This window comes from Cryptomeria japonica, chromosome 6, assembly GCF_030272615.1.
Source record: "Cryptomeria japonica chromosome 6, Sugi_1.0, whole genome shotgun sequence".
NCBI lineage: Eukaryota > Viridiplantae > Streptophyta > Pinopsida > Cupressales > Cupressaceae > Cryptomeria > Cryptomeria japonica.
In genome coordinates, this window is record NC_081410.1 from 151,404,663 (window position 1) to 151,476,751 (window position 72,089).

Here is a 72,089-nt window from a genome sequence, read left to right on the forward strand (position 1 = left end):
TTAGGACACAATGAGACATAAATCATGAAGGTAAAATAATGTTTTATTTTAATATGTATTTCATGTAGTTTTATTGGTTGAATTTGGATTTCATGTATGCATTTCCATTTGTATTTTGTGAAACTAACTTATTACAGGTAACATTCTGAGGATGAAATTCAAGCTCGCACATTTTGACACCCATCGTGGGGCTCATAAACCTTGCATATAGTTTTAAAAATCTTGCAAATAGTTAAATTAATGCATTTGTAATGCAAATTCACACGTGTGAATTCTGACAGTGTTTTTGTTCAGCATGTTAGGGCATTTGCCTTCTAGGTTAGCGCATGAGCATTCTAGGTTAGCACTTTTGTCTTAAAATCTGTGCATTTGCATTACAGGTTCACGCATTTGTGCCCTAGGTTAGCGTATATGTCAAAGAAATTTCGCTTTTGTATCCACAAAGAAACACTTTTGTAGTCTAGGTTAGCGCTTTTGATCTACAAGTTAGTTCTTTTGAGTAAAAAGATAGCGCATATGTTAGGTTGGCGCTTTTGTTTATAAAACTGACAAAATTTTCTTGTAGGTCCGAATGTCCAAGAAATTAGATTTTTTAGATTACTAACATGCATGTGCAGGATGACATTTAAGACAAATTTTATTCATTTCATCATCTAGTTAATTAAAAGTCTTCATTTGGGAAGTAATATATCATATCGTGTTCATCTAGTTTAACTAAGAGGATGAATTGACAGCATACAACTTGCATTTTAGTATTTTCTCCAAAATAGTCGCACATAGACTTTTACAAAGGCTAAAATGAACACCATGCTTGTTGGAGCAACTTCTCCAAATAGGACTTAGCCAAACAAATTGCTTTAAAAAGGTTAAAAAAAAAAAAAAAAATGCTTGTATTTCATATCTCGAAAGTGGTAGGTATATGCTCTCCCCTTAATTGGGTGATCAAAAAGCCAAACCCACTCTTTTACACTTTCTTTACTTTCAAGCAATTAAATCCTTTAGAGGGCCTGCCTTCCTGAGCTGCCTTAAGGGGGGCAGTGAGAGGGGAACAACCTAAAGTGGAAACGGGCTAATAGCGAGTCCTTCCAATCCACTATAAATAAATCATGTTTGTGACAAAAGTCCCAAACAACATGTGCTGATAAGTTCATACTGACACTATGTTTCCCCATAAACCCTATGGAGTGTAACCTCTATAGGCTAGGAACCTTCTATATTTACAGAGCTGAAAGTGTTGCATGTATGACCACATGACCGTAAGCCTTTACTAAAAACCACTTGTACTAGTTGTCAAAATCCTTCTAGTTGTTGGCACAAGAGGTCAGACCTTTGAAGCAGCTCACATACATACAGTTTTTAGTAGAGATATAAAGTTTGCCATGGGGATTTTTCATGGAAACTGGTGTTTGGCTGCCCCAAAGAAGTGAGTGTCAAGGGTGGAGCCAGTGGGGTCAAGCATCTAAATATCCACTTTGAATAGCGTAGCCTTGGGGGAAACCCCACGTGAGATTCACCAACTATTGTCTTAGTCTGCCATAGGGATTTGTACTTGCTTGTGCATTTTGTTTATTAAACATTGTGTCTTCTATGTCTATAACATGTTCCAAATGGTCAAAAATTGAAGAAAATTATCATCTACAAGTGAGCAAAAGTCCAACAAATTGCTGAAAAAGTTTAATCAAAAAGAGTAATACAAAAAACTTTTCAGCACTTGAAACACCAAATCAAAATCGAAGTGTCAAAACATCAATATCAGAATAATTCTTGAAGTAAGATTGTCTCTATACCATCACATATTGTCAAAAACTAGCTCAAACAACTAGGTCACTAATCCTATAGGTTATTCTCAAAAGGTTCTATAAACATCAACATTTAACAAGCTATCGATTCAACCATCTTAAGTGCAAAAAAATCAACATATTTGTCAAGTTTCTCATCAGGATAATCAAATCCTCTATCATGAAGCTTGATCAAATCTATACTAGGTTCCTAATCTTGGATATATCTTTCCTATTTTGAACCTAGGTTATATCAAAACCAAAATTGCACCAACATTGGAATTAGAGAAACTTGTGAATTGTCAAATGCTTATATGAATTTTAAGTATCACCCTAAGAAAAGAAAACCTAGCTATAAAGCTACTCAGAAAAGGGTAAGATTCTTATATATCAATCATGAGATCTTATTGAAACATAGGACATTCCTACACCATTTTCATCACTACTACATGGCTATGGTACAGAATTTGATGGTGAAACTCTACAAAGACATGCCTTTCAACAAAGAGATGCTTTATCCCAATGAACAAACAATAGTGGTAAGATCAACAAAGCATATCTTCCTAAACCAATAATTAGCTTATTGACTTTGTCCTTTGGAACTTTCAACAACTTTCAAATAATCAAATGCCAGTTTGGAATAGAGCACAACACGAACAACTTAGAAAACAACAACAAATGGAGGAAGAAGATATTCCCATATTCCACACTCTTGGATATACCACTGTTGATGAAGAAGCAATCAATAGCACCATTAGAGACCTTGAGAAAGATTTCAAATTTGATAGACTAATGAAAAAATTGTTAGCAAAACAAAAAGAAAAATATCTCTTGATGTTGGCAAAATCTGGAGCTAAACTACCTTTAACATAGAAAGCTTGAAACAAGATGTGGAGGCAAGTAACACCCAAAACACAAATGAGCCAAATAACAAGATGTGAAAAAAGAAAGCAATGAAGAAACAAGGAAAGAGAGGGATGACAAAAGAAAAGAGTGTAGTGATAAGAGAGCTCACGAAGAAACAAGGAGAAACTATGTGGATAATCCATTATCAAGCCTTACTCAACAAATACAAACTCTACAACAACAGATAGAAGACATGCAAAATGGGACAAGCTCCAAGAAATATTCATTAGAAGATATATGCCCATATCCTTTTGATAAAAATCTGAATATGATACCATTTCCGCAACATTGCGAGATTCCTAAATATGACAAATACGATGGAAAATCTGATCCTCAAGATCACATTAGGGAGTTTTGTACTATGATCATGGAATTTCCTCATGATGAAACTTACCTTATGCATCTTTTTCCTAGGAGTTTAAATGGACAATCAATGGAGTGGTTTTCAATATTACCGTCCAGAATCAAATCCTTTGAAGAACTTGTGAATAGGTTTGTTTCACAATACTCCTACAATATAAGGAATGAAATAACAATGTTAGATCTTTGCAATGTTAAACAAAAGAATGGTGAATCCTTTATGATTTTCTTACAATGATGGAAATGCATGTTTAACAGGTATCCCCGAGATATACCTGATCAAGAAAAAATGGACGTATTCATTGATAATCTTATCAGTGAAATGAGTTATCGACTAAGGATGCAATGTCCTCCCTGTTTTGACAAAATGATCGAGAATGGTCTGACAATAGAGAATGCAATGGTAAAGAAAGGAGAACTAAAACTTTACAATAATTCATACAACAACAACAACAACAAGAATGACAAACCCAAGTTCTGGTCAAAGAATAGGAATGTCAGCAATGAAGGGAATGATGATAATAGTACTATAAAATAACAACAACCAATTTTCAATCTATCAAGTCAAATCCCAAGCAATAAAAATCCAAAAACTAATAAAGCCAAGTCCTTTTTCTCCAATCCATGGAGGAAATTCGCAAACATTGGAGAATCTTTGGAATCAGCTCTAAAAACTTTGCTTGCTAACAAATTGATTGTTTTGCCAAAAGCAAGAAGTTATGAACCACCAGTCAAGCCCAATTGGTGGAATGACAATCATTTTTGCAATTACCATCGAAATAAAGTACACCTAACAAATGATTGTTAGAGATTGAAACACCTTATCCAAGATCTAACCAGTAATGGAACCATTAGAGTGGATAGCCATAAGACAAATGAATCACACTTGGCTTTCAAAACTCCACTTCCAAATTATCACAAAGGTGAATCGTCCAAATTAAAAGATGACAAAGGAAAAACCAAGGTGAATTACACTTATACATATGATGATGTGGTAAATGTGATCATTGTTAACAAAAATTCATCTTCAGATCCAATAAATGTTATCACAAGAAGCAAAGAAGAGGTTACCTTTCCAGGTATAGCAAAAGACCCAACACCTAATCCACAACAATATAATTTAGTGGAGCAATTACAACGAATACCCGCTCAAATTTCAATTTAGGAACTTCTCAAGGTTTCACCTATGCATAAAGAAATTTTGGAGAAAGCTTTAGTGGAAACAATAGTTTCAAAATATTTGGATGTAGATCAGTTCCAAAACATGGTAGGACACCTTATAGATCCTCATTGCTTATCATTTTCTGAAAATGATGACACATACTTACAACATCCTCACAATGCTCCTTTACATGTTGAATTCTCCAGAAATAAAACTCGTGTCAAATGTGTGCTCATAGATGGAGAAGTTGGCTTAAACATTTGTGCATTAAGTTTGATATAAGCTTTGGGATACTCAGAGAATGTAGTAGACTCGAAAAGGAAAATAACCATCAAGGCTTATGATGAAGTAGAACGTTCTTCTAAAGGAACTGTTGTGCTACCAATAAGGATAGGACCTGTGGAAAAGGATACATTGTATCAGGTTTTAGATTTGAACCTCTCTTACAACATTCTTCTAGGAAGGCCATGGATCAACAAGATGCAAGCAGTTCCTTCTACATATCATCAACGTGTGAAATTTCCTTAGGAAGGAAAATAAATCATTATAATTGCAGATTCTAGTCAATATTGCAATAATTTGAAGCCAACACAAGATACAAGAGTTCCACATAACAAAGAATCAATATATCCTACCAAAGAAATTCAAGCAAAGTTTTGGGAAACTTTTGAAGAAAAGCTCAAGTTAAATGATGAAGGAATGGGAAAGTATTCTTTGCAAAATTTTCCACTTTCCCCTAAGTCATATGGAAAGCCTACAAATATTCAATCAAAGCCATTAGAAAGATCAAAACATATGTTTAAAGGAACATTTGTTAGTGCTGGAACTGTTGAAGAAGAAAATGAAGACAAAGACATTCTTGGTTGGTTGTACAAGGATGAAGATAAAACTATAGCAACAGCAACAGAAGTTAATATTCCCATAAAACAATATGGCAAAGGATATGAAATCATGCAAAAGATGGGATATGAAGGAAAAGGACCAATTGTTAAGCAACATCAAGGTATTTCAGAACCTATTTGTCTATACTCACAATCCACAGAAGATAAATCTGGGCTTGGATAACTGAAGTCAAATCAAAAGCAACATAATCATCAACAACAAAAATGGAGAAAGAAATCAGTTTCTAAAGAAGAAAATTGGCAAGAAAAGCTACATCAAGTGACCGAAATAGTAACGAATAAACAAAAGAAGAAAGAAGAACATGAAAAGAAAGAGGAGGACATCATCATCCAAGGTGAAGAAAAATCTTGTCAACAAGTTCTAAAAATACAAACAAAGACAAAATTTGAACAAGATATTCCAGAAGTAGTAAAAATAGAGATGACAGAAATCAGAGGACTTTTTGCACCATACGACATTCTAGTATGGTATAGTGGAGTAATCTTAGATCAAGATTCAGAGACAGATTCCAATGAATATGAATGGAGTCCAAATGCCTTATCCACTACATCAAGTAAAGAACACAATGAAGATCAAGCAGCTATCACAAAAGAAGACTTGTCTATTGCAGAACAAAATATGAAGTTAGAAAGAAAACAAGAGAAACTCTGAACTCAGAGAAAAGAGGCATATGCAAAAAGAAAAGGGAATTAAAAAGACAAAGAAGCAATGCCACAAGAAGTGCAAACACGGATCAGATATGGAAGAACCACAGAAGAACTAAGAGATAGTCAAGTTGGACTAACTATTAGTCCAGAAGAAGTTGAGTTTGAAAAGAGACAAAATCTATTAAAAGAATCCACTTTACCATATGGACAAATATGTCAACCTCTAAATGCAAATGAGGTCAATCAAGAAGGGATTTGCAGTATCAAAGATGTGCGTGCGGATATAATCCATTCGTTTAAGGGACAAACGTCAATTGAAGAACCACTTGAGTGTGAACTACAAAATGTTAATACAAATTTTGTTAAGACTAATTCAGAAATGCTTGAGAAAGACAATTCTCAAATATATTTAATCTATGATAGTACCTATTCTACGCTAAGTTATGATCATTATGTCATGAACATTGAAACACCTAATGATGACAGTGATTATGATTTACCCCTTCTGCATCCTAAACTAATTGATTGGGATAATTTAGACAACCCTGAACTGAATGTCTTTTCCAATGATCATGACTTAGTTGTGTACCTTAACATCATTGAACCCATCCATCCTAAGATATCTTCCATTGCAGAAACAAGTGATGTTTCTCATAGTCAGGAAAATGTCACAGATTACCGGAACTATTAGAAATTTAAACTTTAATACTCAAACCCAAAACATTAATACCGAAATAGTTGTTAAACCAATTAAGCATAAACAATAATTACAAAATAAATACCATCCACATGATACCAAGATTTATACGTGAAAAACCCGATAAAGGGAAAAACCATGGTGAGAAGCCTACCCACAGTCAGATTGTTAGGACTCGGAGGCAACTAAGAGGGGGGGGGGGGGGCTGTGAATCAGTTGTCTATTAATTTCAACCTAAATATAACTTAATCAAACTTGATGCATAATATTAGTGAACCAAACTTAATGCTGGTTGATAGTTTAACAGTTAATAACAATACCGATGAAGCTTAATGCATGAAACAGAAAGGGAAATAAATCCACAACACATAACACATATATTTGTACGTGGAAACCCTATAAGGGGAAAAACCATAGTGAGAAACCTTACCCACAATCAGATGATACTACTATAGATAGTATGTGTATACAAATGGGGTCTGCACATGCAGAAAGGCCAACTACCTAGAGCTCACTGTTCATAACACAAAATGAGAGTCACACTAACTACAATTGGATGATTAAATCCAATGATAATGTACTACTCAAAATAGCATCTTCATATGCTAGATTCAGTACTGGTTAAGCTCTGATTGTCTCCTTCAAACCTTCCTTGAATCTTCAAATGATGTCTGCGTAAGTAGCTCTGCTTGTATTCACATATACCAAATATCACAACCTTAATGTACCTTATGTCATTCCTCTACCACATAATCTCAGAAATGAGATCTTACATATATACCAAAACCTAAGACCAAATGTGTAGGTCGGCTCACTAAGAATATTACAATAGAATCAATTACAAATGAATCAATATGTGATGCATCATGTCAGCTCAATGCATTTACAATAATAACCAATCAATAAATCATCTCCATAACGTGTCATACTGATTTGGAATAGATAACGCATGCCAGTCCATAACCTAGGCCAATTTGCTGGTAACAACAAATATGCCAACTCGACTAGACCAATAACCAAATCACCAAAACCAAGTGTCCAAACCATTTCTTTGACATAACCAAGTAATCTCCAGATGATAATAGATCATCCTCAGTGTTGATGAACAATATAACCTATCAGTGACCCAAAGATCGGTGACTATGCATAAGTCATTGAACATGCCAATGAACATAACCAAATATCTTTAGAAAGATAAGTGCTGATAAGTGTTGAAAAGTGTTGACATCAATGAAAAAACCAATGTAACACATCCATAATACCAACAATCTCCCCCTTTGGCATTGATGGCAACACAAGATGGAAAAACCATCTAAGTGCCAAAGTCAGAATGCCAAAAACCCAAAACCAACAATCTCCCAAAGAGATCAATTACCAGAAATCAAAATACAAGTGCAGAGAGTAACAATCTCTCCCCCAATGAATAACCTCTCCCCAAAAAATAATGATTCCTAAATACAAAGTTTTTCCATAGATATCTCTCCCCCTTTGACATCAAATGCCAAAGCAATACAAAAACTAGATACAACCAGTTCATAGAACTAATTACAAATACCAACTACTCCCCTTGAGAAGTAGCTCTCCTTCATCAAAGCTGAAAAAAGGTTTCTCTATAAATTCTATTGGTCTAATGCCAAGCATCAATTGTCTAAGTATCTACCTGTGAGGGTGTAACCCCAAGCTACTCTCTGAGATATTCAAAAGTTTCCTTAAGAAAAAGCTTAGTAAAAATGTCTGCAATCTGCTCTTTAGTATTCACATAAACCAATTTCACTTCTTTTTCTTCAACATTCTCTTTCAGAAAATTGAATTTGATAGAAACATGTTTAGTTTTAGAGTGAAATACAAGATTATTAGATATATCAATTGCTTCCATATTATCATAGTATTTAAATAAGTATAGGCTCTTTTCATTTTACCTTTATGTCCTTCAACATTTTCTTAATCCATAATACCTAAGTAAAATTAGTTGCTGCTATAACATATTCTAATTCTGTTGTTGATAATGATGTACAACTCTGTTTCTTGCTTAACCATGAAATCAATCTGCTATCAAGAAAGAATGCTCTGCTAGTGGTTCTCTTTTTGTCATGTACATCTCCTTCCCAATTAGCATCGATGTATGCACATAAATCAAAATTTTCATCTTTAGGATACCATAAACCAAGATTTTTTGTGCCTTGTAAATACTGGAAAATCCTTTTAACTGCGGATTCATGATTTTCCTTAGGATTACTCTGAAATGTTGAAACAATACATATTGCATTCATAATATCAAGTCTTTTTTGTGTCAAATATAGTAAACCTCCAATCATAGATTTAGATCTTGTCAAATTAACAGGAGCTGAATCATCCTTCAATTATAGTTTATCAGTTTTTGTCATAGGAATACTTACCAGTTTAGAGTTTTCCATACCAAATTTCTTTAGTAGTTCCTTCCATTACTTTGATTAACATATGAATATACCTTTATCAGTCTGTGAAATCTGCAATCCTAAAAATAATTTTATCTCCCCAATCATAGACATTTCAAATTCTTCCTGCATCTTATTAGAAAATTCTTTACACAATCCATCTTCTCCTCCAAAATGATATCATCAACAAAAACTTCAATAACCAAGATTTCATCATTAGTCACTTTGAAATATAAGTTGTTTTCTGCATTACCTTTAGTGTAACCAAGCTTCAAAAGATATTTATCCAATCTAGCATACCAAGCTCTAGGAACTTGCTTCAATCCATATAAAGCTTTCCTTAAACTGCAAACCATATCTTTGTCATTTGGAAAAAAAAATCCATCAGGTTGTTCAATGTAAACTTCCTCTTCAAGATCACCATTCAGAAATGCACATTTAACATCCATTTGATATACTTTATAGTTCTTGTGTGCTGCAAATGCTAGAAATAGTCTAACTACCTCAATTCTAGCTACCAGTGCAAAGGTTTCATTGTAATCAATTCCCTCTCTCTGTAAATATCCCTTACACACTAATCTTGCTTTGTTTTTTATTACCTTACCATCTTCATTAAGTTTATTTCTGAATACCCATTTATTTCCAATTACATTTTTGTTTTTAGGTCGGGGAACCAATGTCCATGTGTTATTCTTTTCAATTTGTTCCATTTCATCTTCCATAGCTTCAATCCAATGTTTATCTTCACATGCCTCATTAACTTATGCTGGTTCAATTTGAGAAATTAAACATACCTCTTCATTTTCTAGTTTTCCTCTTGTTATAACTCCTTGATACTTATTCCCAATTATCTGACTTTCAAAGTGATTCAGTCTTACATACCTGGGTGCATTCACTTGCTGTTGTTCTTCAGTCACTGTGGAATTCTTTGATGATGTCGGTGTGACTAGATCAACATTCTGTACTGGTGCACTCAGAGTAGGTTCATTTATGATCATCTCAACTCCCAGTTTAGAGTCCATAAACCTTGAATCTCTTCTAAACTGTTCATCAATCTTCACATTTGCACTCTCAATTATTTTCTACAATCTTTTATTAAAACATCTATATGCCTTACTCTTAGATGAATAACCAAGAAATATTCCTTCATCACTTCTAGGATCAAATTTACCAATATACTCATCTCTCCTAATATAACATTTGCTTCCAAATATTTTAAAATATTTAAGAGTAGGAGTATTACCAAACCATAGTTAATGAGGGGTCTTACCAGTTTCACTGCTTCTCTCGAATACACATGAGGTAGATATGCTTCTGATATCATGCTTCTAGCTACATCCAAAATAGTTGTGTTCTTCCTTTCCACAAATACATTTTGCTGGGGTGTCCGAGGTGCTGATAGCTATCTTCTGATTCCATTCACTTCACAGAATGTATTAAATTCCTTAGATGTGAACTCACCTCCTTGATCTAACTTAAACATTTGATTTTCTTACCGGTTTCATTCTCTACCATTGCGTTGAATAGTTTGAATTTCCCAAAAGCTTCTGATTTCTCCCTAAGAAAAGTAACCCAACACATTCTAGAATAATTATCAATGATTAGCATAAAATATCTATCTCCTTGTAGACTTCTAGTTCTTATTGGACCACATAAACCAGTATGAATTAAATCAAGAACATTATTGGATTTGTCTGGAATACTCTTAAAGGTTGTTCTAACTTGCTTTCCAAATTGACATTTCTTACATACCAAATTGTGAGGTTTTACAATCTTAGGTAAATCCCTTACTGCCTTAGTTGTATTGATCTTTACAATGCAATGAAAATTCACATGACAAATTCTCTTATGGAATAACCAACTTTCATCAATATGTGCAATCAAGCATGTCTTCTCATTGTTATTCAAATGAAAGATATTACCTCTAGTTTTATTGCCGGTTGCAATTTCCAAACCAGTTTTGTTCAAGATTTTTCATTTACCATTCTTGAATTGTAACTGAAATCCCTTTTCAACTAATTGACCAACACTCAAAATATTATGCTTCAAACCTTTAACATAATAAATGTTGTTAGTATTGTGCTTACCATCAAAAGATATGGTGCCTTTTTCTTTGATCAAACAAGCTTTGTCATCTCCAAACCTTACTAGACCTCCATTGTATTCCTGAAAAAGTTAAGAATTTGCTTTTATCACCAGTCATATGATGTGAACATCTAGAATCAATGATCCATTCATCCTTTTCTTCAATTTTAGCTACCAGGGCCTTCTCTACCGGTTGTACAGTAGGTGTCGATTTATCTTCTGTTATTGCAACAAAAGCCCATCCATTGTCTATTGGTTCCTCATCAGAATCATCAGTAACTCCTTCATTAGCATAGTAACATGATTTGTCTCTAATCTTCTTAAATCTCTATCTCTGATATTCAGGGTTAGGCTTGTATGTTCTTTTAGCTTCTTCTCTTAATATTGCATGTCTATCAGGACACCTAGATGCCACATGACTAATTTTATTGCAGTTAAAACCTTTAAAAGGTGCTTTACCTTCATACTTACTTCCAACAGGACCTTTAGGCATTTTTCTTGTGAATAGTGCTTCAAGTTCTTCTAGTTCTTCATTTTCCTTTCTGATGTCTTCAAGTTCTCTTGCATAAAGTGCTTTCCAATCAGATTTCTCAGATGACGATGATGATGTTGCAGATGATGATGATGCTTTGAAAGATAAACCTATCTTAATTGAAAGTTGAATAGTTAATAACAATACCAGTGAAGCTTAATGCATGAAATAGAAAGAGAAATAAAATCCACAACACATAACAGATATTTGTACGTGGAAACCCTATAAGGGGAAAAAACATGGTGGGAAACCTTACCCACAATCAGATGATACTACTGCAGATAGTATGTGTGTACAAATGGGGTCTGCACATGTAGAAAGGCCAACTGCCTAGGGCTCACTGCTCAAAACACAAAATGAGAGTCACACTGACTACAATTGGATGATTAAATCCAATGATAATGTACTGCTCAAAATAGCATCTTCATATGCTGGATTTAGTAACGGTTAAGATTTGATTGTCTTCTTCAAACCTGCCTTGAATCTTGAAATGATGTCTACATGAGTAGCTCTACTTATATTCACATATGCCAAATATCACAACCTTATAATACCTTATGTCATTCCTCTACCACATAATCTCACAAATGAGATCTTACATATATACTAAAACCTAAGACCAAATGTGTAGGTTGGTTCCCTAAGAATATTACAGTAGAATCAATTACAAATGAATCAATATGTGATGCATCATGTCAGCTCAATGCATTTACAATAATAACCAATCAATAAATCATCTACATTATGTGTCGTGCTGATCTAGAATAGATAACGCATGTTGGTCCATAACCTAGACCAATTTGACAGTAACAACAAATATACCAACTCGATTAGACCAATAACCAAATCACCAAAACCAAGTGTCCAAACCATGTCTTTGACATAACCAAGTAATCTCCAAATGATAATAGATCATCCTCAGTGCTGGTGAACAATATAACCTATCGATGAACCAAATATCAGTGACTGTGCATAAGTCACTGAACATACTGTTGAACATAACCAAAGATCTCTAGAAAGATATGTGCTGATAATTGTTGACAAGTGTTGAAATCAATGACAAAACCAATACAACACATCCATAATATCAACACAGATAATAATTATGCAGTAAATATGTCAAGAAGGCCAACAGCCTAGAGTGTACTGCTCATCACAAAAGGAGCCTCACTGACTACATATAAATCCATATTACAATCCGGAGAAGTGTTGAACTGCAAAAGATAGCATCTCATATGCCTGAGTACAGTTCTGGTTAAGATCAATCCCAGAGGACTAAATCCTCTAAAATAAACCCAATTCAATCTCAAATGATCGACTAGCTCCTTTGCTTGAATGATATTACATTATTCACACATTACATTCCTATGATCTCTCCCATATAATCTACAATGAGATCTTACATCTATATATACAAACCCTCAACCATAAAAAATTAGGTCAGCCACAAGATAATAAACCAATTACATAATTAAAAACCATGTCGGCCTTAGACCAAAAAAATAATATCCAACACATAAGATATCCCAGAAATACATTGAGAGGTCCAATCCTCACGTTACATTAAAGTCGGTCCATAACCTAGATCAACCGGGACCCAGTATAGGTCCAAACGCTACAACAATGATCTCCATCCACCAAGTCTCAAACATGATCATCAATAGCATCCTAAAACTCCACCAAAACCTACACCAACACCACTTATGCAATTCACCAAAGATCTTCATCAAAATCTCTACCAGTGAAACCCTTGCCAGAACTAGAAGCCAAGCTTCCAAGCCAACAGGATAGCATCCGATTACCAGACCAAAACCAATTGACCAAATATGAGCATGAGTATCATGAACAAGCCAATTCCATCACCAAACCATACCAGATCATGTCGGATCCAAACCAACTAGAAACCACTCAACCTACCAGTACCAGAAGGGTGCTGGTAAAGCATCCAAATAACTAGTGTTGGCATCAATGACAAAACATCAATGCAACACATAATCATTTCCACCAAATGGACAACAAAATCATGTGGATAATCCTCTCACATCTCTTACGTACACAACAAATACAAACATTGAAAACATAGATTCAAGATATGCAGAGAGGAACTGTTAGAAGATATTCGCTTCAAGAAATCTATGCTTACCCATTCAACATAAATAGAAACATGATGCCATTTCCTACAGGTTGTGAAACTCCTAGATATGATAAATATAATGGAAGCATGGATCCCCAAGATCATATATGATAGTTTTGCATGATGAGTATGGAGTTTGCACATGAGGATACATACCTGATGATATTATTTCCAAAGAGCTTAAGTGGACTAGCTATGGAATGGTTCTCCAAACTTCCACTTGGAATTAGATCATTTGCAGAATTGGTGGATAAGTTTATTTCACAATACTCTTAAAAAATACAACATGAGGTCATAATGCTAGACCTATGTAATACTAAATAAAAGAGTGGATAACCTTTCATGACATTTCTATAGAGATGGAGATGGTTAGCTTTATGATATCCCCATATGGTGCCAGAATACTAGAAAATGGGCATATTCATCAACAAACTAAATGAGAAAATGAGTTATCGTCTAAAAATACAATGTCATCAAAATTATAAAAAGATGATTGATAATGGAATCAGGATGGAGGAATCCATGATAAGGAAGGGCAAGTTGAAGCTATACAAAAAAGGAGTTCATCCTCCTAACAACAATGCTAACAACAAAAATGATAAGCCCAAATTTTGGAATAGAAATCAAAATGTTGCCAATGATGGGATAGTGGATAACTGTTAGGAATTCCACAGATGTTGAGAGGGGGGGGGGGGGGGGGTGAATCATTATCTGACCAGTATATAGAATTTCTTAACTTAAAACATGCAGAACATAATATAACAGTGTACCGGTATGCAAGAAATAATGCAATAAATAGAATCAAGAACATCCACATGAAAAGCATGCCATAACACAAGGTTTTAATGAGGAAACCTGGTGTGGGAAAAACCTTAGTGGGATTTGTGACCCACATTATTCACTCACTAGCCAATAAGAGAATATTACTTACAATAGGGGCCTGCACATGCAGGAAGGCCAACTACCTAGAGCTTACTGCTCAGTGGGAAGTCTCACTAACTTACAATGAGGATTATACAAATCCAATATCCTGTACTGCTTTACAATAGCATCTTCAATGCCTAATTCAGTACCGGTTGCTTCTCAACTGCTTACATAAACCCCTTAACCTATATTTCACATAATAGGTCTACCTAATATTTTTCCTTAATGCTTACATCTCCTATATCAAATGTTTACAATGATCTCTTTTATATATAAGAGTCATTTTACAATTTTCCAACTCGGCTTACAAAGTTTTCCAATAATAAACAAAATATAATATAACAAAATCCTATCAGCCTCTATGTCGGTATACTTCATTTCTTCTGTGCCGGTGCCAGTGTCTTGAGTGTCGGTGTAGAGTGTGATATGTTGATGCTAGTATAATGCCTTTGTCGGTGCCATAGGATTGTAAGGTTTCCATCAATGACAAAACCTTCAATCACATACAATGTCTCATTGGAGTGTGGATATGCCAACAATAACAACCATGTGAAACCAAAGCAACCAGTTTTCAATTTATCCAATCACTTAGCATCAGCTCAACAAAACAAAATCACCAAAAATAAACTCTCAATAATTTCTTTTGAAGGAGATTTACAAACATTGGCGAACCACTTGGGTCAACATTAAAGACGCTTCTCACAAACAAGTTGATTACTTTTCTAGAAGGAAGAAACTTTGAACCTCAAATGAAACCCTCTTGGTGGAACAACAACCATTATTATGATTTTCATCAAAACAAGGGACACCAAATAGATAATTGTCAGCGGTTGAAACATGTCATCCAAGATTTGATTGATAATGGAATGATAATGGACTGATAACTATGGATGGACATGCGACAAACAAATCTCATACAATTTTCAAAACTCCACTTCCTAACTATGAGAAGGGTGAATCATCAACAACACATAATGGTAAGGGTAAATCAAAGGTGAACTATGCTCATGCATATGACAATGTGTTAAATGTGATTGTGGTTAAAGAGAAACAACATCAGGAACCTACTCATGCTATCACAAGAAGCAAAGCCAAAGTTGTTTTTTTGGGTCCTACAACTAACACGTCATCCACTTCAAAACAATACAGTCTAGTGGATCAACTACAAAAAACTCCTGCTCAAATATCCATCTTATAACTTTTAAGGCTTTCACCTACACACAAATAAATTCTAGAAAGAGCATTAGTAGATACGATAGTGTCCAAATATCTTGATGTAGATTAATTCCAAACCATGGTGGGACACTTCATAACCCCTCACTTCTTATCATTCACTAAAGAAGATGACATGTCCTTGCAACATCCCCATAATTCTCCCTTGCATATTGAAGTCCTCATTCATAAAACACACATTAAACTTGTCCTAATAGATGGGGGAGCTGGCCTAAATATTTCCTCATTAAGTTTTGTTCATGCTCTAGGTTATTCTTGAAGATGCAGTTGATCCCCCAAAAAATATCACAATCAAAGCATATGATGAAGAAGAGCATTCCTCCAAAGGAATTGTGGTATTACCCATCAGAGAGGGACCTTTCCCCAAAGACATAGTATGCCAAGTTCTAGACTTGGACTTATCATAAAACATACTTTTGGTAATACCATGGATACATGACATACAAGATATTCCATTAACATATCATTAGTGCCTGAAATTTCCATACAATGGATAGGAAATCATAATCTCAGCAGATTCAAATCCATTCCAGTACTGTAGTAATCTAAAACCAACTCAAGAGGTCACTGTTCCTCATAATAGGGAGGCATCGTCTTCAAACACAAAATCCAAGGAAAATAATGCATCGTCTTCAAACACAAAATCCAAGGAAAAATTATTTTCCTCAATTTTGTCAAGTACGGAAAATCAAATGCAGCTAAGAGATCAAGGGAATGAAGAATATTCACTATCATAGTTACCATTTTCTCCTAAATATTATGGAAAACCATCAAACTCTAAACATCAACCAATTATGAAATATCTTCCAATATTTGATGAAGCATTTGTTAGTGTTGGGACCTTATTAGAGGAAACATAAGACAAAGATGTGCTACAATGGCTATACATGGATGAAGAAGTTCAACAAAAAATTAACAATGTCAGAATACCCATTGAAAAATATGGAAAAGGATTTAGCATCATTCAAAAAATGGGATACACTAGAACGTGACCTGTAGGAAAATGAAAAGAAGGTGTCTCAAAACCTATACAACCTCATACTTAGCAAGCTACAGATAAATCAAGCTTAGGGTATGGACAAGTTACTCTACAAGAGGACACATCTTCTAGACAACAAAAGGATGGACATGAGAACAAACAAGAACAACTTGCAATTGAAAGGGAAGAAACATTTTCCAAACAACGAGAATAGGCAAACATAAAATGGTAAAAGAAGAAAGCTTCTAGTCAATAGGAAAAACAAACTAAAGGCACTTCCAAAGTAGAGTTAACTCCTAATCAAAATAGACAAGAAGCTAGTACAAATTGAGGAGAGCTAATAGCAAGGTTGACAAAACTCAATATCAGCCCAGAGGAAGCTGAATATGAGAGAAGAAAATATATAGCAAGAAAAATAGAAGAAACAAATCAAACACTACATTAACAAGTCTGCAAATTGCAAGCTGCAAGTGAGATAAATTCTAATGAATGGGAATGGGATTCCTATCATTTTGAACAATTAGCTAAAGAAACTTGATTTGAAGAAGATGTAGGTGTCGATGTAGTTCATGCGTATGTAGGACAAACGTTAGGAACTAGCCCACTTGAATTAGAATCACATTCAGTTGACTTGGACTTAATCAAGGACAATCAGGAGCTACTAGTGAGAGGTCATTCTGATGAGAGTATCATTCTAGACATTGAAACACATATCAAAAAATTTGACATCTCTATCATGACCCTTAATACCTTTGAAGCATCTCAACCCAAGCACCCCTTACCTCTAATCCACCCTGAGCTTATTGACTGGGAAAATGAAAGACATACTTCCATTGATACCTTTCCTAATGACCATGCCATATCCTTATATCTTAATGCAATCAAACCTGCAACAACTTTCACCAGGGATTTCAATAATGCATCTTCCAGTTAAGTGGGTGCCAAATCTCCTAGTCATAAAAGTGAAAACAAAGAAAATAATATCAGGTCTCATGTTGAAAACCATTTATTGGCAACATTAGACCAAGGAAAAGTAAAAATAAAGGACACATCTAATGATGAAAACCTCCTCGAGGCGCTGAAAGATGGGAGATTTGACACCTTACCTGAATATTATCAAGAAAGGTCATCCATATTGATCGAACCAACAGAGGTAGTTAACATTGGGACAACACAGTAACCAAAGATTATACATCCAACAACCTCTCTATCAGAACAATAAATGCAACAATATATGGAATTCTTCAAAAGATGGAAAATCAATTTTGCTTGGTCATATGCAGACATGCCAGGGTTGGATCCAAACCTTATTATGCATCACTTAAATGTCAGTCTAGGAGCCAAAAAAGTTAAACAGAAATTGAGAAAGATGCATCCTCATGCAACTTTTCTTGTCAAAGCAAAACTAAAGAAATTACTGGACATGGGATTCATCGGACTTGTAGCATATCCTAAATAGGTATCAAACATAGTTTCTATTTCTAAACCAAATAAAAGTATCAAAGTATAGACTTTGGAGATCTCAATAATGCATGTCCAAAGGATGACTTTCCTTTGCCTAATATGGACATCATTATGGATTTAATTGTTGGAGATTCCATGTTTTCTCTAATGGACAGTTTCTCAAGATATAATCAGATTAAAATAGCTCCAGAAGATCAAGAAAACACAACTTTTACATGTCCATGGGGTAATTTTTGCTGGAATGTCATGCCATTTGGACTAAAGAATGTAGGTGCTACATATTAGAGAGCCATGACAATGATATTCCATGACATGATGCATGCATTCATGGAAGACTATGTGGATGACATATTGGCAAAATCATATGACAAAGAAGAACATTTTGAAATACTAGAAAATATCTTTGACCGGTTAGAACAATACAAGCTACGGCACAATCCCAAGAAATGTACCTTTGATGTTACTTCAAGTAAGCTATTGGGATACATTGTTTCAGCTAGGGGTATCGAAGTGGATCTGGTCAAGGTCAAAGAAATAATGGAAATGGCATCTCCCTAGAATATTAGTCAACTCAGATCACTCCAAGGAAGAATGCAATCAATCAAAAGATTTGTTACTCAGCTAGTAGATAAATGTCAACCATTTACACATCTATTATACAAGAATGTCCATTTCAAGTTGGAAAATCAATGTGAAGAAACATTCAACAAAATCAAGGAATGTCTCATGCAACCACTAGTCCTAATGTTACCAATTCAAGGAAAGTTGTTACTATATGTATCAACCACAAAAGTATCATTAGGAGTTCTGCTCGCACAACAAGATAATGAAGGAAAAGGAGCTTAATACATCAGCAGAACATTAGTGGGTTACAAGCTCAACTATTCATCAACAAAAAAAGCATGCTTGGCTGTAGTGTTTGCATCTCAAAAATTGAGACACTATCTACTATCTCACTCTATCAATTTGATTGCTAAAATTTATCCATTGAAGTATTTTCTCAGCAAGGCGACATTAACAAGAAGATTAGCAAAATGGATCATGATCTTGAGCGAGTTTGATATTGAGTATGTGGACATAAAAGCTATCAAGGAGCAAGTCATTGTAGATCAACTAGCAGAGGCACCACTTCAAGATGATTGCCCTTTACACATTGAATTTCCAAATGCTGATATCCTAATGGTCACCGCAAAAATATGGCAATTGTAGTTTGATGGTTCATATACACAACATGGATCATGAGTAGGCATTCTATTCATCACACCACAAGGTCAAACAATTCTAAAGGCATACAAATTAATCTTTCCATGTACCAATAATATAGAAAAATATGAAGGTTTGGTCACAAGAATCAAAATGGCCATAGAATGGAACATTACACAACTTCAAGTTTTTGGGGACTCTTAGCTCGTCATCAATCAAATCAATGACAATTATCAAACAAAGGATGAAAAGATAATGCCTTATAAGAAGATGGTTGACGATGTCAAGAAGTACTTCTTCGAAATAACTTTTGAGAAGATTTTGAGGAATGACAACAAAGCAGCAGATGCCATGGCAACATTTGCTTCTCTACTTCAGACATAGGAAAATCAAGAGCATTACAAATTCCTAGTGGAAGAGTTGTTTTACCCTGCTCATAATTGTCTTGATTCCCAAACTATTTGTCACCTTGTTGGGCATGATTCCTCCTACTATGGGCAAACTTATACATACTTGAAAGATAATACCTTCCCTCTTGACTTTTCAAAGAACCAAAAGAGAAACTTTATTCCCCAATCCTCCCATTATATTCTTATCACGGATACCCTTTTTAAATGAGGTCTAAACGATACTATTTTAAGATATCTTGAGCAAGAAGAATCTGAGAAAGCCTTAAATGAAGTCCATAATGGCATTTGTGCAACTAATTCAAATGGTCTTACCCTTTCAAAAAAGCTCATACGCTCCAGCTATTATTGGCCAACTATGGAACGAGAGATAGCTAAAACATGCAAACAATGTCAGATCTATGGAAATTTAATTTATGCACTAGCACAAGAGCTTCAAGCTTTGGCAACCTCTTGGCCTTTTTGCCAATGGGGTCTTGATCTAGTAGGAAAGATAAATCCCCATTCATCCAATGGTCACAAATTCATCCTTGTAGCTACAAAATATTTCACAAAATGGATTGAAGCGGTACTGCTCACAAATATCACAGGAAAACAAATTGCTGCATTTATCTTGAACTACTTCATATGTTGCTATGATATACCCATGACCATTATCACTGATAATTGGCGACTGTTCAAGAATCAGGATGTACAAGAGCTATGTGAGAAATTCAAGATCCAACATAGATTCTCCACACCCTACTATCCACAAGGGAATGGACAAGTAGAAGCATCAAACAAAACTATTCTAAAAAATCCTCAAAAAGATAGTAAATGATGTTGGCAGAGATTAGCATATTCAATTAAACCCTTCTCTATGGGCCTACTGTACCAGTATCCACACACCAATAGGTACCACACCTTTCTCTCTTGTCTATGGATTAGAAGAAATGCTACCAATAGAAGTAGAGATACCTTCTCTATGAGTATCATTAAAAGGCCTTATCCCAAATGAAGAACAATGAGTATCTAGACTGCAAGAGTTAGAATTGATACATGAACGAAGACAAAATGCCTTTGATCATTTAAAGGTGTATCTGTAGCATCAGAATTAGGAATCATCAAAACAAGATAAGTAGATCAAAACATTAAACATGATAGCTCAATCATAAGAAAACTCATTGAAATGAACCTAATTCTAAAGCACATTCAATAGAGGTATGGAAACAAAGCATTCAAGAGTAAAATTATGCAAACCAGATGTAGAGTTGAATACTTCTTCCATGTGGCTCCATTGTTGTTCTTTCCTCTTCAATAGTTTTGTGGATCTCACCTACAAGTGCTCACACAATTGAAAGCAAAAAGGCTCAAGAGTACTAGAAACGAAGGTTCGGTAAATTGATAGAAAATTTTGACCAGGTTTGATTGAAAATCATCCAATTTATAGAGAAATTGGAGAAAATGAGCAAATTAGCATGAAAGAGATTTGAATAGAAATTCAAATAAAAAATAGCAAAGTTATGACATATTGCTATGCAAAGAGGATTATGATAATTTTATGACAAATTTTATGACAAATTTCCATGTCAAGACAAGTTTTATGACAAATTTCTATGTCAAGACAAGACTCTATGACAAGTTGCTATGTCAAGACAAGACTCTATGACAAATTTCTATGTCAAGAGTATGACACATGAAGCACACAAATAGGGAGAACTAGAGACAAGTTAATTAGGTGGAATTTGAATTGGAAAATTAGAAAAATAGGTGGAAATTAGGAATTAGAATTTAGGAAATTAGGAAAATTAATGAAAATTAGAAAAATTAGAAATGAGGAAAATAGGAACTTAGTGAATTAATTAATAATTTCTCATTTATCAATTAATTCACAAAAAAATTAGGAAAATTAGATAAATTAATTAATAATTTTTCATTTATTAATTAATTTATAATAAGAGGAATAATTGATGAAAGATTAGGAAATTAATTAATAATTTTTCATTTATTAATTAATTCATAAAGAGAAGAATAATTAATTAGCCAAGACCTAGGATAAATAAATAAATTATTTAATCCTAGAGGAAGAAATGACACACAAGGTTAAATGATTAAATCACAAAACCCTGGAAGACGAATTAGGTCTTGAAAGATAATTGACTCGATTTGATTTGATTTTAGATTGACAAATGACCAATGTGATAAATGATTTGATAAAATACGCCAATTGATGAGGAACAATGACAAATCGATCGCAAAATGACAAGATCGAACAATGACCACGATCGATGACAAATCGATCGCATGATGACAAGATTGAAAAGAGGACACAACCCTAATTAGGATTGACAATGTCCAAAATGATGACAAATTAGCACGCACATTGATGCAACAAGATAAAATCGATCAAAATCATGACTGGATAGTGTTGTCAACAAGACCAAATTCGAGGACGAGATGATTGAAGAATGCAGAAGAATGACTCGATGCTCACAAATGATAAAAATCAAGTGCGTGACATAGGAGAAATGTTAATGCGACGCAAAAACCTAAAATGATAAAAATCAAGTGCGTGACATAGGAGAAATGTTAATGTTAAAGTATGACTTCACAAGCGTTGACCATTTTTGGGTGTCTACAGTATCAACAAAGAATGTGCCAAAGTTATAATCACAACATCAAACCAAGAGCCTTTCAAGTTGGAGAACTAGTACTAAAGGAAAATCCACACAACCAGGCAGATCGAGAAAAGAAAGGGAAGTTTGAACCAAACTAGTTGGGTTCATTTGTGGTCACAACAGTATTTAGGTCAGAAGCCTATCAACTATCAATGACAGATGGGGATCAACTTGAAGAACCCATCAATAGCATGCATCTGAAGAAGTTTTATGTCTGAAAAAGCAAAAAATCCAAAAACAATGGAAAAACATAAAAAATAAAAAAATAGTGAAAAATAAGAAAAAGCTAAAAGCAGTGAAAAAGTAGAAAAATCCAAAAATAGTGAAAAAACAGAAAAATTAAAAACTGTGAAAAAGCAGAAAAATTAAAAACATTGAAAAAGCAGAAAAATAAAAAACAGTGGAAAAGAAGAAAATACAAAAAAAACAAAAACAAAGAAAAAAATCAAATATGAGAAAAGTGCAATAAAAATAGATGATGAAAACCTAGCAACAAGCATTATCTGTCAGCTATCTCTTCCATCTATTAGTTCATTCATCCTTCCATTTGTATTTCATTTTCCATCGGCATTTTGTTCATATCCACAAATAAGACTTTGTACATATGCTAGCATTGTAGCTTATATCTCACCATGGTTTGGATCATTGGGTATATCATAATAAATTTGTTTCTAGGCTTGGGGCAAAATCCTGCACCTAGCTAGGGGCAAAATTTTCCATCGTTTTGAGCATAATCAAACAGGTAGAACAACAGTTAGCCACCGCTTGTTGAGCAAAAACTGAGACACATCCAGCATTGCACACACGATCAAATTATCAACCATCAAACTATCACATATCAGTCCAAACACATCACACACATATCAATGGATGGTATCTTTTGACTAATGATTTTAGCACTTTAATCTATGATTGTTCAACTTTTCTATCTTTGATTTTCGCTATCATGATTTCTAAGTGACTCCAGGATGTCTTTGACTAGAAGAAAAAGGAAGGAAAATGATATTTTTCTTGTTTGTTGTTTGTAAATTAATCATTAATATGTACAAATTTGTCTCAGGACATGATCATTGGAGTATTACCAAAGATATTTCCGATTTTCATATAGAAATGGTTAATACTGCCCATTTTAAGCAAGCAACGTGGAAAATCAAAAAAGTGATTTCCACATTTCCTACCTCACATTAATTGGTGAACCCAATGTGAACTAACCCCCTAAGTATGCTTTTGAGATGTTTTACAGGTCAAAAACCCAAGAAACAGGGTAATGCAGGGCGTTCTGTGGACTTCTGCGTCTGTGTGAGATAACCTGTGCCTATGTTATGCATTCTGCACTCGTGTTAATGACATTCTGTGCTTGTGTCATGCATTCTGCACGTGTGTCATGAGTTCTACGTCTGTGTAAAGTCCAGAAATAGAGGTAAAAGGGCAATGTTTTGCTTAAAAATTGGTTTGTTTTGCTTACTGTTTCTGCTTTTTTGGTTTTTGGTACTGATTATCTATGCAGCATCTTGGCATACACATGGAAAAGACAACAAATGAAACTACTAACATGTTTTATGCAGGTTCGATAGTCAAAGAATAAGCATATCAAACTTCTGACTTGGGTTTTGCAGGTTGCCTTGGACATACAACTAAACTTTGTGTTTGCAATTAATATTTAGGCACCTAGTATGATTTCTAAATAGGTTGGAATGAACATGTGTTTTCTTTGATTGTTGAGTTTGACATTGGAGTAGGAGAGTATGCTCTCATCCTTCTTAGGGTGATCAAAAATCTAGATCTTCGATACCATGCTCATTGTTTGGATTGTGTGTCACCTTTAGAGGGCCTGCCTTCCCGACCATTTGATTTTGCAAGCAAGTGACAATCGTGAGAAGGGAACAACCCAAAGTGAGTATGGCTAGAATACCTTGGCATTCTAACTCACTATAAACAAATACCTGATGAGTGAAAGCTTTGAAGGAAGGGTTACGAGGGAATTGTAGTTACTTGGGAAGTGATGACCCTTGGACTCTTTCTCATATCAACATCTAAGTAGGGCCTCACGGTCTAAATCATGCTTGCGCAACTACATTTTTTTGGTATCTTGGTGGGCTTAATTTCTCAATCACACTTGCATGACATCAAGGAGTAACACTTAACAGAAATCCTTACTAAACACCTTGTTTTTAGAGGCCAAAAACCCTTCTAGTTGCTTGAGAAGGACAAGTTCGGATACTTGGAAGAGATACTAAGTTTGCCTTGGGGAGATTTCCATGGGGACTGATGCTTGGCTGCCTTGAGAAGTGAGTGCCATGGAGGGGAGCCTGTGGGGTCAAGCATCTATGTATTCTCCTTGAATCCCATAATGAGTCTACCTCTCAAGTACCTAATGTCCTTGCCTACCATAAGAAATGTGTGAATGAGCATGATTGTCTTGATTTTAAGTGGAAATATCTTGTCTTCTTTTCTTGTCAAAAGTTGAATTGCATCTCATTTCAAAACAAGACAAATTGATTCAAAACAAGGTTAAACACAAGAACATTTCATCCAATAAAGTTCAAAACACCTTCAAACATGGTTGTCAAACATTCTTCAAAATCTTGTCTCAACATTCATGTCACTTGGATTTAGGTTCATCCTAGGTTTTCATTTTGCAAAAGTCATTGTTAACTACCAAGGTTAAGTTTCATCTAAGTCATACTCCTTTGCATATCAATAAGGGTCATCCATTTGCATATGTCCTCTTGCATTAGAGTAATACCATTCTCATCCATTTGCATTTGCATCCTTGTCTTCATAACATTAGGTCACATTTGCATACCCTAGGTCTCTTCATTAAGCTTAGGCCATTATCATATCATATTAGGGTCATTTGCATACTAATTGTCCCTTTGCATATAGTGTCAAAACTAGGTTTTGTCATACTGGAGTAATCCAAATCTTTGATAAACCCTAAGTTATTGTTAGGAAGTCTAGACCTTATCAAACCTTTTGTCCTTTTGTCATCAATATCATTTCGTCAAACCTAGCTTAGTATCCAAGCATATAGGGGAGACATTGTCATCTTGTCCTTTTGTCACTTGGTCCTTTTGTCCTTTGAGGTCTAGACATCATTTCAATTTCCTAAGGGTCTCTTTTAGATTTGCATTCAAAAGTTTGTCAAAATCTTCAAAAACAACCAAAAACATAGGTTGCATTCTTGCCATAGATTTGCATCTTCATTTATTTAGTTTGCATTTAGTTGCATATCATACATTATCCTTGAAAAATTCCAAAAATAAAACATTGCATAGTGACATGTCTATTGAAACAAGGTTCCAAGCACCATTGATGCAACAAAGTTTGACATATCAACCGACAATGCAATCACAATTCTATTCAACCCAACAACAAAGAAACATTGATCAAACTTTTTATGATGAAACAAGTCTCCAAATACAAAAACTAGAGGAGAAACTAGCTCAAGAAAATGAGATTTTGGAACAAAGAGTGAAAAACATTGAGAAGAATAGATCACAAATGTCCAAAATGTTTCAAAAATTTCCAGGTTGAAATCCAAAGATTGAGCCAATTGATGTAAGATCTCTTCTTGAATGATTAGACATACCAGCTCTCCTCTCCCAAATAGAGATGATGAAACAATTTCAAGAAAAGAGACAACATCAATTTCAACATTATGTGCCTCCACAACAAGAACAAGAACAAGGTGTTTACTATCAATCAGATTTTCAACCAATACAACCAATGGTTCAACCAATGGTCCAACATATTCAACCAACACAACCAATGGTCCAATTTCAACAATATGTCCAACCAACTATACAATGTCAACAAATAGTTCAACCAATGGTGGAATATCAACAAGTTCAATAAACATATCAATGTCAACAACCACAACCAAACATTCAAAAACAAAGGTTGCAGCACACACCAAGCCAAATTTTGAACATGTCAAACCAATTTGAGCAACATCTAGTTCAAAATCAAAACATGACATCAGATCAGAACCAAATTCTTGCCAAACAAGTTCAAATTCCAGATACAACCATGTCAAAACCTCGAAAGAAAGGTGGCTTTATTGCAATGATCTTAAGGAAATTACCAAGTGAGTTCTTTGAGGAAAATCAAAATAATACACTTATGTCTAGCAATGCCTCATCCCCTCGCAAACAAATTGACTCTCCAGTGGCATCTATCCCTACACCTTTAGAAGTTCCACAAGAACCTTCTATATTGTCCTCATCAAACAATACACCCAAGGATGCAATTATCCAAGGACCATCCATAATTGATTGCCAAAATAATCCAATTCATGATGCACATCCTTGTCATGTTTCAGAAATACAAGATCCAATGCCACCATGCACTTTATTGCCATTACCTATTTTAGAGGACCCTATTCGAAGTCCCTCTTCCTCATGTTCAAGCATTGATTCCTTGCCAGAATCCATCACAAATGTTCAAAGTGCATTTCCTTCATGCCAAAACATTGATTCCTTGTCAGAATCCTCCATGCATATCCAAAGTCCAACCCCATGTCAAGAGGATAATTTAGAGCATGAAGAAATGAGTCCTAAAGAAAATCAAGATCAAGATCCTGAAACCTTATCATCCCATCCAATTGTTGACCAAGACCCCATGTTCCCAGACTCTCATGATGATTCCATTATTCCTGTCCATTCTATCCAAGAACACAATATCCTTTCAAATCCTATTGACACTCCATTCCCCAAGCAAGATCAAGATATCCTAGTCCATCCAATCCCAAATGATCCCCTTCCATTTCATGAAAAAAATGTCCTTTCAAATCCCATTGACATTCCACTTCCCGAGCAAGATCAAGATATCCCAGTCCATCCAATCCCAAACGATCCCCTTCCATTCCAAGAACACAATGTCCTTTCAAATCCCATTGACATTCCACTTCCTAAGAAAGATCAAGATATCCCTTCTATTCTTTTTGATGATCCCATTAAAAGTCAAGAGCAAAGCACCTTTAAAGAGGATTCCAATGATCTTCCTCCTTGTCAAGATCAAATTATTCCTTTAGATCCTCCACAAGATCCACTTGTTCCTCCATCTCCACGTCTTAATCCTCCATACACACTCCAAGATCACATTTCTTTTGATGATCCCATTATTTCTCCCATTCCATCTCTTGAAGAGCTTGTCATTGAACCATGTCCACTACACAATCCTAGCCCCCCTCATGATCCTAATCTCCCTCGTGATTCTAACGTGTCAGTGCAAGATGTTCATGAACCCTCGACATGCATAATGGTTTCTTCCACTTTGGTGCAATCCGATCCACTTCAAGATCTCATTATTTCTCTCATATCATATCCACCTCATAATGGACTCGCATCTTCTTCCCAAAGAAAAGAGTATCCTACAAGTCAAGATATTCATCAAGGCAAAGGAGTAGATCTTCATAAGCAAGAATCTCTCCATATCAAAGAAGATATTAAGGGTAATGTCTACACAACTTACTCTCAAGATGTTGGTATCCCTCCATCGCAATCAAAACATATCCTTTCCCCATCACACTTTCCATCCATCTTAGGTCCTTATATCCCTTCATCCTCTATGCAAGGTCAGCAAAGGCACACATCCTTGAGTAAATTTCATCAATCCAAAAGAACTCCATTTCATTCATATCCATCCATGCATTCCTTTCCCCCTCCAAGCAATTTGGATGCCAAGTATAAAGGTCATAAGTCTAGCAATCCACATGTATTCAAGGATCAACATGTCCAATATAATCGACATGTCAAAACAAAGAACAATATGATCTATAAAGAAAAAGAAATATTCAAAAGGCCACAAAGGCCCACTAAGCAAAATAAAGAAAAGTCAAAATATATATGGGTTCCTAAATCCCTTGTGCAAGCAATGCACTCCAAGGAACCACAAAAGTATGAAAAATCAAAAACCATGTGGGTTCCTAAGCGGCTCCTTGAAGCACAAAAGCCTAAAGAAACATCCAACTTGGCATCCAAAGTTGCTATTCCTCCATCCAAACCTTCCAAGTCTATTCCTCCACCACCTTCTTCATCCGTTTTGGGCCCTTATGTCCCAAAATCCCAAGCTATTCCTCCATCCAAATCTCAATATCCAAAATACATTTTTCCTCCATCAGTCCATCACCCCTCAAGGTGTGTGCCATTGTCGATCTTGCCAACATTTCCATCCAATGAATCCTAATTCTTCCAATACCCTACCTATTATCCGATGCATATTTTCCATCCTTCGATCCCTTTGATCCAATCCTTTGCATAAATCCTTGCCTTAGTTTCATCTTATTTTCCATGTCCTTCTTCTACCAACGTCTTTGAGCATGCTTTTAAAGGTCATGGTCCTTTTTTTTTTTTCAAGGCTACTATCCAAAAAAAAAAAATAGATGCTTGAGTCCTTCTTCCACCCCCTATCATGTGTCCATCTTCTATTGAGAAAGTCAAAATACCAAAAAAAAAAAAAAAAGTGAAAAAAAAAAGACAAAAGAAAAAATAAAGAAAACTAATTCATCCACTGGTGAAAACCTGACAAACAGGCACCTTGGGGAAGTACCATGATGAAAACCTGGCAAACAGGTGTCATGCGTAATCTATGAACTTCTTGCATACCGTACTTGGGGGCAGGTTTCCTCCTTCATATCTTATTACCCTTCATTATCCTATCGAACCCCTGTCATTACCCTTCATATCCTATTGTCCCTCATGTCCAGTTTCCCTTTCCACCTTTGATCTTGACAAGGCTGAGGATCTTCATGAGCATCATGTATCTTGTTTGCAGCTTTTAGTCCATCATAGCTTTTGGTCATTTATCCATTTGCTTATTACAACCTTTCATCCATATTCCCTGGCTTATTGCAACTTTCTGCCACTATCCCATATCCTATCCCGACCTTCAGTCCATGTCCCTTATCCATTCTTGGTCTTGCTTATCCTATCCATATCTTATCACTATCCATACACTTTTTTTGTCCCTTGATCTTGATCTAACATAAGGATGCAAAATTTAAACATGGTTTCAAAAAACCTCTTGAAATGTCCCTCATGCCATGTCACTGCTTTAGATTGTCATATCCTGTCTCTTGTCCCATCACACAATAGCCCTTGGAAATTGCATCTGTATTGTCTTCATGATAAAAGGCCTTTGTCTTCCCTTTATCCACCAACATTTCAGCCAGCCTATTTATTCACCTGTCATATTCCTTGCCTTGCTAGACACTGGGGGCAAAATCAAAAAAATTGAAAAATGTCCTGAAATAATCCACAAAAATTGAAAAATGTCCTGAAATAATCCAAAAAAAACAAAATAATGTCCGGAAAAAATCCCTAAAAAATCAAATAATGTCCTGAAAAAATGAACACAAAAAAATTGTAAAAACTCAAAAAACAAAAACAAAAAAAACAAGCATTTTGCAATAAATGATCCCTTTGTGCATAGACAGATTGTTGAGCATACATCCAATGACAATCAATCAAACACTATGCTTTAATGAAATCATGCGTTAACAGATGAACTTTTCAATCAAACCAGGCATTCAAACTGATCAAAATTGTCATATCAATCAATCAACACCAATCATTTGTTCTTGGCACCACTATCATGGGTCTTATACAGGGTGTGGTATACTCAAAACTAGACTATATCCTGTCTTAGATGGGGTACCACATGTCCTGAAATGAGACAACATGATTGTCTTATCAGCACTTTCAACTTTTGACAATGAAGATCAAGATGTTTGTTTGATTTGTTTGAATTTGTGCATCTTATCTTTTTTGATTTATCTTTGGCTTCGATCATGTTCCTATGTTGCTTGATGATGTCACTGAGGGATTTAGAGTGACCGGGATGGTTCTTGGTCTCTTTCTTTTTTTTTGTTGTGATTGTTTTTGTCTGCAATGTGTCTGTTGCAAAAAGGGTTGCATTTCAGCTCTGGCCTTCAATGCCATGATGCTACGCATCCATTTTGCTATATTAAAATAAAGGTTCTCACCTACAAAGTGCATTACTGAAAGCAAGTTTTTCTTTGTCTCTAACTATCCTTTGTCTCATTTCTTCTTACTAACATTTCTTCCATCAGTTCGGATAGTCAGTCTGATCTAGTGCTCCGATTTCTCCAAACACATATGTTGCATCCTGCATTCATTGGTTAGTACATTTGCATTATGTCATTCATCACATCAAGCATCATATCAAGCATTTTATCCATTTCATATTATAAATGCATCAAAAATACATAAAAATACATCCATACATGTTCATAAATAGTGCATAAGTCATCCATACATGGAAAATAACCATAAGTTATAACATATTGCATCCCGTCATATCAATGCATATCATATCATATATCACAATAATATCGGAGTACAAAATCAGACTGTCTCTCCTAAGTATGGCCCGCAGGCTGACTACATAATATCAAGCTACATATGTCATCTGTCTATGTCCTAAGGAGTACGTTCCTCTGTCATTGGGTGCTCCCTCTATCCTCCTCATCCCTGCCATGTCTCATGGATGACGTACCTCCTGCCCCTGGTCCTGGCTGTGGTGGTCTCATAGGTCCACTCACCCCCATGCTGCTCAATGATCTCTGAGAGTGTGCCCTTCTCTCTATCCTCGATTGTGCCCGATATGAAGCTACTCTCTACTCTGGTGGAACTGCACTCTCATATAGTGTCCTCCAATGGCGTATCTCCTCTCCAATCTCTACCAGCATCTATGCCATCTCCCATGCACTGGCATCCCTAATCGACCCAATGTACTCAGTGACTCTCTATTCCTCTTGCTCTGCCTGAGCTATTGCCATATCTCAAGCCGCTATGAGTCTGGCTATCTTTTCTCTGAACTGATCTCGCTGTCTCTCCAATGTCGCAATATGATCCTGTTGACTTGCTATAGTAACCCTGCACATCTCCATCTCCTCCATCCTAGCTGTCTCCGGCTCTATGGGAATATCCTGTAATGTCTCCTAATCAGCTGAGTCTGTCTCATCATCATCATCCCCACCATCATCTCTGTCCTTGTCATTCCCCTCATCCTCATCCCCACCCTCATCCTCCTCGTCATCCTCATCTTCCTCCTCTTCTGTGATTGGGAAGTCCTCCTGTCTCCTCGATACTGGAATATCAGGATCAGTCAATGGCACTGACTGTCATTGTGCAAACCATATCTCATACTCCTCTGTCATCCCGACATCCACCACATCTCACCTCCAATCCCACTGTCTCTGCTGTAGCTGTGCAAAGTTGGCATATGCTATGTGTGGCTGAATCATACTCCCCCATTAACTCATCTCTCTGTGAGATCGGGCAAAGTGAGCAGTCCTCCTAGGTACATCCTGCCTCTCTCCAAACTGTTGTGTGACTCTCTCTAGCAGGTACATCTCAATCACTCTCTGGTGATTCACTAGTCACCCAATCAAGTATCTCTCCTGTCTGCAATACGATAGCTCATCATGATCATCTGACCATCTAGAGCAATCAAGATATGGCCTCCATGTGAACTCTCTCAATCTGTCTAGCTCATGTCACCAATACAATATGTATCCAAACAGACCCTGTCTCAGTGCTCCCCCATAGCAGTATACATATGGTTGATGTGGTACTACCTATCTCTCAGTAATTGGTCGACATATGGCTATGTGCTCAAATGCCCATACCTGTAACAATGTGACTCCACAGCTCAAAGTCTGCACTCCCTGATATGCTATTTGATGTAACTGAAAATATAGCATAGCAAGCACACATGGTCCCCATGCATACACTGTACCCTCTATCGCCATCCACTCTAGCACTCTTCCCCATCCAATAGGGAATCCATGTCCTCATCTGTCCCCTGCTAGTAGGCATGCTATCACCACTGCTATCACCACATATCGCCGATCATACTTTGATGCCATGCTCTCCCAGCTGATCTCCCTCTCGATGATATCCAGATCATCTTTGTCACACTCAAATAACCTGCATAATGCATCTCTCCCTGTCACTGGGTCATACTCTACCATCTCACCATGAATCAGAATGCGGAGGATGCACCATACATCCTCTAGTGTCATAGTCGCCTCTCTAGTCGCCAGATGGAAGGAGGAAGTCTCTGAATGCCATCGCTCTGCCAATGTGGTAAGCAATCCTATGTTTGCCCTAATCTCAGGCATGAATGTGATATAATATATCCCAAGTCCTGCTAATGTATCTCTGTCTGTGCTCCTAAGTCTATGTCGTAGCATGAAGCAGTCTGGTCGGTTCTCCCGCGTGATTAATGGATATTATCAACTCTGCATCACAATTGGGACACATTTTGTCAGTATTAGGGTTTTCTCCTACGGGCTACATTTCCTTGTTTCATGGCCAAATCAGGGTGTTCTCTATCTATTTTTACCTATCCTACCCTTATCCCCCCTTTTCAGATCATTTGCATGCCGTTTCGGACCAAAATTGAGTTGCCCATGCACAACTGCGCCTGTGTCATGCATCCTGCACCTGTGTCATGCAACCTATGCCTATGTACCCTACACAAGCGTAGAAGACCCTACACAAGCGCAGAATTCACCCTACACAAGTGCAGGAGTCAGTTTCTGCATTCCCTGTGGGCCCCACAATGCCTTGCTAGCAAGTCAAATTCATCAAATTGAAAATATGGGTTTTTGAGATACATACCACTGCTCCCACATCATCTGATCATCTGTAAGTGCGTACACATTCTCTGAGGTGATTTGCCATTGGAATGTTCGCCATCTCTCTACAAGTGTTCTTTTCCAGAGCAACAAATTCTCCTCTTTGGCTAGTGCAAATGAGCTCTTTTCACTCTCTTTGTCTCATTTATAGATCTTTGTCAGTGCATAGATGGACATGCACCCTCTCCATCTTATGCTGGTTGTGGTCTTTTGCACCATCATTTGTTTGTCCTTCATGCATCCGATCTCCAATTGTCAGTCCGTTCGATCCTATCATTTTTATCGATCAATTGGCCTCTTTTCTACATGTTTCCGGCCAATTCCTCGAGGGGGCATGCATATGTCATTGTTAGTTGTCTGGGGCATCTTCATTATTGTTCTTTGAAACAACGCTTAAACTTGCATTGTCTCAAAGAGGGGCAAAATGTAGACACCTAAAAATGGTCAACGCTTGCGGAGTCATACTTTAACATTGGCGCATTGCCTCATTTTAGGTTTTTGCATTGCATTAACATTTCTCCTATGATTCACACTTGGTTTTTATCATTTGTGAGCATCGAGTCATTCTTCTGCATTCTTCATTTGTCTCACTTTTGAAATTGGTCTTGTCGACAATGATCTTCAATCATGATTTTGGTCAATCTTATCCTGTCGCATCAATGTGCGTGCTCATTTGTCATCATTTTGGACATCGTCAATCCTAATTAGGGTTTTGTCCTCTTTTCAATTTTGTCATCATGCGATCGACTTGTCATCAATCCTTGTCCTCATTTTCAATCTTGTCATCTTGTGATCGATTCATCATCGATCCTTGTCCTCATTTTCAATTTTGTCATTTTGCGATCGATTTGTCATCGATCATTGCCGTCTTTCTCAATCATGTCAATTTGGATCAATTTGTCATTTTTCCTCATCAATTGGTTCATTTATCAATCAAATCATTTATCACATTGGTCATTTCAAAATCATGATCGAATCAGCATCAAATCAATCAAGACCTAATTGTCATTCTCGCATTGCTAATTCATCTTCTAGGGTTTCATGATTTAATCATTTAACCTTGTTTGTCATTTCTTCCTCTAGGATTAATAAATTATTTATTTATCCTAAGTCTTTGTGTCACAATTAAATGTTCATTTAATTGGCTAATCATTCCTCTTTTTGTGAATTAATTAATAAATGACAAATTATTAGTTAATTTACCTAATTTCCTAATTTTCATCAATTTCTAATTCCTAATTTCCTCAATTTCTAATTTCCTAATTTCTATTTCATCTAATTTCAATTCTCTCCTATTTTTCTCCTAATTTCATGGGAGTGACATTTCAATTTGTCATAATTTGTCATAATTGACAATCAATCAATTTTGACATAGAAATGTGTCATAATTTTGTCATAAATTATCAATCAATCAATTTTGCATAGCAAGTGCAAAATTTGTCATAATTTACATGTTTGATTTGCAATTTCCATTCGAATTGAATCATGCTAATTTGGTCTTTTTCTCCAATTTCTCTATAAATTGGATGAATTTCTTCAATCCCAACTAATGAGAATAATCAGGTTATCGAATTTCTAATCAATCACGCTTTGAGTACTCTTGTGCCAATATCCATCTTGCTTTCACATTAGGTGTGTGCACTTGAAGGTGAGATCCACAAACAAAGGCTATTTGGAGAAGAAAGAAGGACAATGGAGCCGCATTCAAATCTACATCTGGTTTGCATAGTCTTTAGTTTTGTATGCTTTGTTTTCATGTCTCTATTGATTGTGTTTTAGGATAGATCATTACATTGTAGTTTTCGTGATTGGGCTAGTTTAGTATTTTGATATTGCTTGTGATGATTCCTAATTTCCTAACATACAAGGTCAACTTGGTTCAATTATACCTCGATGCTTGTGCTAACTTGCAGTATAAAAATCCAGGAAAGTAGTGTTTAAGTCATCATGGTTTAATTATACCATCAATGTTTGCACTCACTTCCCACATTTAAAAAAAAATATCAATGATGACACAAAGCAATAACCTAGTGGCTGGTCTGATCGCAACATTGCATTTCATTTGCATTTATCTTGCATTTCATTCTTGCATAGGATCACAAAAGATCATCTTATCCAAGGCCAAATCTATCACAAGAATCATCAATGTATCATCATAGGTGTATACACAATCAGATCGATGATTCATCTCTCTCGAGATGTTGTTGACCCAAAGTGAATCTTATGCTTTTCCACTAAATGCACCAACATCAGCACATCTAACTCTTCCTGCAACAGGATATCAACAAAATGTCAATTCTTTATCCAATCGATCTTATCAATTCTATCAATCCATCTCATCTAATTCATTCTATCTTGTCTTATATAACATGTATCTTTCCTAGAACCAGACATTTTGATCAAGTCTTATACAGGATATATTATTCTTGACACCACATGCTTTGATCATCTTTGTCTTATATATGAGGTGTCATTCCTGAATCCAGATTTGATATCAATCTTATCAGTTTTGATCAATCTCATTAATCTAATCAATCTTATCAATTCAATCAAACTTCTATCAATCATCACATCAAGAATCATATGATAATGATCGAAGAACTCACACTTTCATCATCCACAGTTGTAGAAATTAACCAATAATCTATCGGGAAATCAATTTTGCAAAGATCCAAACACTCCAAACATCAATTATCTCAATTGATCTCCCAAGGGGGCATCATCGTATCACAATTTATCAATCAATGTTTAAGGCATCCTATCGAATCAATATCACATCAACATCATCAAATTGATATTATTCTTTGAATCAACGTGTCATCACACCTCGCTTCAAAGGGGAAAAATGTATACATCTAAAAAAGGTTTGAAGATAATTAATTAACTAAGCAATTATTTAATTAATCCCCCTTCCCAATTTAATTGAATTCATTAGCAATTTGATTAAATTCCCTATTCACCTACTTATTAATATAACTAAGGATTTATTTAATAAGTTCATTTCAATATTCCCCTTTAATTATTTAATCTAAATTAGTTAATCCTCCCCCCATTAAATTCATTTCTTCTAATCCCCTAATTAATTAAAACAAATCAATTTATGAGTTCTTGAAAGTTAATTAGCCTTTTCTTATTATTTAAATTTTTAAATTAAAATTTCTCACATGCCTCCTAACTTCTAACCACCTAACCTAACCCTATCCTACCTTGCACATCCTAACCTCCTATGGGTTGGATATTCTCCCCTTGAGACACATGGAACTTATGTCGCATGTCTCCTCCCTTGGACACTTGCCCTCTTGTGAGAAAAGTTCCTTGACACTTGTCACCATAGAGATGTCAAGTGTCCCTCCCTCCAACCTCTTCTCCAACCTCCTCCAATTTGACCCTTGATATCTTTAGATTCAATCTTGACCATTGATTCCTGTCACCTCACCCTTGGCCTTGGAAATCCAATAAATATTCCCCATTTTGGAGCACAATGGATCCCATCTCAAGCATTTTTATTATAGGCATATCATTTCTAGCATTCTAGTTTAGCATTGCTATCATTTATTGCATCTTAGATCTAGCTTAATTTGATCATCTTCTAGCATAATCACTTAATCATATAGCATAATCAATCTCTCATATAGCTTAATTCCATCTATCATTTAGCATAACCATTCACATCATTAGCATAATTAGCTTCTTGGATCAATCTACTTGCACATCATATCATTTTAAATCCTCCGTCTTGGTGTAGTCAAGTCACTAGGATTTCTCATCTAGATCTAAGAGCAATTCCACACTCGCATCTCTTAGGAGGTGATATGTTTCTTTGCCATGGTTTATCTTACATTTGATTTCAATTTTCTAATCATGCTTGTAATGATCTATTGAGTGTTTGTGTTGTAGTTGCATGTATCTTACTTCACACTCATGACACAAGGTATAAGGAACCAGGGTGGAATTTCATAGACAATGCATGGACTGACACATATATACAGACACACAAGCTAATCTAGCACACCATAGAGTTACAAAGACCCTGCAGACAATGGTGCTAGAAGAACCCCAAGCAGAAGATATGACCCAAATGTAACATGAGATGACAGATACCTCATGAGAGTACAATAAGGGACACATCCAAAAGACATGCAAAGCAAAGCCAAAAGGAACAAGATCACATTCTTAGCCTTGTTATTCCTAGCACACCATGATATAAGGGATCGTGGTGACCAAGAGGAAATAGAGTCCTCAGGAGCTTAAAGAGATAAACAAAGATAAAAAAGAATCAAAGCCAACACAAGTATCTTAGATGTCTTTTGTCAAAAAGATAACCAAGGGGATGAGGATTGGATAATGTCTGACTTGAGGAAGGTTACATCCTATGCAGACTGACGATGGGTCTTGGTGAGAAGGATAAATATAAGAACAACGACCAGGATAAAAGATTGATGATGGGATGACAAAAGATACCTGATATGATCATGATGACAAAGATGCTCTAGGATGATTATTGAATAACCAGCTAATAGGATATGATCTTAGAGGAAATGACCGATGCAAAGGATGAGACCTAAGGAAACCTATATACAAGATAGATGGATGATGGAAGAAGACCCAAGGATAGGAATGATCCTACCCCAGTCAAGATGAAAATCCATGAGAGAATGATGATGAATGGGGTGTTGTAGATGTGTGAATGATATATCTTGAAACAACACAAGGATTGGGAAGGATGCATCCTGATTATGATGATTGGATTGTGATCAAGGCTTGCAACAATACTAGTAACAAGACCATGGATGTGATTCGATGATTGGATTGGTGCTTGAACTTTGATAGCTGAGGAAGATGGATAAGATTGAAATGCAATGGTGGATTGTGAGGAGTAGATAGATGCAAGAGGAATGTGAGTACCATGGGATACCACATTGAAAAGATGCAGATGTAATGGAGATGAAGAAAGGTTGAATGAATGGAATGGAATTGGATTGTGTGGGGGTATCCTAGAGCTAGATACCAATGAAAAGGGATGAAAGAGGCAATGGAATGATAGGAGCAGAGGGATGAAAGGATGGAAGAAATGATGAAAAGGATCTTGAGATGGAAGCATTATGGATGTGGCTAGGAGATGAAAGGATGAGGGACAAAGGGACGAAGGTAAAAGAGGATTGGAAGAGGAACTAGTTATGGATGAAGGGATGGAGGAACTCAAAGATAAGAATAGTGGATGGACCAGGTTATGGATGAAGAGATGGGGGAACAAGGAGGTAAGGATAGGTGGATGAATGGATATGGTAAGATAACTGATAGGAGGATGGGAATCTCAATGGAAATGAATGGAAAGTAGGGAGATGGGTGGATAAGGACTATGAAGGAAAAGTGTGATAGGGAAGTGGAATCTGATGAATACTAAGAGGGGGGGTGAACTAGTATGCCAAAAATCAATGTACTTAAACAATTTACTAGTCTAGCAATAAACCGGTAAAATAGTTTAGTAGAAAAACTGGTTACTACACATGTAAACCAAATAGGAAATAATGCATTCACCCATAGAAGCACAAACACCATAACACAAGAGATTTTGACGTGGAAACCCAAATGGGCAAAACCATGGTGAGATGAAACTCACAAGTAACTATCTGCAGAATAGGAACCAGACTGGTTAAGGTCATACAATGTTCTTTACCATAACAAATCCTTTTAGGAATCTTAATCTCTATTAGGAGATAAGTCTGATTAAAGACTACCTTGCTAGAGGATTTAAAATCCATAGACATGAACCACCTTGTTAGAGGATTTACAAAAGGCTTTTTGGGCCTACCCGGTTAAGGGCTTCAGACTTGTCAAAGATGTGAGTAATCAATAAGTGAGTGATCTAGAAAATAGCATAGATTGCTTGGTTAGATCCTTAATAGCTCGTTCCTAATGCATTCCAGCATTACTTCAGTCCTCAACACATTCACACTCTGTCTTCTCTCACAGACCTGAACTTCTCTTCTATGATCTCTCTTACAAAAAAATCTTCAACCACCTTAAACCCTAGCAACAACCTAAAACCCTAAACATGATGTAATTATAAAGGAATCTGATTTCATGTCAGTCCAATAGGATTACAATACAATTTCCTAGGTTCAATGCATCTAGACATCTTCTGTAAAATGACACAAAAAGAACTGTTAAAGTGTCGGCACTGCCAAACAATCGGTGGATGGTAACTCATCATAAAATGCTAGTTGGTAACTCATCACAAAGTATTATTGGTTCATACAGAATACTAGTTTAAGCAAAATACCGGTTGCCGGTTTGACAAAATGAAGACTGGGAAATATGAGTTGTGTCGCTTTGTTCCTTCATACCGCTTGTGATCCTCGAACCACTTGGGGTCTTCATACCACTTTAGATCAGTAAACACTTTTTGCAAAACACTGATAGTCTAAAGACTATAATACATCATATCGGTTGGAACAAATAGTGGTTGAGCTTTAACTCATACATACAAAACATGATCTCATAGCAAGTGTGTGTCCATCAATGACAATCACAACATAATCATCAAAAATGCCAATAATCTCCCCCTTTGGCATTGATGGCAACACTTAGGAAAATTTTGACATCTAAGTGTTTTACAATAAAGAATATGCCATAATCAAAATTACTCCCCCTAAGCATATACACTATCCCTTTTGCAAAAAATGCAATGTGTACTACTCCTTAATAGAAATAACATAAAAGTATACATCAAAGCATCAAAATTTATATACTTCTCCCCATTTGCCAACAATGACAAAAAAATATTGCTGACTAACCACTATTTTATTAGTATAAAATAATAAGTGTTTATGATAGTAATGAGTAAAACTTGTCAAAAACTGATTTAAAGTCCTGCAAAAATTGCTTCATGGATAAGGACCATGAGTCAAGTAGGGATGTAGCCACTTCTTTCTTTGTCTACATATGGGAGACCTGTTCTTCCATGGCATCTATCATGCTCATTTCTTGAGTGACCGTTAGGGCATCAAGATTTAGATAGCACTTTTGGAGAATTTGCAGTCTTGGCAGTAGGACTAGTTGAAGTTCCTACAAATTTTGTGTCTGGTTGCTTATCTCTACCTCTAGTCTTGCAAACTATAGTTCAAGCTAGTGAATAGTTTGTCCATATGTGGAAAAGCAATCATATGGCATCTTGAAGGTGCTAATAAATGATTGCATATCAGTTTGCAGTTTGTCCTTTTGAGTGAGCACATCATCACAAAATAACTAAAGGTTGGCAAATCTTGCTGAGTAGAAGATTTCCCTCATTCATTACATCTCTAATGTTCTTCTGTGTCTTCTAGAGATCAGACCAGAGCTCTATTAATTTTCTCACCAAGGTAGTGTCCAAAGCCTTTTAATGTGCCTTCTTGGTATTTGCTTCTGCGACCTCTTCCAGGCTTTGGACCTGGTCTTCTATAACTGTACATAGGAGCTTCAATTGAGAAAGTGAGGAATTGGTACTGGGAAGGTTTGTACCAAGTATCAAACTGGTAAGTGTCTCCACCACAGTTTGGATAACATCTTCCTCCTTTTTCCTCCTTAGAACAACCACTCCCTCTTGAGAAAGCTTAATTCTCTACAACAGCTCTGATTCATTTGCAGACTGGAGGTCAATAGGACAAGTAATTGCAGCCAGTTTAGCCTGACTACCGGTTTCCATTGGAGTCTCCACATGTGTGCTCTTTTTCGCTACTTCCTTGTCCTTGGCTTTTTGATTATCTTCTTTAGCCTTCCTTTGCTCCTCTTCTTATTTCTTTCTTTTCTATTCTTCTTGTCTCTTCTCTTCATCTTTTCGCTTCTTCTCTTCTTCATCCTTCTTCTTCTCATCTTCCTTTTTCTTCTCTTCCTCTTTTCGCTTCTCTTCTTCTTTCTTTTCCTCTTCCTTTTTCTTCTCTTCCTCTTTCTGCTTCTCCTCTTCTTTCTTTTCCTCTTCCTTCTTCCTCTTCTCCGCTTCTTGTTTCTTCTTTTCTTCTTTGTTTCTCTTCTTCTCCTCTTCTTTTCGCTTGTCCTCTTCCTCTTTCTTCTTTTCCTCTTCTTTTCTCTTATCCTCTTCATCTACTAGTTTCTTCTTTTCTGCTTCCTGTTGCTTCTTTTCTTCTTCAGCCTTCTTTTCCTATCCTATTCCTTCTGAAGGTGTGCTCTGAGTAACATTTTCACCATCTAAGGCATCAACATCAATGGGGTCCATTTGGTCTGTGACCGGTTCTTCTTCACTGTTATACACCTCATCCGGTTTGCCAGTTTCTGGTTCTTGCTCAGCTTTTTTGTTGGCTTCAGCCACTTGATGCATCTTAAGAGCTTCTTGAGCATGAGTATGTGTATCCTTGATCACTTCATGACCCTTTCCTTCCAGTAAGAGGAGTCTTCTTCTTCTCATGAAGAAGAGGCCTTTGTATTTATTCATAACTTCGAAAAGTTTTGAATTTGATACATCAGGAAAATGTTGAGCAAATATTTCTTCCTTGATTTCCTGTTCCTTTTCTATGGCAATGCACCATTTATTGTCTAAAGAATTATACAAAGAATCAGGTGTCTCATATCTAATTTCTGAAGGTGATCGGTCATTAACACACAAATACTTAATGATTTCCTATTCAACTTCTTCCTTTTCTTCATCATTGAAATCATCAAAACAATCAATTAAATCATTCAGCACTTTTCTCCTAATATTCTTTATAGTTCTTTGACAATGTGTCAAAGGTTTGTAAGAAAAAATATCAATATTTACCAGTGCAGATGATGCCGGTTCATTCTTTGTCTTTTTTTTTTGTTTGCCTAGTCTTCTTCTTAGGTGGTTCTTCTGACATAGTTTCTTCTGAGTCAGATGTATTTCTTTTTGTCTTCTGCTTCCTCTCAAATACTTTTGCAGGTGCCACTTCTAGTTTCTTCTTAACTGGTGACCGCTTGGTTAGTTTGGGACTAGCTGCAGTAACCTGTGTCGATGCTAAAGGCACTGCCTTTCCTTTCTTTTCTGAGGGTTCTACAACCGGTGTAACCCTTTCCAAATAGGTTTCAGTTCTTTTTGCCTTAGGATCAAGGGATGAGGCAATTAGGGTAGAAGCATACCCGTCCAACATATCATTCATTACTTCATAGCCCATAGGCTCTACTTCTTCCTGCCTAGGCTCAATGGCCTCCATTATGCATTCATCCACTTTGATGGTGAAGTAGATGTCTTCCTCATACTTTTTGACTAAATCACTAGATATTCTTATCCTTTGGCTCATCTTGTGTCTGAACTCACCAAAGTATTTGTTCAATGCTTCCGGATAGCCGGTTCCAACCGCTTGTAGACTTTCCTTGATTTGTTTTGTTACCAGTTGGTTGGCAGACCACTGAATATCACCGACTCCTGGAAAGTAGCCTTGAAAGTAAAAGAACAAACCAGCCAGTAGTTGTCCAAACTTAAATCTCAGTGCATTGTCCTATTTGATCGACTTAAGATTCAACATAAGTTGTCTTTGCATACAAGTGCACAGATCAAATGATGCATCTTCCTTGATCATCTTGTAAGTGATATTTACTACTGCAATAGAGACAGAATTAATTCCACTAGCAGAGAATGTCCGGTAACCTATCACCATGCAGACATACTTGACCAGATCGTCCTTGATTGAGTTGATGGTCATACCACGTGAGTCGCTCACTGAACCGGTGAGCTTGGAGATTTTAGTCTTGCTGACCTTCCTTAGGGTTGGCACTTCCCCTGTGTTACAAAAACTAGTGATGGCATGAATTGCTTCCAGTGTGATATCATGCATCTGCTTGAGGTACATCTTGTCACCATGTACCTTTCTTAGAATAATACGAATGTGATCATCCAAAAATTCTTCAAGAAAGTAAACTGCATTTTGAAGTTTCTTCTTTTCTAGAATGCTGAATTCTGATTTAATCTTCTTATCCTTTCCACAGAACAAAGTCAGCTAGGAATGGATTACAAGTCACCCTAGGTCTTCGATTTTGTAGTCTATGTAATCAGAAATCCCTTCTTCTACTATAACACTAGCCGATACTTGAGACAAGGCATTGTATTTTGACTTTCGCTTAATGAAGTCCATAGAATCAACAGTTGCACTAGAGCTATCATGAGATACGGAAGCCATGATAAATGAAGAATTATGAAAAATACCTTCATAGATTGAAATTTAGGGCTTCACAATTTGAACTTTGCTTCACACTCCTTTGGTTGCAGAGATACCACTTTTCATTCTACACTCTTCCAATAGATGTTTGCTTCAAATTCTTCTTTGGGAATTTGACAAATTCTTCGATTCATAGTGTAAATCACTTTCCTTCTCTCTGCACTTGAAAAACTTATTTGCTCGAAAAATGATAAGTGAGAAATGATTTCAAAATTCCTTTTAAATAGGTTCTCTAGCTACCATAATAAATGCTCCAATATTAGGGCGTAAACCCTAATTTGCTTTTTACTATTTCCGATCTTTTTCCAACTGACAGGTATCTCATACCGATTAAGGTCTTTTACTGGTTCTAATCGGGGGTTCGAAGTATTTTTCTGTTTTCTCCCCCTAAGATTTTTTGATGCTTAGTTTGTCGGTTCCGTGATTTCCACACTGGGTGCAAAAACTGATTCCTCTTGCAACACTCCTGATTTCTTTTTCCAGGTTTTGTTCATATCCGCTTGAACAGTTTCAATATCAATCTTTCCTTCTAGAGTGACAGGTATGTCATGCGATATGTTCTTTCTTATTTAGTAGAATCTGGCAATGTGTCCCAGTTTGTTGCAATGATAGCAAACCATTCTAGGTGCTCTCCAAGGTCCATTATTCATGTTACCATTCTTCCTCCTGCATGTTGCAGCAGTGTGACCATGACCATGACAAAGAAAATAGTTTGCTCTCCATTCAGTTGCCACTTGATAGCCACTGCTTCCTGACTAATAATTAAAGGTATTAAACCGGTTGTGATTCCAGTTCACAAAAGGTTCCGGACCAACTCCTTGAGTCCTTTGCGGATATCTTCTACTGTTTTTCATAACAAACCTGCATTCAGATGCTCTATGCCCAAACTTGTTGCATGCATAACAATTACCATTAAACTTATTAGATCTAGGTGCATTGTTTATAAAGTAAGGAAAATTATTGTAGGCTTTGCTCCTACACACATTAGCAGTATGTCCTTTAAGTCAGTTAAAGCAAACAGGTTTGAACTTTTGCTTACCTTTACCTTTGAATGTCGGTTGCTTCTTTGATGCTTCAACATTTGCACAAGAGGTCTCACCTTCGTCATGACCGGAGTAACCAAGTCCATCAGTATTCCTGATAGGTTTGGCCGATTCAAGCTTTTTCTCTAGCTTAACAGTACTCTTGTTGAACTTAGCAAGTATTTCCTTTGACTCAGAGAGTTCTTTGGAAATAGTAGCATTTGTTTCCATCAAGTTTGCATTCTCAGAGATGGCCATGTTCAGTTCTCCTTGCATTTCTTTTTCCACTTTGCTTGCATGGAGTTGAGTGGTTAGGGCACTGATTTCTTGCTTCAGCTTGGAGATTTCATGATCTTTGTCTTTTACCAGATCTTCACCTTTCCTTCGGTTCTCAAGATCTTGGCACATTCGAATAGTCAGTCCTTCCAACTCTTTTCTTAGGTTGGAATTGGATTGATTCAGCTTTTCTACTTCTTGAATTAGGGCTTCCATGTTCGCTTCATCATAAGAACTATTTTCAGATAGCTCCATCATTTTTTCAGCATGTTCTCTCCTTTTAACCTGAGAGGCCTTGTATTTGACCATAAGATCATCATAGGCTTGCTCAGACTGAGTGAGCCGATGAGTAAGTTCCCTCATAGTGTATTCCCCCATATCTCTTTCCAAGTAGTTAGACTTATATAAAGGTTGGCTCTGATACCAATTGATGAATACTAAGAGGGGGGGTGAATTAGTATGCCAAAAATCAATGTACTTAAACACTTTACTAATCTAGCAGTAAACCGGTAAAATAGTTTAGCAAACAAACTGGTTACCACACATGTAAACCAAATAGCAAATAATGCATTCACCCATAGAAGCACAAACACCATAACATAAGAGATTTTGATGTGGAAACCCAAATGGGAAAAACCATAGTGAGATGAAACTCACAAGTAACTATCTGCAAAATAGGAACCAGACTGGTTAAGGTCATACAATGTTCTTGACCAGAACAGATCCTATTAGGAATCTCAATTTCTGTTAGGAGATAATTCTGATTAAAGACTACCTTGCTAGAGGATTTTAGATCCACAGATGTGAACCACCTTGTTAGAGGATTTACAAAAGGCTTTTTGGGCCTACACAGTTAAGGGCTTCAAACTTGTCAAAGATGTGAGTAATCAACAAGTGGGTGATATAGAAAATAGCACAAATTGTTTGGTTAGATCCTTGATAGCTCATTTCTAATGCATTCCAACATTACTTCAGTCTTCAACACATTCACATTCTATCTTCTCTCACAGACCTGAACTTCTCTTCTATGATCTCTCTTACAAAGAACTCTTCAACCACCTTAAACCCTAGCAACAACCTAAAACCCTAGACATGATGTCCTTATAAAGGAATATGATTTCATGTTGGTCCAATAGGATTACAATACAATTTCCTAGGTTCAATGCATCTCGACATATTCTGTAACACGACACAAAAAGCATCGTTAAAGTGTCGGCACCGCCAAACAATCGGTGGATGGTAACTCATCATAAAATGCCAGTTGGTAACTCATCATAGAGTATGTATTACCAATTCATACAGTACCAGTTTAAGCAAAATATCGGTTGTTGGTTTGACAAAATGAAGACTGGGAAATATGAGCTGTGCCGCTTTGTTCCTTCGTACCGCTTGAGATCCTTGAACCACTTGGGGTCTTCATACCGCTTCAGATCGGTAAACATTTTCTACAAAACACCGATAGTCTAAATACTATAATACATCATACCGGTTGGAACAAATATCAGTTGAGCTTTAGCTCATACATACAAAACGTGATCTCATAGCAAGTGTGTGTCCATCAATGACAATCATAACATAATCATAAAAAATGCCAACATAATCCAAGAGGTGTCCAAAGCATGTATATGTTGGCATATGGACACTCCAATGAGACATTGTATGTGATTGAAGGTTTTGTCATTGATGGCAACCTTGCAATCCTATGGCACCGACAAGACATCATACCGGCAAAGCATTACACAGGCAAGACAGTGCACCGACATCAATTGATCACTCTACACCGGCACCGACATAAAAGGAAACATGTATACTGGAATAGAGGCTGACAGGATTTTTGTTATGTAATATTTTATTTATTATTGTAAACCAACTTGGCAAATTGTAAAATGACTCTTGTATATAAAGGAGATCATTGTAGACATTTGTAGTAGTGATGCAAGAAGCATAAAAGAAAATTATTAGGTAGACCTAATGTGCGAATTATAGGTCAAGGGTATATGTAAAGAATAGAGTAGGAACCGGTACTAAATCTGGCATTGAAGACGCTATTGTAAAGTAGTACAAGTCATTGGATTAGTATAATCCTTATTGTAAGTCAGTGTGACTTCCCATTGAGCAGTGAGCTCTAGGTAGTTGGCCTTCCTGCATGTGCAGGCACCTATTGTAAGTAATATTCTCTTATTGGCCAGTGAGTGAATATTGTGGGTCACAAATCCCACCAAATTTTTTTCCACATCGGGTTTCCTCGTTAAACATCTTGTGTTATGGTGTACTTTTCATGTGGATATTCTTGATTCTATTTATTGCATTATTTCTTGCATACTGGTACACTATTATATTATGTTTTTCATGTTTTAAGTTAAGAAATTCTTACTACCGGTCAGATACTAATTTAGCCCCCCCTCTCAGTATCTGTGGGACCCCTAACAATTGGTATCAGAGCCTGGTCCTCTATTTTTAGAAGCCTAACAGCTTGAGGAAGATCTTGACACCGGTAAAGATGGAAAATCTGATGAAGCAACTCGAAGGAGCTCTTACAGACTATGATGCAGAGAAATTGAAAAATATCAAATTAGAAGATGATTTAAGAGCAGCTCAGGATATCATTCAGGCACTTCAAGAAAATTTTACTATTGCAAGAAATAAGAGAAGAGAACACTGTGAAAAAATACAAATAAGAATGATGAAAAGGAATCACTTAATGATATGATAAGCAAGTTGAAACAAGAGATCATGACAACAAAAAATAAAATGCAGGATATGACTATGAGATTCTGCAAAGAGATTGAGGACAAGAAGAAGAATGAAGAAGAATTAACCAGAAGACTAAGTGATGCAGCAAATGAGAACACAAGACTTAGCTATGAAAATGACATGTTGAAGACATATCTGATGCATACTCAAAATGACTCAAATGAACTAATGAGACAAAAAGAAATCTTAGAAAGAGAACTAGAAACTGCAAATCAACACAAAGAAAAATTCAAGAAAAGCTCAGAGGAACTTGGTACCTTGCTGAAGAATCAAAAACCTAAAGGTGACACTTCTAGAATTGGCTTTGAAGTTGGTGAAAGCTCTGGTACTACAAATACTCAGGATCACAGCAAACCGATAAGACAACTTAATGCTTATAAATTCAATGGAAAATGCTTTAACTATAATAAGTATGGTCATAGAGCAAATGAATGTAGATCTAGGAATTATCAGAATATCAATACACCCACTGGTCAATGTTCAAAATGCAACAAAGTTGGTCATAACTCTGAAAACTGCAGAATGAATGTGAGATGTTATGTTTGTGGAAGATTTGGACATTTATCAAATCAATTCAAAACACAAACTGGCATAGGTTATGGGAAAGCTATTCAGAAGAATAATGTAACTTGTTATGCATGTAACAAGATTGGTCATATTGCTTAATTTTGTAGAAGTAAAGGAACACCGGTAGACAACAAAAGTGCTAGCTTGAAAGGTAAGGAAAAAGTTGAAGAGGTTAAGCAAGAATTCTCAAAGCAATGGATTAGAAAAGCTGATCTAAATATTGGGGATACTTCTCCACCGGTAGAACCAACCAATGCTTCACTGGTAGGACAAAATGATGCTTCACCGACAGGACAGAGCAGTGCTCCACCAACAAGAAGTTCTTCATCTAATTGAAGAAAATTTCCTTGAGGGTTTGGCAATCAAATGACACAAGTGCTAATTATTCCCTCGATTAGATATAAGAAGTTGAAAGTCACTTATTACTAGCAAACAATGTTAATCGACATGTAATAAATGTGGTAGATGGTGAAAAGACATTATAAAAATAAGGTTTTGGCTCCATTTTGTTTCACCGTGATTTAAAATTTTCAGAGAGCGTGAAGTTTCCGAGCTAAGGCATTCCAAGCAAGAAGCAAGCACACTCCAAGCAATCATCCACCCAAGGCAGAAAAAGGTATTTAATCATGGCATCCACCTCTACAATTGAATACATAGAAAACCCTATTGTTGTTGAAGTAATTAAAAGACCTAGGCCCGTATTTCAGTTAGTCCCCGAGATAGAAAAGAAGGATGATACATAGGTGCTTTTTCTCAAATCCCTAAAGGTGTTGTATATGCTGAAGACCCTAGAATGTACATTGAAGAGTTAGGAGATGAGGAAATCAAAACCATGTATAAAACTATAATATGTGATGATACCGGTAATGTTAAAGATGAACACAAGGTTATTGAAACCCTAGGATTCACAGAAATCCTTAGCATTCTTGAATTTCCAAAGGATGTGATTAGGATAGTTCATGGAGAATTTTTCTGGCTAGATGCAATCCATAAGATCACCAAGGAAGATGTGAAAGCTATCATAGGGTTACCGACCACTGGTAAGAGACCAGATAAAACCAAGAAGATTCCAAATGACCTAGTTACAAAACTAACTGGTGCAACATTCAATAAGAGATCTCTAAGGGTTAATGATGTAAAAGATATCAATGTGAGATTCATAAGTATGATATTAGGTTACAAAGCCACTCATGCTAACAGACTTAACTCAATTTCAAGTTTATGCATTAAGAGTGCTTATGATATGCTAACAGACAATGCAAAAATTGACATCTATGAATGGTTAAAGGATGAACTAATAGACAACCTTGGAAAAATAAAAAACGACAAGAAAGGAACTTTCAGATTTGGAAATCTGTTAGTATGCCTAATGCTACACATAACAAAATAGGTTCCCAATATAGGTTATAAAGAACTTGGATATGACATACCGGTAGGAAAGCAATTGATAGAACTGTTCAATACCATGGGTGAGAACAAGGAGAACAATATTCATGACTTTTTCCAAGCATTGAAGACCAAAATGAAGCAAAGAATAAGGTTATCCAAGAAAATAGTAGATAAATACAAAGATGATATATGCTTTGTTATTAAGAAAGATGAAATCTGGATGGAAGCGGTCATCCCAAGGACAATTTGGGTAACCGAGATGGGCTATGAGATAGATGATCACATAGTTGAAACTTATGTAAAGCACTTCTGGAAGCCCCCAATGAACCTAAGGAAGAAGTATTTGGTAGTGTTGAGGCCATAGAAAGCCAAATACAATCAAAGAAAAGAGTAAAGAAGGTTGAGGTATTTGTAAGGAAAGGATCCAGATAAGCAAAGGCCATTAAGTAAGATGTATTAAAGAAAATTGGCATAATAGATGATGAGTTGGTAGCTCCACAACTTGAAACTCATCTATCACCTGTATCTACTTCTTTGGAAGGTGACATGCCAGCAACTTTTAAAAGAGTTGTTAGAAAAAGAGATCCCTCACTGGCAACCACTCCTTCACCTAGAAGGACAAGGCAAAAGCAACAAGAAGTGAGATCTCCGGTTAGAAAGGCCACACCCAAGAAAAAGCTGACACCAAAGAAAAAGAAAAGAACAAATAGTGACTTGGCACCTCTTGATATATTGTTAAATGAAACCACAGAGGAAGGAAAACTGAAAAACATAGAGAAAATTTATGACACTCTATCTGTTGATGAGAGAGAACAAGTTGAGAACAGTGTTATACTGCATATGGACATGTATAAGAAATTTTTTATGGAAGTAGCAAATGAAATTCTTGATGATTTGTTCAAAAGGTTAGAAGCTAGAAGGCAAGCAGTGATTGAATTAGATAAGAAAATAAAAATAGAGAAACTACTTACTGAATATCTAGTAAACTCTCCCAAGGAAATTGATGATTTGGTTGCTCCAGCAAACCAGTCAGTATTCTCTACTGCACACCGGCATATTTCATTAATGGCAAGAAGAGTCAATGAAGTCACAGAGGAAACAGAAGATGGTTGGGATATATTCCTAGTTGACAAAGAGAAACAAGAAGAATACAGGAACCCTAAACCTATAAAGCTATATCAGAAGGACAGAGACAAGGGGAAAGGCAAAATTGGTGCACCACCAAGCATAAAATTTAAAGACAACCTACCCCCACCGATGAAAATTACAACTACTGAAAATCAACCGGTAGCAGAAAGTATGGATGCAGAGGATAGCAATCCTAATTCTAAAGTCCTGTATACTATAAATGTTGATACCCAAAAGATCAACATAATAGTTGATAAAGATACAACTGACAAGTTAGATATGGCTAATGAGCCTCCAGTAGCAGGGAAAATAGAGAAACCGGTACAATATACAGAGAAAAAGGTAGAATCTAAGGCACAGACAGAGACAACACAACATTCAGAGAAATCAATAGAGCCAAAGGCTCCGGAACAATAGGTACATAAGGAAACAGTGCCACCAGTAAGTAGTGAAGTAGGAAAACCAGTGCTAAAAGAAATTTAGACACAAACTGACCTACCAGAGGTCAATACAAGCATGGTTACTTCCACCAGCACTCAGATTGTTGGATCATCATCAACATTCAAGTCAACAAATGTGACTGAGGTATTATTGATTCTATTAAGAAAATAACTGACTCCAGTTCACAGGCTTATAAGGCAATTGATGATTCTATACCAATTTTGAAGGCAATAGCTCCAAACTATAATATAGATAATAAAGATTCTTTAGGACAATTGGATACATTGTGTAAATACATTTCTGAAAACATTGAGAAAATAAAGGAAGAATCAGTAAAGGATAAGGTAGAAAAAGAAAAATAGAAATTCTTTGATGAGGAAATAAAGAAGTGTAACAGAGATTTTGACACACTTCTACCAGAACTATGTAGTTTGTTGAAAGAATACAAAAATCTATATAAAGATACATGTAAAACAAACTTTTTGACTGTAGATATTGACAAGAAAATAAGCAAGACATAGGATGAGATAAATAAGCTTGCAAGCAATTTTCTCAACTCATCGGATTCATTATCAATTTTTGAAGAGAAGATAGCAAAATTTGAAGAAGAACTACTCAAACTAGAAAGAGAGAAAGAGAGAATAATAAACAAGGTAAAACATTTGAGATCTAAACTAAGTCCAAGATTGGACTATTTAGCATCTCTACAGAAGGAAATTTCAGAGGCACTAACACAGGGAAGCAAAACACCGACAGAGCATTTGCAGCATCTCACCGGTACAGTAAAGAGGATTGAAATAGAAATTAAAGATAGTAAAAAGTTTATGGATAGTATAAACTTAATTTTGGGAGATCTTTTTTAGATAATAACTACCCAGCTACAAGGTTGAGGATATGGATAGATGAACCTACAAACTCTACTAACATCTTGACAACCTTTGTCATTGATGCCAAAGGGGGAGTAGTGGGATGAGAAAGGTCAAAACACAGGAATCATATGTTCAAGGGGAGCTCTCATATTTTTGGTAAACATTTTTGGTAACATTTTTTTTGGACTACACATTTTTGATACTTTTTGAAATTTCTCATGAGTGTTGCCATCAATGCCAAAGGGGGAGATTGTTGGCATATGGACACTCCAATGAGACATTGTATGTGATTGAAGGTTTTGTCATTGATGGCAACCTTGCAATCCTATGGCATCAGCAAGACATCACACTAGCAAACCATTACACAAGCAAGACAGTGCACCGACATCAATAGATCACTCTACACCAGCACCGACACATAAGAAAACATGTATATCAGCATAGAGGCTAACATGATTTTTGTTATGTAATATTTTGTTTACTATTGTAAGCCAACTTGGCAAATTGTAAAATGACTCTTGTATATAAAGGAGATCATTGTAGACATTTGTAGTAGTGATGCAAGAAGCATAAAAGAAAATTATTAGGCAGACCTAATGTGCGAATTATAGGTCGAGGGTATATGTAAAGAACAGAGCAGGAACTGGTACTGAATCTGGCATTGAAGGTGCTATTGTAAAGCAGTACAAGTCATTGGATTAGTATAATCCTTATTGTAAGTCAGTGTGACTTCCCATTGAGTAGTGAGCTCTAGGCAGCTGGCCTTCCTGCATGTGCAGGCACCTATTGTAAGTAATATTCTCTTATTGGCCAGTGAGTGAATATTGTGGGTCACAAATCCCACCGAGGTTTTTCCCACATCGGGTTTCCTCGTTAAACATCTTGTGTTATGGTGTACTTTTCATGTGGATATTCTTGATTCTGTTTATTGCATTATTTCTTGCATACTGGTACACTGTTATATTATGTTCTGCATGTTTTAACTTAAGAAATTCTTACTACCGGTCAGATACTGATTCAGCCCCCCCTCTCAGTATCTATGGGACCCCTAACAGTATACACAGTGGCCTTTTTCTTTTTTCTTTATCAAGATCCAAGAAGGATGGAGGAAGTAAAATGGATTGGATATGACGGCTATGATAGGAAGATGGAGATGGTGGAGGAGATGGTGAGATGAGAAGAAGAACTTCCCCCCTGAGAGAGGAGAGAAAAAGAATGAGGGGAATTATGCATGATGTCTGTTTGCTAGGTTTTCATTATGGTACTTGTCCAAGGCACCTGTTTTCCAAGTTTTCACCAGTGGACAAATTTTTCTCTTTTTGTTTGAGGGGGGTGGATTTTGTAATATTTTTAGAGGAAAATTATGGATAGAGATTGATGAGGATAAATGGATGTGGAGGATAGGGGGATGGAGGACTCAAGAATGAAGTTTCATATCAAGGTATTAGGAGTCCATTTGGAGTGATCACTAGATGTTCGTACAAATTTATTAGGAAGGAGTGGATTATGCAAATTCTTGGATTAGATGGTTTTGATGAGGAATGCATGTGGTGTAAGGGAGATGGTGGTAGCAAGTGTTTGAATAGAATGAGGGAAAAAGAGTGTGATGGGGGGATGTTGTTAGGACAAACATTGGCACATGTTTTGGGGGATATGAGATGAGTGGAGGGGAGATGGATGTAGCATGTGGATATGATGGAGGAATTGTGATAGGAAGATTTGAGACAAAGGGACCCAAAATAGACTTAGGAGATGAAGGGTGAGAATGTTTGACTTGTGGACTAGCAATTTTGGATGCCATTAGAGATTTTTCTTTTTGATGCACTGCTTGTTTTTGCTTTGGAATCCACATTGTTTCTTCTTTTTCTTTGGTGGGCCTTTGTGGCCATTGGGAGTTGTTGCATTTTTGTATCAGCTTTTGCACTATTGGAACATGTCTTTTTGAGTGGACATGGTCCTATTTATATTGATGTGGTTGTTTAGCATTATGCTTTTGTAATTTGGCATCCAAATTGCTGCGAGTAGCCTTGGAAGGAGTGTGCAAGGGTGTAGGAGATAGAGGAAATGTGGATGAAGTGATGGATATTGGATGGAATGTAATGACATGTGTCTTTGTTGATCTTGACCAGGAATAAAAGGGATAGGATATTTATGATGGATGACAGGCATATGGGATTTTTGCATGGAGGGATGAGTAGGAAAAGATGGAGGAGGGGATTTTGGGATATAAGGGCCCAAAATGGATTTAGTAGGTGGGAGATATATGAAGGTAGATTCTAGTATATATGGACCCAAAATGGATTTAGAGGATGAAGGATGAAGATGGATGGTTTATTTGGATTTAAATGATGGAGGAGGGGGAATGACAATAAATGATTTGGAGGAACGATGGGAAGATGAAATGGTGTGTATGGAAGCATACTTTGATTTTGCATTAGTTGTACCAAAATTTTTGGATGAAGTATCTTTGGATATGTAACCAAGACCATGATATCTTGGATGTGATTTAACATGGATGAGATACAAAGTACCTTTCTCATGTAGTCCTAAGCCTTTTCCTTGATAGTTCATTTTTTTGAGCATTTTATTTAAAGTAGGATACTTGTTTTCTAGGTAACAAGATGTCAGTCCTTTATTAGATGGAGGATAATGGGTGGTGTATATGAGATGTTCTTCTGCTGCAAATGAACTACCATGGATGAATGTAAGTGAACCAAGGGGATAAGATGATAGTGGTGGGGTGGTTTGGATCAGAGGAAATGGAGGATCAAGAGGTGGAGTATATGTGATAGGAGGATCTTGACTTGGAGGATGGGATGATAGGGGATATTGAGATGAAAGGGATGGAATGATAGGATCTTGACTTGGGAGAGGGGATGATAAGGTTTCTTGCGATGGAATGGTAGGATCTTGATTTGGATCAATAATTCTTTCAACATGCTCTGGAACAAGATCTTGATATGAGGGTATTGGTGTAGATAGTGTGACAAGGAGTGAGTGGGTAGACTCTTCAGATCGAATGGATGGAATGATGGAAGGTTCAATGACTTGGGTGGATGGAATCAATGGGAGGATGGGAGATTCAATGACTTGGGTGGATGGACTCAATGGAAGGATGGGAGGATCTTCAGCTGGGGGAGATGGAGTGGATGGAAGGATGGGAGATTCATCAACTAGGAGAGATGGGATGGATGGAAGGATGGAAGATTCATCAAATGGAAGAGATGGAATGTATGGCAGGTTTGTGATGGTGTTAAGTGTTGGGAGAGGTATGATAGGTGCAGGCATTGGAAGGGACACTGGTGGATGGTGAACTGGGATAGGAGGAAGTGCATGGTGGAGGATTCATGTGAGATGAAAGATTACGATTGGTGCCACATTCTTGTTCATGACTGTTCGTCACAACAATGGATGAAGGTGGTGCCTATAGATAACTAAATCATGGTTTCAAAAGTACAAGTTGTGATGTCACTTGAGACTAATATTGTGGAGCACTAACCACTTGTGGAACTCATTAGATGGGTGGGGGAACAAAGGATAATGGCATTGTGTAATTCATGCCCCCATTCATACCTTGTGTGACAAATAATGATGAATTAGGATTAGATGAAGGATTGAGATAATATGGAAGATTAGAATTGGATGGAGAAGTGAGATAAGATTGCGACGTGACTTGGAGATCTATCTCATCAAGTTGATCAACCATACCTTTGCCATCATTGACATAGGTTGAAGTAGAAGAAAATGAGGGATGACCATACTCATCATAATAGGATTAAGACATGACTTGGATATCTGAGTCACCGGGTTGATCAACCATACCCTCATCATCATCAACAAACGGTGAAGTGGAAAAAAAGGAAGGGCAACCAAACTCATCATAACAAAATTGCAAAACCCAGAATAGGATAAATGACCAACTCACACTAGGATGGCGGAACAACATCTAAGACTCAGAATATGCAAGAACAGATAATGACTACCGAAAATTGAAGAGATTTCTAATGTAATGTAGACAACATTTTGGCAACGTGACAACTTCTAAAACCAAAGATCACCGAGATAGAACCTAACAAATGAGGAGTCAAGAAAACTTAAATGCTAAATAGACAAAATTCAGAAGCGTGACAACATCTAAGATCAATATTGTTGCAAAAAGATAACTAATAACTGGAGAATCAAGTAATTTCTAAGGCAACGTGGATAGAATAACAACAATGTAATGACGTCTAAAATTGAGATCATGAAAGATAGACCCTAACTATTGATAGGTCAAGAAATGTGTAAAGTAATGCAGACACCATAACGACAACACAATGACATCTAAGTCTGAGGACCATAAAAGATCGATGCTAACTACTGTGGACATGTAAGATTGTAAATCAATGAAACATAAATTTGGCAGCATAATGAGACTAAACTGACAAAATGAGACAAGACAAAGCAAACTCGCTAGGACAAGGGTACAAAATCTGCTAGAAAAAGATAGGCAAGACTGAAAAATGTCTGGACAACATAACGACACCAAAAATGCAAACCAATTGTTGTAGGGTGCAAACCCATTGGAAGAGGGTGCAAACTCACTGGAACAATAGAATAAACAATATCAAAAGTGAACCCACTAGAAAAAGACTAAAAAATAGCCATAGGAAACCCACTAGTTGAGAAAATTATAGTGACTATGCTAAGTATGTCAATTCTGGCTCAAAGTTGATAGCATTCTTGCTAAAATATGACTGCAAACCTATTGTAATAGACCATACACCCACTAGAACTGACTTCAAACCTACTAGAGTGATATTTCGACAAAAAGATGACACCAAACATAGCAAGCATGAAGATATGACCATAAAACAACTAAAATCGATTAAGTACAACCTTATGGATAATCAAATGACAATATATGTTAAATCTCCTTAACCAAAATACCACATCCAATCAGATAGATAGAAGCCTGACAACACTGGCTCCACCCTCAACACACACTTCTCGAGCATGCCAAGATTCAAATTCTTGGGTAATCACTTCGCAGTGAATTTTCTATCTCGAATTGGGGGGTACATGAGGAGTTTCTCCGGTATGCGTGTATCACAACATCTGAGTCAACACATAGAAGGATTTTTGAATACTAAAGAACAATTGGCTAATATTGGGGGAATTTTTATGGTGAATTAGGTAGTCATACATGTAGTGGCTAGCTCATTTAAGAGATATCCTAACCCATAGAACACAAATTTTACACATCTACCACACAAGCACTAGGGGATTTTGACTTTCTTGAAGACCACAAAGGTATTTGCATAATGATACCAAGGAAAAACCATCGGTATAACACAATATTACCAATTGATTTATTTCTTTCACTAAAATCCCAAATATTTATATAGAAAACCAAAAAAAGTACCGCTTTGGTAGTTCTCTCTTCACCCGACCTTATAGGCTACTCAAGGAGACAGGCCCTCCTACTTAGAAATGAAAAATCAAGTGTTGCTAACAATTTTCTCTTGCACCTATGACCAGGAGAGCCAGATGGAGAGGATAGTGCGTGTTAGCATTAGGACCACTCTATAGATGCACAAGCGTGCAAGACACGAAAGACATGGGGTTCATTCCTTTACTTGAATTGAAGTGTGCCTAATTACTCAAAAGACACACATGGACACCATTTCCTTAGTTGAATTGAAGTGTGCCTAATTAAACAAAAGACACAAATGTGAAAATGAAAGCAATAAAGGAAATTTGTTTTTATGAATCCCCTCTTCCTTTAGCGGCCCTACAAGCAAAAATGTTAGTGTTTAAACATTTAGGGGTCTTCTTATAGCTTGAAATACTGCAAAAATGTTAGCGAAACCACCCAACAACACACAAATTAGCTGATTAGTACTAAAATAACATTCTAGAAAAATCACGAAAATGATAATTAGCGATCCTTCGACTGTGTGGCACAAACCCACTGTTTCAAGGCATAAACCCACTGTTTCAGGGTGCAAACTCATTGTTTTAGGGTGTGAACCTGCTGCTATACATACAAAAGCCCATTATCATTTATAAAAACTAGAAACTTAAAATGGAGATTTTACATTGCATATGAAAATGATAATAGCGAACCCACTATTTCAGGGTGAAAACCTACAATTTTAGGGTGCAAATCCGCTATTCTGCAGCAAAATGCCAATGATCATTTACAAAAACTTGAATCTTAAAATAGAGATTTTACTTTCTGTACGAAAATGATAATAGTGAACCCGTTGTTTCAGGTAGTGAACCCATTGTTTCAAGGTGAGAACCCACTATTTTAGGGTGCAAACCTGCTATTTTATGCAAACCCGCTATTCTACAGAAAATGCCAATTATTATTTACAAAAACTAGAAACTTAAAATGGAGATTTTGTTGGAAATTTGGAGGAATTGATTATGTGTTGCATTGATGTTTTTTCATTTATGGAAACACTGGCTACTCTATCTTTTTTGGTTGTTTACCGGTATCTGATTGGTCTCGGTAGGATGATTGGTTTTTGGTTGGTAAGATCATGTTGATCCTGTTGGCATTTTTGATGTTCATGTTGTGATTGTCATTGATGGACACACACTTTCATTAAGATTCTCTTTATACATGTGAGTTCAAGCACAACCGATATTTGTTCCAACCGATATGTTGTATTATAGTCTTTAGAGTATTGATGTCTTGCAGAATGTGTTTATCGGTCTGAAGTGGCATGTTGACCCCAAGCGGCTCGTAGATACTAAGCAGTACAAGGGATTAAAGCGGCATAACACATTTTTACCAGTCTTCATTTTGACAAATCGGCAATTGGTATTTTGTATGAACCAGTAATACTCTGTGATGAGTTACCAATCGACATTTTGTGATGAGTTACCATCCATTGATCATTTGATAGTGCCGACTCTCTGGTGGTACTTTTTGTGTCATGTTACTAGATATGTCTAGATGCATTGAACCTAGGAAATTGTATTATAATCCTATTGGACCTACATGAAATCAGATTCCTTTATAAGGACATCATGTCTAGGGTTCTAAGGTTGTTATTGTTGAGGTTGATGTTGTTGCTAGGGTTCAAGGTAGGTGAAGAGTTAGAGAGAGTTTGAATTTATAGAAGACTGAAGTAATGCTGTAATGCATTAAGATCAAGCTATCAAGGATCTAACCAAGCAACCTATGCTATTTGATAGATCACTCACTTGTTGATTACTCACATCTTCGACAAGTCTGTAGCCCTTAATTGGGTAGGCCCAAAAGCCTCTTGTAAATCCTCTAATAAGGTGATTCACATCTATGAATCTAAAATCCTCTAGCAAGGTAGTCTCTAATCAGACTTATCTCCTAACAAAGATTGAGATTTTTAATAGGATCTGTTCTGGTAAAGAACATTGTAAGACCTTAACTGGTCTGACCTTAACTAGTCTGGTTTCTATTTTGTAGATAGTTACTTGTGAGTTCCATCTCATCGTGGTTTTTTCCATTTGTGTTTCCACATCAAAATATCTTGTGTTATGGTGTTTGTGCTACTGTGGGTGAGCATTATTTTCTATTTGGTTTGCATGTTTGTTAACTGGTTTGTCTGCTAAATTGTTTTACTGGTTTACTGTCAGTCTTGCAAAGTGTTTAAGTGCAAAGATTTTTGGGATACTAATTCACCCCCCCTCTTAGTATTCATCAATTGGTATCAAAGCCAACCTTTCTATAAGTTTAACCACTTGGAAAGAGATATGGGGGAATACACCTTGAGGGAAATTACTCAATGGCTCACTCAGTCTAAGCAAGCCTATGATGATCTTATGGTCAAATACAAGGCATCTCAAGCAAAAAGGAGAGAACATGCAAAAAAGCTGATGGAGCTATCTGAAAATAGTTCTGCAGATGAAGCAGACATGGAAGCCCTAATTGCAGAAGTAAACAATTTGAATGAATCAAACTCCAACTTGAAAAAGGAGTTGGAAGGACTGACTATTCGGATGTGTCAAGAGCTTGAGAACTGAAGGAAAGCTAAAGATCTGGTGAAAGAAAGAGATCATGAGATCTCCAAGCTGAAACAAGAGATGAGTGCCCTAACTGCTCAAATCCATGCTAGAAAAGTGGAAAAGGATGACATGCAAGGTGAACTGAAAAGTGCCATCTCTGAGAATGAAAACCTGATGGAAGCAAATGCTACTATTTCCAAAGAACTCTCTAAGTCAAAGGAAATACTTGCTAAGTTCAACAAGAGTACTGTCAAGCTTGAGAAAAAGCTTGAATCTGCCAAACTGGTCAAGAATACCAATGGACTTGGCTATTCCAGTCATGAGGAAGGTGAGACCTCTGGTACAAATGTTGGAGCATCAAAGAAACAACCGACATCAAAGGATAAAGGTAAGAAAAAGTTTAAACCTATTTTCTTTAACTATCTTAAAGAAGGACATACTGCAAATGTGTGTAGGAGTAAGGCTTACAACAATTTTCCTTATTTCCTAAATGATAAGCCTAGATCCTATAGATTCAATGGTAACTGTTATGCATGCAACAAGTATGGGCATAGAGCATTTGAATGCAGGTCTGTCATGAATGACATTGGAAGATATCCTCAGAGGATCCAAGGAGTTGGTCTTGAACCTTTTGTGAACCAGAACCACAACTAGTTTAATGTCTTCAATCATCAGCCAAGAAGCGGTGGCTATCAAGCGGCAACCAGATGGAGAGAAAATTGTATGATCTATCATGGTCATGGTCACACTGCTACAACATGCAGAAGGAAGAATGGAAACATGAACAATGGACCTTGGAGAGCACCTAGATTGGTCTGCTATCACTGCAACAAACCGGGTCACATTGCCAGATTCTGTAGATCAAGAAAGAACATATCTGATGATATACCGGTCACTCCAGAAGGAGACATTGATGTTGACACCATTCAAGCGGATATGAACAAAACCTAGAAGAAGAAACCAGTGGTGTTACAAGACGAACCAGTTTCTGCACCTAGTGTGGAAATATCGGAACTGACAAACTAAGCCTCAGAAAAGCTTAGGGGGAGCAAACGGCAAAATGCTTCAAACCCCCAGTTTACACTAGTAAAATATCTTAACAAGTATGTGATACATGTCGCTTGGCAGAAGACCAAAAATGGTAAAAAGGCAAATTGGGGTTTATGCCCTAATAGAGGAGCATTAATGGTAGTAGGTGAGAGATATGTTTAAAGGCATTTTTCAAATCATTTCTCACTATATGATTTCAAGTGAAGAAAAGTTTTTCAAAGAGCAAAGCGATGAAAAGGCAATTTGAGCTGAGATCTTGAGAAATTGACAAACCAAGAAGGAGATTCAAATTCAAACTACAAGCGGTCAAGTGGAGAACACAAAGTGGTGATTCAGCAACCAACGGAGTGTGGAGTGAAGGAGAATCGGAAAGCCCTAAATTCATGTGTTTTAAAAAGGTATTTCTTGAAGTTCTTAAAGTTTCTATCATGGCTTCTACATCTCATACTAGTTCTAGTGCATCCATTGAGTCTGAAAGTTTTATTCAACGAAAGTCCAAGTATAATTCTCTATCACAAGTTCCAGCTAGTGTGATAGTAGAAGAGGGAATTTCTGACTACATAGACTACAAGATTGAAGACCTAGGGTCTCTAGCTATCCACTGCCAGTTAGGTTTGTTTTGTGGAAAGGATAAGAAAATCAAAATGGAGTATAATATCTTGGAGAAGAAGAAACTCCACAAGGTTGTCTACTTCCTGGAAGATTTAACAGAAGATCACATAAGGATCATTTTGAGCAGAGTCCATGATGACAAGATGTACCTAGATAGGATGCATGATATCACACCGTAGGCAATTCATGCAGTCACCAGTTTCTACAACATAGGGGAAGTGCTAGCCCTAAGGACAATAAGCAAAACTGAAATGACAAGGCTCACCGGTTTAGTTAGTGACTCATGAGGCATGACAGTCAACTCCATCAAGGATGATCTGGTTAAGTATGCTTGCATATTGATAGGCTACTAGACATTCTTTGCCAGCAGAATTAACTTTGTATTTGTTGCAGTGGTAAATGCCACTTACCGGATGATTAAGGAGGACGCATTATTTGACTTGTGCACCGGTATGCAAAGGCAACTCCTGTCAAATCTAAAGTTGATCAAATAGGATAATGCACAAAGGTTTAAGTTTGGACAACTACTGGTCGGGTTGTTCTTTTACTTTCAAGGATACTTTCCAGGAGTAGGAGATGTCCAGCGGTCTCTTGACCAACCGGTAACTAAGCAAATCAAGGAGAGAATTCAAGAAATTGGAACCAGTTACCCTGATGTTCTGAATAAGTATTTTGATGAGTTCAGATGAAAAATGAGCCAAAGGATGAGGATCTCAAGTGATATCATCGAGAAATATGAAGATGATCTCTACTTCACCATCCAAGTAGATAAATGCATAATGGAGGCTGTTGAGCCTGGACAGGAAGAAGTAGAGCCAATGGGCTATGAGGTGATGTACGACATGCTAGAAGGGTATGCCTCTACCCTTATTGCCTCACTGCTTGATCCTAAGGTGAAGAGAACGAGCACCTACCTAGAGAGGATAGCACCAGTTGAGGATCCACCAGCAAAGAAAGGGAAAGAACCTATAGTAAAGAAGGCAAAGGCAGTGCCTGCAGCATCTGCACCGGTTACTACTGCAACTCCAAAAGTGACCAAGTGGTCACCAGCCAAAAAGAAACCAGAAGTAGCACCAGCTAAAGTCTTCAAGAGGAAACGGAAGACAAAAAGCAACTCTGCGGACTCAAAGGAAAATGTGTCTAAGGAGCAGCCCAAGAAGGCAAGATAGACAAGAAAGAGAACAAAGAATGAATTGGCAGTGTCTGCACCAATAAATATTGATATCTCCTCATATAAACCTTTGACACATTGTCAAAGAACAATAAAGAATATTAGGAGAAAATTATTACATGATTTAGTAGACTACTATGATGATTTTAGTGATGAGGAGAAAGAAGAAGTATTATAGGAGATTATTGTTTATTTGTGTACAAATGACCGGTCACAATCAAAGATTAAATCTTAGACACCGGATTCTTTGTATAAGGCATTAGATAATAAATGGTGCATTGCCATAGAAAAGGAACAGGAAATTAAGGAGAAAGTTTTTGCTTAGTACTTTCCCAGCCCGTCAAATTCTGAATTATTTGATGTTATTGACCAAAATAAAGGACTCTTCTTCACTAGAAGAAGAAGACTCTGGCTGTTAGAAGGAAGACTAGATGATGTCGAAAAGGACACTCATCAGTATATGGTAACTACTGTCCAGACTCACAAAGCGCATCATGCTAACTGATAAGCTAAGGAAGAACCGGTTATATCCAAACCGGATGAAGCATTTGATGATGAAGGAAATCTGGTTGTAGAACCAATCGACACTATTGACATCGATGCCTTGGATGTAGAAGATGTTACTCAGGACATACCTTCTGAGGGAATAGGACAGGAGCAATAGGCTGAACAAGGTAATGAGCAAGCTGAGGACAGGCAGGAAGCGGCTAAGGAATAGGTAGAGAAAAAGAAAAGGGATGAAGATGAGGAAAAGTGAAAAGAGGAGAGAAGAAAATATGAAGAAGAGAAGAAGAAGGAAGATGAAGAGGAGAAAAAGAAGAACAAAGATGAAGAGGAGAAAAAGAAGAAGAAAGATGAAGAGGAGAAAAAGAAGAAAGATGAAGAGGAGAAAAAGAAGAAGAAAGATGAAGAGGAGAAGAAAAAGAAAGATGAAGAGGAGAAAAAGAAGCAAGAAGATGAAAAGAAAAAGAAAGAAGAGGAGGATAAGGAACAAGAGAAAAAGAAGGAAGTAGAGAGGAAAAAGAAGGAAGAGGAAAATAAGGAACAGGAGAAGAAGAAGGAAGTAGAGAAGAAGAAAGTGGAAGAGGACAAGGCAAGAGAAGCGGCGAAGAGCACATAGATGGAGACTACAAAGGCAACTAAGAGTCAAGCCAAACCGGTTGACCTCATTAGTCCTATCGATCTCCAGTCTACAAGTGAATCGAAGCTAATGTAGAGCATCAAGGTATCTCAAGAGTGCCTTGAAAATATATGGAGAAAGAAGGAGCAGGATGTAGTTCAAGTGGCTGTGGACACATTTACCGGTTTGATACTCGGTACAAATCTTCCAAACACCGATTCGTCACTAGCTAGACTTAAGCTCCTATGCATAGTAGTAGATGATCAGGTGCAGAGCCTTGAAGAGGCAACATAGGCTAATGTCAAGAAGGAGCCTCAAAAAGCTCTCAATATAGCTCTAGTGAAGAAGTTGAATGAGCTCTGAACTAAACTGAAGAAAGAACAAAAGGATATAAGGGATTCTTTGGTTGAGGGAAATCTACTACTTAGCAAAATTTGTCAACCCCATCTGTTCTATGATGATGTGCTAGCTCAGAAGCAAAAGCTTCAAATAGACTTATAGTCCTACATGAGCACATTCAAGGTGCCTTATGATTCCTTTGCAACTTATGGGCAAACCGTTCACTGGTTTCACATCCAGTCAACCAAAATGGAGCAAGAGATCAACACTCGATCTAGAGATTTGCAGGAGCTACAACTGGTTCTACTTCCACATCTGCAAATTCTTTAGAAGTGTTATCTGAACCTGGATGCCTTGAAAGTTACATAGGAGATGAGCACAGTTGATGCCATGGAAGAATAGGTCTCCCAGATGTAAATAGAGAAAGAAGTAGCCACCTCCCTACTTGAGTCCTAGTCTCTATCGATGAAACAATTTTTGCAGGACTATAAATCTATTTTTGACAAGTATTATTCCTTGTGTCATAAACTTTTATTATTTTAATATCAAATGGAAACAGGGTTGTTCAGTGGTACTTTGTCATTGTTGGCAAAGGGGGAGAAGTACTCTATCTATTTTGGAGAAGTATAGGGGAGAAGTATCTGGATTAAAATTTTTGCTATATGCTTTGATATATGCTCTGATATCTCAATGTTTATGCTCTATATGCAAAATTGTTATACATCGTATTGTTAGAGGGATAGTGTATATGCTTAGGGGGAGCAATTTTGCTAATGGAATGTTTTTGTTGTAAAACACTTAGATGTCAAAATTTTATTTTCCCAAGTGTTGCCATCAATGCGAAAAGGGGAGATTGTTGGCATTTTTGATGTTTATGTTGTGATTGTCATTGATGGACACACACTTGCATTAAGATTCTCTTTATACATGTGAGTTAGAGCACAACCGATATTTGTTCCAACCGGTATGTTGTATTATAGTCTTTAGACTATTGATGTCTTGCAGAATGTGTTTACCGGTTTGAAGTAGCATGTCGACCCCAAGTGGTTCATAGATACCAAGCGGTACGAGGGATCAAAGTGACATAACACATTTTTACCAGTCTTGATTTTGACAAACCAACAACCAATATTTTGTATAAACTGGTAATACTCTGTGATGAGTTACCAATCGGCATTTTGTGATGAGTTACCATCCACCGATCATTTGATGGTGCCGAATCTCTAGTGGTTCTTTTTGTGTCATGTTACCAAATATGTCCAGATGCATTGAACCTAGAAAATTGTATTGTAATCCTATTGGACCTACATGAAATCAGATTCCTTTATAAGGACATCATGTCTAGGTTCTAAGGTTGTTGTTGTTGAGGTTGATGTTGTTGCTAGTGTTCAAGGTAGGTGAAGAGTTAGAGAGAGTTTGAATGTATAGAAGACTGAAGTAATGCTGTAATGCATTAAGATCGAGCTATCAATGATCTAACCAAGAAATCTGTGCTATTTGATAGATCACTCACTTGTTGATTACTCACATCTTTGACAAGTCTGTAGCCCTTAACTGGGTAGGCCCAAAAGCCTTTTGTAAATCCTCTAACAAGGTGATTTATATCTGTGAATCTAAAATCCTCTAGCAAGGTAGTCTTTAATCGGACTTATCTCCTAATAGAGATTGAGATTCTTAATAGGATCTATTCTGGTAAAGAAATATTGTAAGACCTTAATCGGTCTGACCTTAACTAGTCTGGTTTCTATTTTGCAGATAGTTACTTGTGAGTTCCATCTCACCGTGGTTTTTCCCATTTGGGTTTCCACATCAAAATATCTTATGTTATGGTGTTTGTGCTGCTATGGGTGAATGCATTATTCGCTATTTGGTTTGCATGTTTGTTAACTGATTTGTCTGCTAAATTGTTTTACTAGTTTACTATCAGTCTTGCAAAGTGTTTAAGTGCAAAGATTTTTGGGATACTAATTCACCCCCCCTCTTAGTATTCATCAGATCCGATATGCTCCGGTATGCTTTGGTCTATGGAATTGGTCTAGATTGGTTATTCATGTGTTCTTGATGTGTATCACATTCAGTTGGTTCAGGATTTGAGTATGCGGAAGCTACCACTTGTTCTAGTAAGCCTTTTGGTTACTAGTAAGGCTTTTACTAGCAGAGCTTTGTTGAAGATATGTTGATATTATCCATAAGTGTTGTTGGTACGACTTATAGAAGGTTATCTAGATGTTGATGGTTATCATGTTAGTGTTCCACTTGTTTGTGGTGTTTCATTTGTCTTATGGCGACCTATTATAGGTCCGGTGATTATTCTGCTAGGTTATGGGCCAGTTTATGTAACGTGTGGGTTGATGCTCCCGATGCATTACTGATTGGATTCATTGATTGGATTATGTTGTTTTGGTCTTAGGCTAACTTGGTTGATCATTAGATTGTAGGTTTAAATTATGAATTTATTTTATTATCTTTTAGGTGGCTGACCTAATTGTTTAGGTCATGGGTTAGTATAATTATGACATAAGATCTCTTTGTACAAAGATGAGATCATGTATGGTATGGGTGATGGGATTATCTGTATGCAAATAATGTTGTAATCATATGCAAAGGTTTTTGTTGATCATAGGTGATTGAATTGGGTTTGTGGAAGAGGTTTAAGGCCTCTGGTATTGAGCCTAACCAGAACTGTACTCAAGCATGGGAGATGCTATACTTGCAGTTCAATCTTCATTCTGGATTGTTGTCTGATGTTTTCTGTAGTCAATGAGACTCCTTTTGTGATGAGAAATGTGGTCTAGGCTATTGTCCTTACTGCATGTGGAGGCCCCTTATTATAATATTTATTCATTTGATCAGTGGATAGATATTGTGGGTCTCCAATCCCACCATGGTTTTCCCTCTTTGAGGTTTCCCATGTATAAATCTATGGTGTTATTGTGTTCATATTTGTGGTTGCATTGTTGACTATTTTTATATGCTTTTATGTTTATCGGTTGCTGAGTTGTTGTATTAATAAGGTTAAATTTCTCCATTCTGGTAGAACACTGCTTCACCCCCCCCCCCCCTCTTAGTGTTCTTGGATCCCAACAATTGGTATCAGAGTCTGGTGCCTTGGAGTAAGTCTAATAAATTGAGGAAGATCCTGCATCAAGAATCTATGGAGATAAGTTTAAGGAAGGAACTTCAAGTAGAACTTGAAGACTATGATGCTAAAAGATTGAGGAACATGAAGATGAAAGATGAGTTGATATCTACAAAGAATTCATTTTTACTCTCCAAGATAGGTTGTTATCTGCCCAAGCTAAAAGGAAGGAACTTTTACAAAATCAGGATGATGAAGAGAAAGATGCCCTTAAAGAACAATGTCATAAGCTGAGTCAGGAGAATATTATCATGAAGAATGAAATGCAAGCCTTGACTATGAGGATGTCCAAGGAGATTGAAGACCGGAAGAAGAATGAAGAAAATATTTCTATATCTCCGAAAGACATATCTGAGGAATGCATTAGGTTGGCACATGAGAATGATGTGTTGAGAACTGAATTGGTACAATCATAGAAAAATGGACAAGAATTGGAATTGGAAAGAATGGTAGCAGTCCTAAGAGGAGATCTGGATGTTGCAAATGAATACAAAGATAAGTTTAAGGTTAGTTCTACTAAGCTTGATGAATTATTGAAGGATGAAAGGGACACCAGAGACACTAGAGGTCTTGGATTTGAGCATGGAGAAATCTCTAGTACTATAAATTAGGATAACACATCCGGTCAGAAGGTCAACTGAAATCAAAGGTCACCAATAAGGCAACCCAATGCACATAAATTTAATGGTAGATGCTTTGTTTGCAATAAATTTGGTCATATGGCAAGATATTGTAGAAATAGAGAAAATCAGAATAATAATGCAGTTCCCAGTCAGTGTTCAAATTGTAAGATGTATGGTCATAGAACAAAATATTGTAGAATGAATGTGAAATGTCATGCATGTGGAAAGTTTGGACATATGGCTAATCAATGTAGGTCAAGGAATGGTCAAGGTTATAGTAAGGCAATTCAAAAGAATAATGTCACTTGTTATGCATGCAACAAAGTAGGACATATTCATAAATTTTGCAAAAGAAAGAACCTACCAGAAGGAAGTGATAAATCTAATGAGAAGGGAAAGTAAAAGGTTGATGACATTCGGAAGAAGAATGAGAAGAAGTGGGTTATGAAGTTTGAGGCTCAACCATCAGAATCAATTGCCCTAGCTATTCATTTGGATGAAGGATAAACCTAGTTACTCAACCAACTGAGTAGAATGTTCTTGCACCAACAGGAAACTCATCTGGTAACTAAGGCATTCACCTTAGGGGGAGGAAAATTGATGATAGATCTTGCATTGCCCTTGGTAGTGGTCTAAAATCATGTTTTAGATCTTTGGAGAAGTTAGATTGAATGTCAACCGACAAAGATTTGTTGGATCTTGGATCTAGTTTGGTTTACTGATAAGTCACTTTATGAGTTATGGTTTGGTCATACACCAGTTAAGTACTTCAAAATCTTTGGTAGTAAATTTTATATCAAAAGAGATTATTTCATTGGAAGTTTGACCCTAGATGTGATGAAGGGATATTTCTTGGTTGCTCTAATGAAAGAAAAGCATATAGATGTTTATAACAAAAGAATGTTGAGAATTATGGAGAGCTCTAATGTCAAGGTGGATGAGTGGTATAGAGGTCAAATAAGAATTTATGAGAAAAAATAGACAGTGGAAATAGTCTTAACTCAACCGGTAACAGCTTTACTGGAACAAAATGTTGAACCAGTTACCCCGATAGTATTAGAAAACTTAACAGTAACTAAAGATTAGGGAAGAGGAACAGAAAGTCAGAAGACTCCTAGGTATGTAAGGTTGAATCATTCAGAAGATCAAATAATTGGACAAGAAGAAGGTTGGTAGTTGATAAGGTATGCTTAATTTCTTTAATTGTACCAGCATCAGTTATTAAAGCTTGTAAGGATGAATGGTGGATTAAAGCTATGGAAGAGGAATTAGATCAGTTAGAAAAGGACAACACATGGACTTGGATGTTATTGGAACTAGGCTTGATTGATTTGCAATAGATATTTGTCAAAAGGAAGGAATTGGTTATGTTGAATCATTGCTCCAGTAGCTAGGATTTTCAAATATTTTCAAGGATTTTCTGGTATGGTTATTGTTTTATGATGACCTTACCCTATTAGCATGTTTAGATGTGGATTGGGATAAAGATATAGGTAACCAGGTAGGCTCATCTGGTGAAGCTTTCTTTATTGGAAAAAAACTTGTTTCATGGATCAACAAGAAGCAGTCCTGTACTTCCTTGTCTATTGCTGAAGCTGAGTATGTTGTTGCTGCTACTAACTGTACAGAAGTTCTATGGATGAAGAAAATGTTGAAGGATATAAAGATGGATTGTAATGTACTGGTAGTTATTCACTATGATAGCTTTGCTCCTATTGACATATCAAAGAATCCAATATTTCTATCGAGAATAATTTTCTGAAGGAGTAGGTGGAAGCAAATAAAGTCAGATTGGTTTGGGGAATCATTTGAGCATTTGAGAGGTGGGTTGAGGTTTTTTGCCCCTCTGGTAGAGACCTGAGTGGTGCTAATTGGCATCAGTCCAGTATGCATTATCAAAGATATTATTCATTTTGGATTGATGTGGTGATGCTACCACTCAGAGGGAGTAGTCAGTCATATGGTTCAGAGGATTTATGATTTTTCTTTGATGTTTATGTCATATTTATGGCATTGATGTCAAAGGGGGAGAGATATTAATGTGAAAAACTTAAGGAGTTATATACATTAAGGGGAAAGATATTTATGTGAAAAATAGAGCTTAATAGAGATATCAGTCTAAGGGGGAGATTATTGGCACAAGGAGGAGGAACTGAATTTCAGATTGGTTATATTCCATTGGGGAAGTTTGGTTTAGGTCTATGGATGGTTAAATGGCATAGAGATATTTGGTTATGAACCTCATTGTCATATCAATTTGTTGGAGATTGTTGGTTGTCTTCCATTGGGGGAGACTTGTTTGTCATTTCTTGGCACTTGGATATTTTTCACATCTAGTGTTGCCATCAATGACAAAGGGGGCTATTGTTGGCAATTTGGAGGAATTGATTATGTGTTGCATTGATGTTTTTTCATTGATGGCAACACCGGATGCTCTAGTTGCTTTGGCTATTTACCGATATCCGATTGGTCCTAGCAGGATGATTGGTTTCTGGTTGGTAAGATCATGTTGATCCGGTATGCTCCCGTATGTTTTGGTATGTGGAATTGGTTTAGATTGGTTATTCATGTGTTCCTGATGTGTATCACATTTAGTTGGTTCAAGATTTGATGATCTGGAAGCTATCACTTGTTCTAGTAAGTCTTTTGGTTATTGGTAAAAGTTTTACCGACAGAGCTTTGTTGAAGATCCTTTGATATTATGCATAAGTGGTGTTGGTGTGGATTCTAGAAGGTTATCTAGATGATGATGGTGTTGGCATTATGTGAACCAGCATGAGCCTTATGTAAATTGGCATGAAGACATAATGATATTGTATGTTGTCATTGATGTCAATATGAGACATAGTGTGAATTGGCACATGAGATAAGTGAAGAAAGAGGTACCGACATATGTGTGAACCGGTATATGCCAAAGTGAAGTGGCATGCAGTTATGGGAACCGGCACATGGAAGCACTATATGACTACCAGTTGGTAAGGTAGCTTCCAATTTGGGGTTTCCAGTTGGAGTATCTCAAGTCTGTGTGACTCAATTGGTGATCTTTGTGTGATGAGTTAGCAGTATGATGGAGGACAGATCGTGTTGCCACGTAAGCTCTATGCATGTGAAGGATCTTGCATGAAGAAGACTATTCCTATCTACCTCAGGAATGTGCAAAGTCTATCAAATGGTGATAATGCGTGATGGGTTATCAGCCACCATGAAAACGGTGGATAATGGACGATGGAGAATGTCTTGAGATCAACTCAAGGCTGGTGCATTTAATGCAGTATGTTTCAATGGTCAGGATTGAACCGTTTGAATTGCTCAACCTAATAGGTTTAGGGTTTAAGGTTTTTGCTACCGACCTGTATGTTCCCTATAAGGTCAATGTTAGGTTTCTGTCTAAAGTTGTTGGCAAAAGTTGTGAGTGTGTATCCAACGAAAGTGATACAAGATTCTTGCCAGACCATAGGAGAGAAGAGATACCTGTAAAGTGTATGTGCAGAAGGAAAAGAGGAGCCTAAATGGATTTGTATTAGTATTAAGTGCTATTAATAGATCATTGTAATACCTGTTGATCTCTAACCACTTCAACAGTTGTAAAATCCCCTAACAGGGTAGCCTTAACTGGCTTGATTCAAAATCCCTTAAATCAGGTGGTCTTAACCAGCTTGCTGTAAATCCCTTAACTGGGTAACTCGAAGCTAATGAGTTCTGAGAAGCTAGAGAAGCTTAGGAGATCCTTTCAGCTATTGAGTTCTTAAAATCCTCTAACAAGGTGACCCTACTAGGTTTAACCCTTAACTAGGTATCCCTTAACCGGGTGATCCCTAACAGGATTGGTTCCTACCAGAACCTATTGTAATGTTCTTAACCGGACAAGGCTCCTAACATAGTAGACTTCTAAAGAGTTCAAAAAGCAGCTTGTGGGTATTCATCCCCACCGTGGTTTTTCCCAGTTGGGTTTCCACATGAAAAATATGTGTGTCATGTGAAATACTTTTGTCTTGTGATGCTTTGCTTTATCTGTTATGCACATGAAGGTTCTATGTTTTATGCCTGTCTATAAAACATATTGAACTCACTGTTGTGAAGATTTGATGGTTAAGTCTACTAGTTCATGCATGTGAATATTATGATAATGTGGTATTGAGCTAAGAGAAAAGCTTAGTGAGTGACCGGTTCATGACTGACTGAGCTATACTAGATGTTACCGGTTGCAATCTATTTTACTGGTACCTCTATTTATCAGTTATTGTGAATGTTTGCTGACAAACCAGCTTTGGACTATATTTGTGTTTGTA